Consider the following 50951-nt stretch of genomic DNA (forward strand, 5'->3'; position numbering starts at 1 on the left):
TATCTATCTATCTATCTATCTATCTATCTATTCTTTAACTTTAGAGTCAAACATTAGAGTAACAGAAGATAATTGTAAACGGTGCTTGATAACTTTCCTGTCTTTCTAAAATGATTTACTTAATATTTTTTACTAGACTTAAAATGTCTTTCATCCTTTACACCGAGTTGACAAAAACTCAAATAAAATTGTTTACTGATTACTGATTTCAATTTAAAGGATAAATCATTTTTTTAATGAATTACTTAAATTTAAATTTAAAATAAGAATCCAAATGTGATATTTATAGTAAAATTAATAATGAAATAAACGGTATATCAGTAAATAATAAATTAAATAAACTAAACGGTATATCAGTAACAATACAAGTAAATATATCAATTTAATATTAATAATAAAAAATAACATTACATTGTATGGCAGTAAAAACAAACAATGTGCGCATACATTTAATATTAGACAGAATAAAAATAATAACATTTAAAAAAGAAATTAACATGAAACTTTATGGAAGTAAAAACAAAAAATATGCACATACATTTAATAATAATACAATTTAAAAAGAAAATGCATGAAATTGTATGGCAGCAAAAAACTAGGAAGTCTTAGAAAAACAATTTCTTTTAACATGCTTGCCTCTCTCTGCCCTCCTCTCGTTCACATTTGCAGGATGAACAGCGGGGTGTGCATGTGTGTGATCCTGGCTGCGCTTTCTGCCTCCTGTTTGGGTCGGCCCCGCTCCTCTTCCCCTGACACTGATGACAGCCCTCTCCCCTCGCAGCTGGACGCCAGTTTAAGTGGGCACCACCGGATCGTCCGCTCCACCAGCCTCAACCTCAAACAGCAGCCAGCAGGCAACACAGACCAAGACACCCGTGCCAACCTCAACGAACTGCTGGCCAAATTCATCTCCAAAAAAGGTGAGAGACACTTGAACGACCGACAACGATCCACAATGACAGAAAGAATGACAATGGTTTTCAATCGTCTTGAAAACCAAAAAACGGAGCTTCAGCAAATGCTTGGTGTTCTGCACAGTAACCAGGATAGAAACACAGAATGAGAAACTGCAGTACATACACAAATGGACAACAGAAAGAGCTGGAAGGAGAAGAGGCAGACAAACTGATCAAGATTCATTTCATTCTGCTCTTTCTCCTTGTTTCCATCTCTTCTGCTCTCCCTTTCCTGCTTATTTCTTCTCAGTGTATGTCCTTGTGTACGAACGTAGTGTTTCTTTTGCCTTCATTTGAAATGAGCTCAGCATTTCCTTTCAAAAAATTCTTATTTCTTTTAATAAGTGCTAACAAATCTAAAATGCAAATTGGCTTATTGTTCGCAACACAGACAGAAATACTCAATTAAAAATTGTGCTACACACATTTAGAGCAAGTTAAATTTTAGGAGAACAACAACAGGAAGGTAAAATAACAAACAAGCAGGTAAAATCATTACATGAATCTACAGGTTTCCACATAATGAAAGGAAAACCTTTGTCACGCACTGTACAGTAGCTCCAGGTTAGCGTTGCTGGGCATCGACAAACACAAACACAGCTGAGTCAAGCATGTTTATGCCCGAGGTGTACGAGGGGCGGATATTTTTGGGTCAAGTGTGCACCATTAAATTGCAAAACCACTCATTGGGGCGTCTCCCATTCAATGGGGATATATTATCATTCCTAATCGCAGGAACAGGGAATTGCACCTCTGAACAAGCAAGCTCAGTGTGACATGACATTTTATTAAACACTAAATTGTAAACAAGGAGCACATGTAATGTCTGTTTGTGTATGTGGATCAGGTTTTTCATACATTACAGTGACCAAATATTCCCACAAGGACCTCAATTAAAAATTGGGGAGCATTTATGGTCTCCAAAAGGAAAAGTTTAATAAACAGACAAATAACGTTTAAAATTCGAAAAGGTTTTCTTCAAGAGTTAGATTTAGGTTTGTGGGGCAGATAATATCATTAGCCCAGTATTTATGTCCAAACCATGATAGAACAACAAATGTGTGTGTACATGATGAAAACATTCAGTGTGTGTGTGTAGTGGGAACTGACTGATCCCATTATTGAGAGTCCTAGTTTCTCAACGTACTCAGTTTCTCACTAAGGTCAGCTCTCTCTCTCTCTCTCTTTTAATAATTGTGAGTAGGAGGTGCAAGCTTCACACATGTCAGCATGTCACAACAAGTCTACAACTTGTACAAATTTCAAAGAAATGATAGTATGTATAGTGTGTTAAAAGAAAAGTCTCCCATCTGTTGCAAACAGTATCACACCCTTGACAACAGATTAAATGACACCTAACATGCTATATGTAGCTGAAACTTTGCCCAAACATTGCCACACACAGTGGCATGCCACTCAACTCAATATTTTTTTTCCAATCACATCTATTAAAAATAATTACTACAATTCACAGCAAGCCAAGAGAATCCTGACTGTTTAAATGCCATTTTGACACATCTGATAAAAAGCAAGAGTTCACATATTTTTGAAACAGGCTTGACCCGTTTGTTTTGCCATTAACATCATCAATCGCTCAATTAAGTAATATTTATGTGACAGAAAACTGGCTACAGTGGCTTCATTGATATCTTGCCAATTAGAATGAGGTTTTATCTAAGAGATGTTAGAAAGCTGCATCTAAAAGTGATGATTTATAAGTGTTCGAATGGAACTAAATCCAGAGATGTGTATATATAGAAATCCACTTTTTTTCTACTTATACATATTTAGACCATGTCACTACTGGTTATATATTTAGGATGTTAAGGGATTTTGCAGTAACTTCTTTCTTTCTTTCTCTCCTAGGTTCTGTTCGTCGAAACTCCTCCATGAACAACAGAGCAAACAGCATTAACCACCGGATAAAAGATCGGGATTACGTGGGCTGGATGGATTTTGGCCGCCGGAGTGCTGAGGAATATGAATATTCATCATAAAACCCATATATATCACCTGGTTCCTCATCTACAAATAAAGAGTATATTTATTACTACTATTGTTATTATTATTCTAATGTACATTTGTTAAGAAACCAGTATAATGCAATATACACATATGCCTAATTTTGCAAAAAAAGGACAAAAAAGTCTCAAAGTATTGTTGCTGTTTTTCAGTCTTGTCATTGATTTTATTTGTCACATGCAGTGGTTTTTGCATAAAGAGAACCATTAAACTGATGTGCTTGTCAGATTCATGAAAATAGTTTTCAATAAATCAGGTCAGCATTCAACTTTGGCCTTAAATCCTACAGACTCTGGCAGTTTGTCCATCAAAATAGCTTGCAACCACAAGAACTCGTTTTTAATGGAAGAAAGTGCTTGACAAATGGCTTAACAAGGCTTTGCGGCTCAAACTGCTTTGTCAGGAAGCCTCTTTGCTTGAAAAGAAAGTGAAAAATCAATAAATGAGTAAATAAATTAATGGAGGAAATGCTTTAAAGGAACATTAAGTGGAAGCATTTCTGGTTAAAAAAGACCATTTGAATTATTCAGATGCTCTACTAAGACAAAGACAAAGAAAGTGGAAAGAGTTAAAAAAGAGAGGGTAGAAGGTTTCTTATACTTCAAGGCAGACTCAAGGGATTTACTGAGCTTCATACGCTGTCCTAGAGTAAAGATTTCTGTTTGACAGACACACAGAGACGGAAATAGACTGGAAGACAGACAGATGCAATAGACCTCTCTATATAATAACAGGCCAACCATCAAGCTGCAGTGGATATCGCATATGTCTTCAGACTGGTCAGCCGCCACATACACGCACGTCACTGTCTACTATAATTAGGCAATATTTATATGCCCAAGAGCTGGACAGAACGGTCATATTCAAAACATCAACCTTTTCCTCCATTGACCCTTACTAAAGGCGAAATGCTACTGAGCTGTAATCAAATACTGGCCAATAAGAACCAGTAATTGAGGGTTAGTTGCATCAAACCCTCAATTATAGATCTAATCCAACATCGAAGACGTATTACATCACATTAGACCACCAGTGGATTGGATTCAGCATGTCATTATTTAGTCAAATGGGAATAAAGTTATTGGAGTCGGTATTGTTGCTGGGCAGGAACAATGAACACTGGGGACACTAAAGTAAAACTTTCTCATTGGGCCCATTGGTTAGACTGTTGGTACCTTAGCTTGACTTCTTGCCCTCATTTAAAACGATGAGCAATTGTTTGTGTTATTTTGTGTCTGGTTGGATGACGCAAATGGACGAACCAAAACATGGCTACTTATTTGTGACCAGAGATTAACATTCTCTGATGAACATCTCATAAGGAGGATTTTCCCCCTAAAACATCTCTTAATGGATTTGCCTCCAAGGCAGTGGAAAAGTCATTGCAGTGCATAAAATAGTCATATATTTATGAGTCTAATTTAAGAAACATCTTCAAATGATGCCTGCTTCAGGATATTCATCTTTGTGGTTTATGAGAAATACTCCAGTGGAAATAATTCCAGTCCTGTTCCCATGGCAATTACCATGAAATCCCAGGTATTTCTTTTTTTCCTTTAGACACTTAATTTGGAGAGAGTGTCTGAAGTAGGCAAGAACTGAAATGAGATTAGTCGCCATCCTGTATATGAAGGAACCAATACCAAACAGTTTGTTAGGAGAAATGCAACCCATTGCATTTCAAATAGGGGAGGAAACATTCGGACTGACCAAAACTATCAAGTCCAAATCATGCCTGATACATATATAAAAAAACAAATGCCACTTAAAAAAAAACTGGGGGCCGGATGGTGTTCATTCCTTCCGAACAAACAACCCGAGAAAATTAACAATGAGACCTGCTTACCTCATTCAATTCTTCGCGCCATTTTGGAAAACGCTTGCCTCAGTTTACCTTTGCTTCTATTTAACGGTTCTTTCAACATGTTAAGTCCTGAAATGGAAGTAGAGGAATAACGCAGTTACCAAAATGTTAAATAAACCAAAACTATCTTAAAAGTAAGCTCCTTAAAAGTAAAATTGTAGATTCATACAAGTTGAACTCATAACTTGAAGCATTTAGTTATGGACCATTAGATTGAAAGCTTTTTATTTTTATTTAATTTTTTTATGAGAAACATACAGAGTCAAGAAAGTCCAAATCTTTACTTGGCCATCGGCGGGTTGTGCAAATAAGGAAGGAAAACAAATGAGTGAAGACACACTGCCCTCTAGTGACAGTTTTGGCCATCCACAGACAAGCATACATTTTATTTCTCTGCATTTATTTTTATTTAAAAATAAAAGAATTCAAACGAACCTTATTGCGTTGTCACTAATCTAAAAGCTTTTCCCTTGTAGCACCGTTACCTGAGAGCAACTAAATCTAAAAAACGTTATGAAACAGATGTTAAACAGTGTCAAAGTACACATTTCAAACAACATGAAACAACAAAACAAGGTAAATGAATAAATAAAGAAAATAAAATCGCTATAAACAAGTGCTCATTAGTGCTCTCCAACTGCTCAGTAAAAAACTCTGGCATGACAGATGACAAATACAGGCACTCGCGTTTTTACATAGAAAACCAGCAAGACAGCAGCACTTTCTTAAATCAGTCTATCCATGCAGCCAATAACGCTCCATTCATTCACCCACTCATCAAATGAAAAGCTACAATTGTCACTTCATTATTAAAGATTTGTCTTATAAAACAGATATAGACAGACAGATAAGATACACAGAGTAATGGAGATGGAGGAAAAGAGAGTTGGTTGAGGTGGGTGAGTAAACCTCGTGCTGCACATCCTATCTGCTAGCATCAATACATCAAATTAAATGCCATCCTTCAAAACCAGCAGGCCACTGGGGAAAATACATTTTATAGTTGCTGAAAGCAGGAACAGAACACCATTGATCCCGGTTCGATACATTTTCATATACCCTGGAAATGCCCATACATGTGACTGCAGATTTTCTAGTTCATTTGGTTTTTGTTGATTTATTCCTTCCTGCATGTGCTCTGGGAAGTCAAAGTGAGGTCAAAGGTTACACACAGTCACCACCATCTGTACAGGATACATGTCACATTAGATTGTAAAGGGCAAATCAGGAGATCAACATGAATTAAAATAACATTTTAAACTACCATCTGCATATGTGTGTTTTCATTAAGATAAAAAAGAAAATTCTCTCATTTACCCACTCTCATGTTGTTCCAAACCTGTATGCATTTGTTTCTTCTCCTGAACACAAAAGAAGATATTTTCAGGAGTGTTTATAACCAAACGGTTTTGGTTACTATTGATTTCCACTGTATTTTTTAATTTAATTTTTTTAGTATTTTATCCATTTGCTTGCTCTGCTGAACACAAAAGAAGATATTGAATGTAAGAATGTGTATAACCAAACAGTTTTGGTTCCCAGTGATTTCCACTGTATTTTTTTGTCCATATTGTTTAGCTTCCAACATTTTTCAAAATATCTTCTTTGTGCTCAGCAGAAAAAAGAAATACAGATTTGAAATAACATGTAAATGATGTCAATATGATTTTTTCAGAAAGATATTTTGAAAAACAATTTTTTGGCCATATAATGAATCAATAACTTCTGTGAAGTCAGATTTGGAATGATATAAGGGTGAGTCAATTTCAGAATTTTCTTTCTTTTTTTGGGGTGAATTATATCTTTAAGTGTCAGTGTTTTTTAGTGTATATTACAAGTTATAACTTGAATTCTGTGTTAGCAAGTTAGTGAGGTACAATCCACTGATTGTGTGATTCATTGTTATGCATAACTCATTATTTAAGACTTGTTTGCTTGGGTAGTTTAGGAGCCAGTAGCATTTCGTCCCCTTGAGGGCCGGGCCCCTTCATTGCCATACTGGCCCCAACCATAGCAGGATAGCTTCGATTCCTCCTCATACCTTCGTTTAGTGGACTAAAGGGGGACCCTGCCCTCCGAAGCCCACCCAGAGGACCTATAAGTGGGCTGGGCCTTGGAATCCCTCCCCCTGTTGCCCCTGAAGCCCCAGGGCTTGCCAACCCCAACCTTTTCAGCTTATCAACCAAGTTGAGACTATACATACTGACATCGGTTTGGCTTTCACAGTCTTTAGCCTGAGCCCCAGACACCCCTGCCACCTCTTTCAAAATAGACCTTGCTGGCTTGGAAGCCAAGAAGTTTTCATAGGACGGGCTCTTAAAAGAGAAAGGCGTGGAGGTGTCTGCATCAGAAAGCACTGAACTTGGGCTGGGAGTGCAACGGGTTGGGGAATTGGGTGGGGTGGTGGGTCGGTTCGGGTCGGGAGGTGGAGGAGGAAGAACTGAGGTGGAGAAGAGGACTCCTCTGCTTCCTCTGTCCCAGCTCTGAGGCTGGTACACGTCAGCAGAGATGCCCCTCTCCTGCAGGAGGCGAACCAGGCCCAAAGATGTGCTGAAGGTTTTGGTGGAGTCCCGCAGGTTGGTGAAGGACTGAGACTGGGACAGACTCATTCGCCGAGGAGTACATGGCGTGGCGGCAGGTGTCGAGCGCAGACTGCTTGACATCACACAGGACGAGGTGGGGACGGGGTTTAAACTGGACAGAAAAGCAGAAAATTAAGTACCAATTGGCTAGTCAGTTATTGTCTCAGTTACAGGACAGTACATTACCTGGGTGTCACCCTTGTGAGCTCATCAGACGGATGGAGGATTTTGCAGGTGGTGAAGGTGTAGGTTGAACTCGTGTGAGCCATGCATTTGCCCGGGAAATACACTGGAAAAGATACAAACGCTGAGAGAGTTTCCATTTATTTTGATCTAAATGAATAATTTAGGAAATTTATGAAAAGAGTATGAAATGTTTTATTTGATTTTAATTTAAATTAATAATTTATGAAAGTTATCAAAAGTGTATGAAATATATATATTTTAAATGTGTATATTTCTGGCTGCTTGCCAAATACATGGATTTGAAATATTGATTTGAGAAATTTGTAAATTTGAATTTCAAAATGTGTTAGTCCAGGACAATGTGCAAATGAATAGTTTTGATTTATTAAATAAATAAATACATTTATGCATTTTAATATTTAATTTAGTTACTAAAGTAAACACAAAATCATGTAAAAACACAAGTAAACACAAAACTTACTTGAGAATTCTATGGAAGCGTGACCTGTACTGAGACATGGTGATGGGGAGGCTGAGGGGGCGAGGCTATGGGCAGGAGGAACACTGGAATTAGATGTGGTTGTGGTGGGAAGATTCTGGAAGTACTGCTCTCCAGGCTCATCTTCCTCATAGTCAGCATAGTGATATACTTCCTCCAGGTCCAGCTCCAAGGGACGGAAGCCTTTCGGGACCACACCAGGTCGAGCATCCAGGATACCGCCCAGATTAGGCTGAGCCAACTGCTGCCAGTGCTGAAGTGTAGCCGAGCCTAGGAAAAGAAAAATACAGGAGGGATGCGGAGAAGAAGTATGTGATTATATAACCTTATTTACACAGCAGCTATGTCAGGTCAGTTGGAAAACAAACACATTAACAATGGTGCAATGATGTGATAATGAAGGAAAGAAAGAATGAGAATATCAAAAGGAATAAGATGAAGTGACTTTATTGAAAGTGAAGAGAAAGTGCAGAACACAGACTTTAAACAAAATGAGAGGTGAAAAAATATAAGTAAAAGAATTACAGAAACAGAAAATATGGATGAAGAGTTAGACAAAGTGAAAATGTCCATTTTCACTTTTTGTCCATTAGGTGGCAGTAATAAAATACAACACAGAACTTCATCCTCCAAGAACTTTCACAACAAACTTTAAAATCAGTATTTCAATCACTACTTCATGCAGCTTAAGTACTACCCTATATTACATCACAACACTAGAATGACTGATCGGACTCTTCCCTCTTTCCTCACATGCATGGTTTAGCATAGATGAAACACAAACGAAGTCCTGCCTTTTTCATCATAGTAAAGAGCCTTTATAGAATATATGAATATGCATAACAGTACCAGCATATGCTAAATAATTTGCATCAGCCAAGTGATACAGTGGAGGGAGTTTCTCTTTCAGAATTATCATTTGTTTGAAATGAAAGGGTTAGATGACAGAATCTTTACTTCTGGTAAACTATTCCTTATATTTATCCATTTTCAAAACGATGTCATAACCTGATCGCTAGTGTAAATGTATCCGGGAGCGGGATTCTCTGAAGTACAAGTGCTTGCGAGGATGCATTAGCCCCCACAGCGAATTGAAAAGCATCATAGTGGGTGGACGTGGCCTGGAACGGTAACGAAGAAATGTCTTAGGATAGACATTTTGGGTATTTTGGTCACCTTCCAGAGGTTTGACAATCTGGAGCTTGTCGGGAAGATAGGGCCGGTTGGCCCAAGCGCCCAGGGACATGATGCTCTCGCTGTGCACCAGCCTGTTAGAGTAATCTCCACTGTCTGCTGGCTCTCGATTACGCCTCTCCCGCTCCCCCTCGAAGAAGAGACGCTCACTCAGACAGTTCTGTCGTCGCAGAGACAGTCGCCTCAGGGCCAGTTTGAGCTCCTCAGAGCCAGATCGCTTCTCAGGGGCGTCCGTACTGCGGTCAGAAAACAAGGAGAGTTGTGTGACTGAAAACAAGGGTCATTCTTAGGCCTTTTGTTTAATTTAATTTAAAAGGATGTAAGGAAGATTAAAATTTATTATGTAATACAAAATTAAAATGATTTTTTTTTTAAATGTATGATTTTCCATTAGAAATGTCCACTAATTTTCAAGTCCCCATTCATCACAGTTACACTGTAAATGTGCTATTCTGATGTTAAAATTGTGAATTTTAGATTTTATTTAAATTAAATAACATGCTTTCAATATTTATTTGACCTAAAATTATGAAAAAATGCTGATTTTGTCTTTGTATTTACATTAATGTTTAACCCTGCTATGCTAAAAGATTTCTTCAATTTAAAAACTTTGACATTTTTAAGGTAACATGATGAGATGACAGAGGTGAGTTTGTCTTATAGTATAAATCATTATTATATATTTAATTTAACATATTAATAAATCTTCACATGATAACATAAATCAAATATAGCTGATCAAATGATAAATCAAATGCTCAAATTTTATTTCTTCATTTGGGGTAGCAACAAAAAATATCAATCCAGTACAACCCTATCATAATTAAAACTATAATTCAATAATCCAATCATAAAAAATATAGGCCTACTCAAAGAAACACCTCAAATAATGAATAAAAATGTTCAAATGATGATATCAAAAGTTTACACTGACACTGTAAATGGGAAATCAAATGCTTAAACTGATCAATTATCAATTATCAAATCAACTATCAAATTTTTATCAACATTAACATGAATTATTAAATCAATCAGTACATAAATTGTAGTTGAAGTAAGTATAGGTGAAAAATATGACTTTTGGACATTCAGAACTGACCTTTTAAAATAAAATAATTAAATAAAAAAAAATTCCCTGAAATATTCTAGTATAAATGCCATTGATTAGGGCCATTTGATTACCCTCTAACTCAAATTCAAGTGTGACAGAACCAGTGGCCTTTCAGTCCCATGAATATTTAATATACATATATTGTTTCCCCAGCAAAGTAGCGATGGTTCACTTAAAGGTCAATTTAAAGTTATTAGCTTACAGCCTCTGTAAACATGGCCTCATAATAAACTCACACAGTATCTGAGGAGCCGGTCTCCTGGAGCATGCTCTGTGTACGGTTATCAGGCGCTGCATTATTGCTATTGCTGTCAGAGAGGGCGGAGCTAAGGAAGGAGAGCGTCTGATTGGACCCAGGGATGTTGGTAGCAGAATTAGCAGGTCGCTGTCTGACAGACTGGTTGATGTTCTTCACGGTCTCAAACACACGCTTATGACGAACCCTTGAGACAAAAGCACATTTTGTTACGAGATATTGAACTAATTCAGATTATGCAATGAAGAAAAATGTGCTGAGTGATGGAGGTAAAACAGGGAGGAACATTTCAAACCTCTGTTCTTCATTGTCAGGATTCTCCAGACTCAATTCCTTCCTCATGCTTCCCTCAATTTCAGCAGCCAGGGAGTCCTAAAACACACATACACACAACACAAACGTTTACTAAACTATCTATATGGGGAACTTTTATTGACTTGTATTTATACAGTTTGTTATAAAACCTAACCAACACATTAAACCTAACAGAAAACTTTACTTACTATATTTTCAACTGTTTTTACAGATGTGGACATCACCAAAAGGAGGTTTTGTCTGATTTAGCTCAGTTTTAGAAGTTTTTCTATTTTGGGTTTGATCTTCACTCAGACTTTTTAAATTCCCCTTTCAATAAGAATCAAGGAAATTATATTTGTGCTGTTATATTTTCAGTTAATTTGGAATTTGTGTACAATGAAACTTGACAGGGGGCACATCTCTAGCAGAACAACATAGTGACAGAAATTAAATTAAGGAATTATTATTATTATTATGATATGATAAGTAGCTTTCTTTTACCAAAGTAAATGTCAATACCAAACCAGTAAAGATTTGAAAATTGTATTATATTTATATAGCATCATGTACACTGCCAAAGTTGCATTTATTAGATTAAAATTCAGTAATACTGTAAAAAATTATTAAAATTGAAAATAACTATTATTTTAATACATTTTAATATATATTTTATTTGTGTGATGGCAAAGCTGAATTTTAGTGCACTGGCCTAGCATGAGTTATGTAACTCTGTATGTTTGTGTGTGTGCGCGTGAGTTTACCATGGGAAAAAGTCCCAGAGGGTGATACCGTCGAGGAGTTCCTGAGGACACACTGCGGTTCCGTAGGTTCTTGAGCTCCTCTTGAGCCTCATGGAGCATTTCAATGCACTCTGAGTATTTCTCCTCCAGATCCTGCAGCTGTATGTGTGAGGAACCAACAATTGTCAATAACATTCACACAGAAATAATGAATTAATATATTATGAAGGTACAGGTATGTTTTTGTAAGTTGGAATGTTGATTTATTATGTCTAATATAAAGTACCTCAGCTGTAAGCTGTCTTTGAGCATCTTTAGCTGCCGAAAGGTGCTGAGAAAGTTCTTCGTTCTCGACAGCAAACTGTCAAAAACACACACAAACACATAAATCTCAGAACATCTTTATCTCACGTATTGCACAATTCATTCACCAATAAAGTGAAAGAAGAAAGACGAAATGATTCTCACTGTTTTGGCTTTTTTCTGCAGGTCCACTATCTGAGAGAGAAGGTGTGTGATTTCCTCCTGTTGGCGAGAGGCATCTTCAGTTTTTTTGGCCAGTTCTTCTGCTATACTGGAGATCTGGATGCTGGACTGCCCTTTATGAGGAGAAAGGGTGGACATATTTTTGTTTTGTCAAAATTTAGAGCAATACATCTCCACGTAAGCCCTGAAACAACATATCACTCACTTAGCTCTCTGACGCAGTCATTCACCAGCTGCTGTTCCTTCTCCTCATATGACTCTGTCTCAGACTTCAGCTGACTCGCCTAAGGACAGAAAGAGAGACAGGTACTCCTTAAAGATCAAGTGTGTCATTTTTAAAAGTTAAAATATAGATAAGTAAAACGGTTTCATTCTGGTCTGTGTAATTTCAAAGAACATTCAATAACATTTTTCTAAATACATCTAACAAAAGTAAAAAGATTGCAATCTTTGTATGGTGGAATCAATAAACAACTAGAAACATGAAATACCATCCATGGTAGTTCACTGTGTGTTCAGAACGACTCTGAATAACGTCTCGGTTACGTACGTAACCCTCGTTCCCTGATGGAGGGAACGGAGACGTTATGTCGTGACGACATAGGGGATTTACTTGGAAGCCCCAATCATCTCTGACTTAAGAGAAAACACCAATGAATATTGGCTAGTGGATTTTGCATACCTGAGCCACTTCCCGTGCATACAGGTATAAAAGGGCGACAGGTGCATCCACTCATCAGGTTTTACCCTCTGAGGAGTCGAGAACGTGTCCCTGGCAACCAGCGATGGTTCAAGATTGTGGCATGGGGACATAACGTCTCCGTTCCCTCCATCAGGGAAAGAGGGTTACGTACGTAACTGAGACGTTCCCTATCTGTCGGTCACTACGAGTTATGTCGTGACGACATAGGGGTCAAATGGAAAGCGCCACGGTTGCCAAGCCGGTTGATGTATGACACAGCCCCAGTGTTGTCCATACGGACCAACAAATGCTTGCCTAGCAGCAGTGGCCGAAACTGCCGCAAGGCCAGATGCACTGCCAACAGCTCCAGGCACTCCTGCAAGAGGCTCGACGCACCAGCACAAGGCGGAGCAGCTCAGGGGAACACAGGAGGGCGCCCACGGCGATCAGCAGACTGGGGCTTGCCCTGCGGCGGAGCGGTGCATCACGCCGGGGCAAGATGTGCTGGACGGCCGCGGCCTGCTGCAGTACTGCCGAGAACTGCTGGGCACAGTCCTCGACAGTGTCGCCGAACAGTCCAGCCTGGGAGGCGAGAGCGTCAAGAAAGTGTACTTTGTCGACTTCGCCCCTCTCAGCAGGCTGAGCCATAGACGGCACTCTTGGACCACAAGTGTGTGGACATCGCCTTCCCGAGGGACTGTGCTGTGACTTCCGTTGCCCGTACGCCCATAGGCTTTGGAAATCCACTAGCCAATATTCATTGGCGTTTTCTCTTAAGTCAGAGATGATTGGGGCTTCCAAGTAAATCCCCTATGTCATCACAACATAACTCGTAGTGACCGACAGATAGGGAACAGAGGTTATACATATTCGGTAAGATTCACAATCTACTGTAAACACAGCATGCACACACATAGAAATCAATTATTTTTTTTTCTATTCACACATGGAAATTGGGCAGAGGAACACACATTGCCCGGAGACAAAATGTCTTCTTTCTCTTTTGCTTAGTTGTGCCAGTTAGTGTTCCTCAAATTTATACATACACTACCATTCAAAATTTTGGTTTAATTAATTTCTAGTGAAATCAATGCTTTTATTCAGCAAGAACCCATTAAATGATCAAAAGAGACATTCATAATGTTACAAAAGTTTCCTATTTCCAGGAAAAACCCATACTTCTGAAATTTCTGTTCTATCAAATAATTTATCCTTGCTATCACAGGAACAAATTAAAATAATTCAATTCAAAATATATTAAAATAGAAAACAAAATTATAATAATAAATTTACTGACAAAACTGCTATAAGCTTTCACTATATTACTTTTTATACCCACTCCAAACTTTTGAATGGTAATGTGTTTCTAAATATACATGTATTTATTTTTAGTTTTTCACATGTGCATGTACCTCTGATCTGAGAGAGAGATTTTCCTCCTCCAGGTCTCGTAGTTTTTGTTGCAGAATGTCTAGAGAGGAACCACTACGGGCAGAAACTCCCGCCCTTCCCTGATGACTCCTGATCCAGAAACAAAAGACTGTATGCCTAAGAAATCAATCCTAATACGGGCATATTACAATTATGCTTTTTTCATTTTCATGAAAGAACAACTGTCTGGTTCAACAGAAATAACAAGTGTTGAGGTTGTTGAAAACTGTTTTACATGATACATTTAAAACTACAGCTGAGAAGCCCTTAAAAACACCTGAGCTAATAATATCCTAACTGAAGCCAACAGAACCGGCTTCACTGGCCTTGAGCAATAGATAAAAGAGGACAGTGTTATAAAACAGTGGACTGACGTGGGCGATCCAGACCCCTCTTCGCTCTCCTCCACTGCATTAGTGTAGAACTGCAGGAGCTCGTCTTTTAGATTCAACTCATGGTGCAGCTGAGCCACCTGTGTACAATAATAGAAACACAATTAAAACAACAAGAATCCATTCACTGCTCACAATTCATTGCTAATTATCATTTCTCATATTATTACTGATAGTATTACAGACATGAACTGAGATGAACCATAAAAAAGCTTCTGACAACTGAGAGACATATTCACTAAGAAGTGAACAGTATATCAGCAGGAGCAACTCATTTTAATTGAATTCCCACCAGAGAGTAAACTTTGCAATGAATCTGTTCAAGTACCTCCTCCCTGATGGTGCCCACTTGTTCCTCCAGGTATTCGTTCTGCTCTGACAGAACACGGTTCTTCTTCAGGAGGGACTGACCGATGCGGGCAGCGAGCTCCAGATCCCGCTCTTTCTGTAGAATTGAGAAAAAGATTTGAAAATTCATTACCGTTTAAAGGTTTGTGGTTGGTAAGATGCTTATAAGTATCTTATATTCACCAAGGATGCATTTATTTGATCAAAAATACAGTAAAAATTGTTACTAAAAATATTATTAGTTAGAAAAAGAGTTTTCTTTTTGAATATAGTTTAAACTGAAATTTACTCCAGTGATGGCAAAGCTGAATTTTCAGCATTACTCCAGCCTTCAGTGTCACATGAGCTTTTAGAAATCATTCTAATATAATGATTTGCTCAAGAAACATTTATGCATAAATGTATAAATATCTCTCCTTACTCTGTTTATGTGGTAAGTGAAATCTTATGTACTGTAATGTAACAGGCTACCGCTAGCAAGGAGCTAACCATGTCCCTTTAGTGGCTCGCATTATTTTATTAGAACGTGTTATTTGCTTTTCGTGCCGTTCTGAATACAGACACCAACCCATCCCTGCACTTCACATCCCCTGCACAGCCTGGAACATAACATTTATTTCCATGATCTGCCATGTCCGCTGTTGTCTTGGCTTGTTTCTTCACAATACCTGCAGAACTTGATTCGGCTGGCGGCTGGCCTAGAACATGGGCGGGTATATGCAAATGTTGGGGGCATAACTATTAGTGATCGTGACTAACATCAGAGTCGGTGTTATGTTCTGATTCGCCTATTTTTCAGTGGTCTTTTGCATTCATGAGATTTACATAAGGAGGAGGAAACAATGGTGTTTGAGGCTCACGGTATGTCATTTCCATGTACAGAACTCTTATTATTCAACTATGCCTAGGTAAATACTGTTTTCCATTCTATGGCACCTTTAACCAATTTAATGCATCCTTGTTGAATAAAATAATTGTTTCTTTAAAAAAAAATCTTAATGACCCCAGACTTTAGCATCATAATAAATACACAATTTCTTTTTAAAGCTCACCTCCTCCAGAAGTCTTGTGACAGCGTCGATGTCATTGTAGGTCTTAGTCATCTGGCCCACTCGCTCAGCACATAGTACTGAAACACAGACCAAAAAACACTTTAGTTTATCAGACCAGCTTAAACAATTTTACTTGAACCTAAAAACATCCCAATCTCCTACATCCTGACCTTAAAAATAGCCCTGATAAGAGAACTCTCAAGCTTACAGACATGTAATGTCAGTTGAAGTAGATAAAGAGGAGGATAAAAAGCTACTGGCTTGCTGACCTCGCACCATCACGCTCTTACAATAACATCAATGACAAACCATGCATGATTGCCCCGCGACTGTTTCCATGGATACTGTTACTCCGCAACCCCATCCACAGTCAGCCAGAATCAGATCAGCCACAATTACTGTTATATCACACATTCATACAGTCACACAGAAACACGCAAACACAAAAGTAATAAGACATAAAACATTAACTTTCCAACATCTTTTTAATGACACCTTTGATACTAAATTCAATGTACAGGATGTGGGCAGGAGGAGAATTTTTTATTGAAGCTGAGCTTCAATATGCAAAACTGAACATACAATGTAGTCTTTAAAAGACAAAGAATGAATTTAAACAAATTAAATCTTATTAATGCAGCCAAGTCCCTAAACTGCTTTAATGAGGACTGTATATCTAAAATCAGAGCTCAGCCTCAGGACATTGACTGTAAAGATATTAAAAGCTTCCAGATTGGTGATGAGAACGAGAAAGAAAAGTTTTATGAGGACATACTGGTAGACTCTGGACAGAGCAAACAATAAGACAACCATGCTGTCCTCTCTACAAACACACACACACACACACACACACACATACATAAAGATATCCAGAGGCCTCAGGCTACACTCAACAAGGAGAAAGAGAGTAAAAAAGGAGAATGTGATTAGTTTTAAAGCACTTCTGAATCTCATCCAAAGCATTTACAGATAAAACTAGCCCACAACATGTAAACTAAATTTCAAAAACACCCCTGATAAGGAGAAATACAAGCAGAAACTACTCAAGTAGACATTGAAAGTCCAAATGCATAACTTTACCATCAGCATACTGCTCATAGCACCACTCCAGCTCAAAGTCTTCTGCTCCCATGATCTTGTGCATCCTTTCACTCCCTCTCCACTCAGCAGAGGAGAGGACCAGACCAAACGTGAGCGCTACACTTCCTTCCTCACGTAACGGTACTGAGTGATGCTGAGAGTGTGGTCAGTTACAGCAACAAGAGTAGAGTGACTATATTTAACACTACGATGAGAGAGAGAGAGAGAGAGACTGTGGGAGGGAAGGAATGAGACAGAGGGAGAGAGAGAGAGGGGGGAGGGAGGGAGGGGGGGTTGTGGTGGTGGGGGGATGCAGGACATGACGGTAATGTTGATATCACAAGGTCAAATATGCAATATTATCCATGATTATCATAAGATTATCTAATAAAATATCATTTGTAAAGGTGATAATCATAATTGTCATATTGTTATAAGGAAAAACAAATAAGTCAGTTAAGTCAGGTTATTTTGGAATCATTTATTTAGTAATAATAATTTATTGCATCTGTATATTTTTAAAGACAATTTAATCTAAAATGACAATAAAGAAGTTTATAGTGTTACAAAAGATTTGTATTTCAAATAATTGCTGTTCTTTTAAACTTTCTATTCATCAAAGTATCCTGAAAAAACTGTATCCTGGTTCACATAAAAATATTAGGCAGCACAAACATTTTTTAACATTGATAATATTAAGAAATGTTCTTGAGAACCAAACCAGATCAGCACATTAGAAGGATTTCTGAAGGATCATGTGACACTGAAGACTGGAGTAATGATGCTGAAAATTATGCTTTGCCATCACTGGAGTAAACTACATTTTAAAATATATTACAATAGAAAATAATTTTACATTTTATAAATTTAATAATATTTCACATATTATAGTTTTTAGTGTATTTCTGATCAAATAAATGCATCCCTTGTTCTGTGACCTTTTTCAAAAACATAAGCATGTCTGATACTGTATACCTAAATGTCAAAGGACAGTTACAAACTGAATTGAAAAAATCTTCAAAATATTACACTTAAAAATTACAAATCAAATCACATAATTGTCAATTTTAGTTGTTTATTTGGTCTTAGGCCTCTTGATAATTGTCTTCCCTTTTCTATTATTATTTGTAAATTGATTTACATGCCTGAGCTTGACCAGCACATATTTCTGAAAGTCTTTAATATTCTACAGAAATCAAAATACTTGCTTAAAAAAGGGTAATGAATAACAGAAACCACCCTAGTATTCTCTCTCGACTTATCAAGTGCAGTTTTCCATTGGACTGGAATAATTCCTTAACTCTCCAGCAACTGAAATATAATATTGTCGCAGAGTCTATCAGAAAAAGACTACTTATTACATTATCAGTCATTATGGCAAAGGCAGAGCTGATTTCTGTCTTTGTCAGTATATATTAATATTCCATCTGCACAGAAAGCTGATATAAGGCACGATTCAGACAGTAAACATGACTCAGTAACTACTCAGATGGGCTTGAGCCAAGAGCTGTACACACATATTCAACTGAACATGTTTGACACATTTAACATTTAAACTAAAAAGTATGTCAACTTATTATTGCTTTTCCACACTAGCACATGCAGCAGCCAATCAGTGAAACTTTCGAATCATGCATTAAAGTCCTTTTTACATTGATGCATGTGCGTCAGACACTCCGATATATCTGATACCCCGGAGGGGAAATCTATAACAGTTATGTAACCAGAACCACTTAAAAAAAAGGCTGCAGAAAGGATAATTACACAAATTCTCAGAATGCTAATGAAAAGGTGGTATTGTTTACAAGTTCAGTGCAAATATATAAGAGAAATATGTGTTGTTATACAAAAAAAAAAAAAAACTATTTAAGGTAGAAAAACATACACTACTGTTCAACAGGGTCAGTATGATTTTTTTTAATTAATACTTTATTCTTTTAAATGAATTAAAGTGCCCCTATTATGGGTTAAGAAAGGTTTATATTTTGGTTTTGAGAGTCCCCAACAATAGGTTGACAAACATGCAAGGTCAAAAAACACTTTCATTGTCTTATAATATGCATTTATTTTTACTTTATTTGCTCAACGACTCCCAAACGATTCCTTCAACAATGAATTTTTACAAACCCCTACATGGGATAAATGTAGGGGTTTGTGAGCGCAGTGCTGCTTTGTGTACAGCGTTACCGGGGAGATATTTTATTGCTCCAAAAGCGGCATCTAGTGGCAAAGAATGAATTTGCATTTTCATTCAGACCAATGAGAAAAGACCAAGAAGTGGGTGGGAAATATGCTAACATTTCATGATGACATCAACACGAAAGGGCTTGGGATTCGTTTTAAAAACGACTCATTTCAATGATTCAGAGACGATTCTTTCTTTTGAGAGACAATAACTTTATACACGGTGCACTGTCAGATTTAAAACTTGGCTGGGTGTTTTCATTCACTTAGAGTTGTGTTACACACTGCATGAAAGGTCATTTTCAAAAATCCATGATCAGGGCACTTTAACTTTAAAGATGCATTAAATTTGTCAAAAGTGACAGAAAAGTGACAGAAAAACATTCTTTTGATCTTTCTATTCTTAGAAGAAAGAAAACAATGTATCAAGGTTTCCACAAAAATATAAAGCAGCTCAAATGTTTTCAGCATTGATAATAAAAAGAAATGTCTCTCAAGTACCAACTCAATGAAGGATCATGCGACACTGAAGACTGCAGTAATGACTGCTGAAAATTCAGCTTTGCTATCACAAGAATAAATTCCATTTGAAAAGTATTCAAATAGAAAACCACTATAACGGTAAAGAGTAACAATATTACTGTTTTTTCCTGTGTTTTGATGAAAAAATGCAGCCTTTGTGAGCACAAGAGACTTCTTTAAAAACTTTACTGACATCAAACCTTTGAAAAGTAGTTGATCTTTTACCATGAACACTTCTACATTAATATGTGATATTTATAGGGCTGCAACAACTAATCGATAAAATCGATTATTATCGATTATGAAAATCATCGACAACGATTCTCATTATCGATTAATCGGGTCTGCCCACAGTGCACGTCCAACTTCAGCTGGTTAGTCAAATTACGGCACTGAATAATGCATTTCTATGGACAAAATGCATCTAAAAATAGTGGAGGAAACAGAATGAGATTCTGCCGGAGAAGCACGTGATCCAAGCTGCACAAAACATGATAATTCTTTATTTTAAGCTTTAAGTTAATGCATAAGAGTAATGGCTTGCCCTGTCAGGCGCTTTGACAGATGCGTGTGCGTCCTCAGCGCAAAAACGTTCAGTTTACGGTCATATCCTTATCTATAAATGCCACAAATTCACGCGAGCATTTCCATTTTTGCATAAAGGTCCGTCCTGACAGTCTGTGTTAAGTTTAAAATACCGAATGAGCGCCGGCGCGGCGGGCGCGCGCACGCGCGTCAGACGGACAGAACACAGTAGAGAGGGAGACAATTAATAGGCTTTTCAGCGCAAACATATCCACTGTGCTGAATTATCTGTTGTTGAAAGTTAATTTAAGGTTTAAAAGTCAACATGCAGTGCGAATATTTTATGAGAGTAGGAACTTTAAAGGGATAACAGCGTCTGAATATAAACATGAGACGCTCCATAACGGCCTTTTACAGGATAAAGAAATGACGAGGTGACTGTGATCAAAGTAGTTCCTGCAGAACATTACTCTTACCTGTTGGTTAACACTGAGTTTGTGTTTTTATTCGTCTTTATTATTATCTTTATTATTTTTATTTTTAATAGAGGTTTAAACTATATTAAATTTTTACAATGCTTAACAAATTTATGTAAGTTTAACAACGTGTTTATGTAAGGTTTGTGCCACTGCTGCTCTAAAGTAACAGTATTGGTGATAACCAAAATCATTTTTCGGCTTTCTGTACTGGTTAGTACTCCAATATGTGTAAGCTCTTTAGTAACAGTAGTAGGCTATTTTTAATGCTATAATATCATTATTGCTGTTATGTATGAAAGAAAACCAGAGCACTTATTTTTTTTTGTATTTTTATTTGAGTATTTTTTTTTCGCGATACCCAATTGCAGTCAAAAAGTACATAAACAATACCAGCAAGAATGCAAGCTGTTATGAGGCCATTTTTTATTATTATGTCTAATAAATGACAATAACATTTTTAAATTTAAACAAATTTTTGACAAATTTCTAAAATATGTTTTCTCTTTATTATGATAAGTGGTCTAATAAATTAAGCACTGTATGTTTTCATAGCATTCAGTTGTCACGTTTGTTTGTAGGACATTGGGCAGAATGTGGAATAGTGTTTTTTTTGGTCAATATTTTTTAATCCGATTAATCGAAAGAATAATCGGCCAACTAATCGATTATCAAAATAATCGTTAGTTGCAGCCCTATATATTCTAACATTTATATGTTTTAACTTACAATACAGTTCACAGGTCACATTACAACAACAACTTCACAGAGGCGTGTAAAACAGTAATGGTGACGTATATTGCTTACATAATATGTGGTCTGAGCATATATATGGGCTTACATCAGTTCACTTTATTTTAAACTCAGTATCTCACTCACCAAACAAGTGTGGATACAGAAGAAACCAGCAGCATCTACTGGCAGAGCCATGTCAGTGACAACACTGTTCACTTTTCACAACGACCTTATATCTTCGCTGTTACATCTAGGTCCTTTAAAAACTGAAAAATCAGCAATACCATACTATATGGCAAGAAAAAAAGGTTTTATCATAACTCAAATATCAGAGCATATCTCACTCCACTAAGATAAAAGGTAGAGGAATCTGCAGAACTCCAGTCTAGCAATTATTTAGGTAGCTCCAAAAGTTTCAAAAGTAATGTTTTTTCTGCCAACTGTACCACGAAATATAACTTTGATTTTTAGCAATGCATTGTATATGTGCTAGGTTTCTTAACAAAAATGTTTTTTATTTTCAATTTGCATGCTTCTAAAACCAGCCCAATGCAGAAATGCACAAGATCAACGAATGTAGGATCAAAAATTATAATGAATTGAGCTAAGATCAAATGTATGTGCAAATGTCTAAAGATTTAAAAAATCTAAATACGAAAATGACATAAGTCTTGTTTTCTGAGAAACCGTTCAAAATAAAGTGAGTTTATAATTTAAAAAATAAAACTGCCAGTGGTCTTTGAAAAACCAATTCAATTCAAAGGGAAAACAAGTTCTTCACAGATATTTGTTCTTGTTTTAAACATAAATTCACTTAATTTTGTTTAATTTATCAGTAAACAAAATTTCATGTTCAATTTAGATCTCAAGTAAATGTATTTGGATTTAAGGATATTTAGATATTTGCACTGGAAAACAAAACTAAAATACTGAGGAAGATATTACTGCAGCACATGCAACTTTTAATACCATGAGTTTATGAATTTATGATTTTTTGCTCCGATTTAAGGCTTTAATTTGAGGGAGGGCTGAAGTAAGACTTTTTAAGACCTGCAGAAACCCTGTTAGTGGTCAAAATTCTTTCTAATGACAACAAGCTTGTTTAACTCACAAAAGTAGTTGAGTGTCTCCTCAATCTGCTCTGAGGTGAGGTCTATGCGTGTGTCGGGCGAGATGAGAGGTGTGTGGATCCAGTCGTCGTGCTCATAGCCGTACACACAGTCTGCCCTCAGCCTGTAGACCGGCAACTGCTCCTCCAACAGACTGATAATCTCCACCTCAGGGAGCTCTGTGCTGTTACAAACATCTACGACAGAGAGAGGCAGAGATGTGGAAATCAACACTAGTACATCACTAGTACGAAATAACACACATTCACACACGTTCTGACCTGTGATTGTTTCTGCGTCCCTATAGCGGGCGTGTGGCACTAGAGGCACTGGTTCCTCGGTTCCTTCGCCTACATACTGCTCTTCTGGGATGGGTCCAAGGTGTACAGGTTCTGCAGGGTCTGTTCTCGAGCACTCAGAACTGGACTCGTCCAGCTTGGCAGCTTCTCAGTGAGATACTACAACATGTCCAGCTTTGCCCCTCTGTGAACCACACAGACCAATGAGATCAAAGATTATAAAACACATAAAAAAACATAAGTATATGCTGTTTCAGGCCTGATTCAGTATTAGTTATCTAAGGTAAATTATAAATTGCAGATAAATTATTTCATTAACAACCACAAACATGTAGGCAGGTTTGTAATTGTTGCAGTTATCAAGGTTTTTTGTTGAGAAATCGATTTTCATAATTATTGATAGTTAGACCACCATGAGGTTCCTTTAAGGTAATCTAACAGTGGACAGAAAAAAAGATACAGTCTATAATGCAAGTAAACTAAATAAAATAATAAATTATTTCCTTTGCCTTTTAGTACAATGGGAATAAAAAGTCAATTATTTAAATTTGCAAACAACACATTGCCTTTATAATATCATGCTTTTACATGTACACACACATTTTAAATGACAAACATGCTCAGATCACAAAATCCCTGTAGAATGAAACTCATGAATCATCTTAACTATAGAGAATTATAGAAACTATTGTAGTTATTAGCACTGTGCACATACTGATTATAAATCACAAAGAACATCTCTCACCCACATGCATCGTGTCATCGTAAATATCATGCAGGAATTGTAAAACGAGATCACGTGGTTTGTTTTTGTAATGGGCGTGTCTACGCATGTGTCGTCATGACGTTCCTCCGCATCTTCTGCGGTACCTACACCTTACGTAAACAAACTGATTTTAAGTCATTAAAAATGAACATCTGTATTTCACTATAGTCCACCTTTTAGCTACTGGTAGATATTATCAAACACGATAATGTCACGACTGTGATAGTGTCTATACAAATGAATCTGCTTACTTACAAGGTAACTCCGGTTCGTGTGGAAATCATTTAACGTTAATACATTATTCGTCGACCGGATGACGCGCGCACCACAGATGAACTGATTTCTCCAAAAATGACAGGCGTTAGTCACCTCAACCATAAAGCACAGACTTCAATGTTGCTTTTGTCTCTAAAGAACCGAGAGCCTAGTTTGTCGGATTGTTTCACTACACCGGGATTGTTACAAATGTCTTCAACAGTAGGCGTCGAATCTCCCAAACCACTGAAGCTTAATTCTCAGTTGCTCTTATTCATCATCCTGTCCCTCCTGTATCTCATCCTTTCATTCTCAGTCTGGGAGCGCCGCAATGTTTGTGACGTCGCACGTCAACCGATGCCCGCGCATGCCTCGCGCTCCTGCAGCAGCTCACAACACCAGAATGTCACACAAAGGACGTGACAGTTTCTCTGTAGGCCTATACGATTACTGGGCTACATTTTAGAGCTTTCGTTATTTAATTTAATTTATGTGTTTATTCATTGATACTAGAAACAGGAGAAGGTATATTTGGAAATGACACCATCATTTTTATGCCAGACAATCTGCAGACAAATCTGTTTATATTTTTAGATGTAACTAGTCAATATTTCTTTTAATAATATTCTTAATGTTAACATATTTTTTCACATTTTTACTTAAGTAGGTCAGGAGTCTCATTTAAAATGATTTCACAAAAAGCGCATAAGTCTTTTAGATATAGCATGTCACACTACAGCACAATGTTGTCACATGCTAACTTCTGGTGTACAGATAATGCTTCTTTTTATATTGCTTTGATATGGTTGAGTAGTGCTTTGACGTTCTAGATTTGAAACTTGAAAAGGAAAGTTGGCGCACCACAGCTCCAAAAGTAGAAAAATGGCCTATTTGTGACCTTGGACCACAAAACCAGTCATTAGTAGCACGGGTATATTTGTAGCAATAGCCAACAATGCATTGTATGGGTCAAAAATGATCGATTTTCTCAATATTTTGATTTTATTGCACCATCAGATTCCAGATTTTCAAATAGTTGGATCTCGGCCAAATCCTAACAAACCATACATCAATGGAAAGCTTATTTTTCAGTATAAATCTCAGTTTTATTGACCCTTATGACTGGATTTGTGGTCCAAGGACACATTTATTTATGTTCTCACCACAGGTTGATAGACTATCTGATGAAGAGCTCGAAACATCACCTATGCTGAGAACATAAATATTTTTCTGCTTTTGGAGCTGTGGTGTGCTAACATTGCTTTTCCTGTTTGAAATTGTTTTTGTGGTTGAGCAGTGAGCACCCACATTAAGCTTTTGGCCTGTTGGATGTGCGCACTCTGATTGCCAATCTTTCAAGATTTGAAACTTGCCTGATTATGATGATAAAATAATGGAAAAAATCTCTAAGGCTACAGAGTATTTTCTGAAAAGGAAAATCCAGCCGGAAGGAGACACATTACATATTAAAATCACCAAGGAAAGAGTTTATTAGCATATTTAGCCTGTCGTACATGTCTACAAGAACAGATTGATAGCTTGAGGTCTGTGTGCTAACGTGCTGATTTTGCACGTAGGGTAAAAGTGTGTGTGTGGATCTATTTCACAGCTTTGCTGCTGAGGTTGAGTGTCCTGTGCACACCAGAACTGCTTGTTGTGTATTTGTGGGGCAGGGTGGGAATGTGGGGCAGGACAGGTTCAAGTGGAGGAAGAACATGGCCGTCTTTGCGTGAAAGCGCACGGATCTCATCATTGAGAACCTCGATGTCCTGTGATTGAGCCGCTACCAGCTGCTGCAGTCTCTGCAGTTCCTGTTTCTCAACCAGACGGCCTCGGAACTGACCCACGTTAAACAAACACACACACGTTTTGAATGTCTGAGGAGTGTCCTGCATATACTGTACATTCACAGCTGCAGGTGCTGCTACTGCTTCATTTGTGAAGAAACTGCTGTAAATATTGCAGCAATTCAAGATGGTTTTAAACTGGAATTGAGTAAACTAAATCATGTCAGAAGTTTGGCTTAAAATGTGAATAATAAATGAAAATACCGTCTTCTGCTGTCTGTTCATCCAGTGCTTTTTTCTGGCTGAGCAGGCTGTTCATTTTACGTAGTCTCTCTGTGTTTTGCTTTGTGATTTCTGTCAGTGCCTCTCTTGCTTCTATAACTTTTGCCTGGTTCACACACATAATCATTAAAAACTGTTTAAGAATTTGGCATAATTAACATAAACATTGGTTCATTACATATACCTTAATTCACACTAAATATGTGAATAATGACAATAGACCATAATTCACATATTAACTCTGCTAAGAATTTCATACTTTTATTCAGCAAGTATTAAATTGATCAAAAGTGACAGGAAAGATATTTATAATATTACACAAGATTCATGTGACACTGACGACTGGAGTAATGAGTTTGCCATTATAGAAATACATTGCATTTTAATATATATTAAAATAGAAAACAGTTAATGATGATAAGATTATCATTTGCTGATAATATTATAATAATATTTCACTGCATTACTGTTTTTATTGTATTTTTGATCAGAGACCTTTTTCAAAAAGCATTAAAAAACCTTTAAATGGTAGTGTAAGGCAAAGGTAGGATGAGTGTCATTGTACCTCCCAGTGGTTGAGCTCTTTTGTGTATTTGGCGTCTTGTTCTCTGATTTCCTGTCTCATCTCCTCTACTCTCCTGTTGCCTGACAGTGTCTGCAGAACCTCAAGGTCAACCAGCTGTCCGAACTTCTTGAGCATCAGCTGCTCGCAACGTACTTCCGACCCTGCAAAGAAATATATTTAATGTAACACAAACTGAAACTCAAGTTTAAGAAAATATATTTGTCTCATCCTTCAGTTTGTGAAAAAACACACTTTATAGTATATTTTACAACTAGCAGCAAGTGTGTGGTTTGAAATTGTCTCTGACCCTTTATTCTGGTCTCCATGTCTTTAAGGTCATGTCTGAGCTGTACGTGTTCCTGCTTGGCGTGTTTATAGAGCTCTCGCTGTTCAATCTTCTCCTGCTGCAGCTCTTTAATGCGCTTCTCCAGATGTTGAAGATCAGCTGTGTTCAGGACCAATGCTGAGTCAAGCTTACCCGGTAGCAGACCATTATTCACATATTCAATCTGCTCAGACAGAGAGAAGGAGACAGAGAGACTTGATACTGGAAGTAAATTACACTTTAGCAGAGACTGAGATGGTAAACAAATGAATGATATAACACAGAAGATAATCAGCGCGTAATTATGTTCACACCTGATGGAGTCTGAGTGGCACCACCACATCCACTTCATTCAGCTTCTGCTGCTTTTCTCGGTTAATGAGCTCCAGATCACCCTCTGCTGCTTTACGATTGTTCTGCACAATATTCTCCTACAAAAACAAATGTCCTGCTCTTTAGGCTGTTCTGTTGAAAAAGAAATAAAAAGAATGTTTCTCACTTTCTTGGTCAGTGTGTCATACTCCTTCTTTAAACCGTCAACAATTTTCATCTCCTCTTGCAGCTGCTCCTCCACATCCAGACGATGTTCACACAACCTCAGAGTGTTATCAAATAGCTCGGGATCACAGTCTGAAACACACACACAGGACATATATATTTCATCATTTATATAAATATATATGTTTAATGTTTTTGAAAGTCTGAATTTATTTGTTTAAAAATACAGTAAAAATTATATTGTAATTTAAATAATATTACAATTTAAAAATCCTTCTTGTGCTGGTGCTCAAGAAACATTTCTTCTTATTATCAATGTTTAAAACGATTTATTTATTTGAATTTTTTTTTACATTGTAATTGTTTTTACTATCACTTTTGAACAGTTTAATGTATCCTTGCTTAAAAAAATATTAATTTGAAGAAAAATCGGATGCCAGTTTTACTGACCACAAACTTTTGAATGGTAGTGTGCATAACGTAATGTCTGTTATATATTACGCACAATGCACAGGTGAACAACAGGGTGCAAACAAGACATTTGCTCTCTGAGGAGCTGGTTGTTGATCTTACTTGGTGGACACACACTGTCATCCAGGGGAACTCCAGTCTTCATAATCCTCATCTTTATCCCATCTGATTCTTCTTCAGAGTCTCCATCGCTGTCATCTTCCTCCTCTGTCACATCACCACCTGATGGAAGGAGGAACAAAATTGATATTACATTTGAATTAACAAAAACGTGACTAAAACTAAAAGTATTACAAACATTTTGTTAACTGAAATAAAGCTGAATTAAAACACAAATATTAGATGAAAAACTTAATTCATTAAAATTAAGAAGCACTAAATTTGCTAACTCAAAATAAATACAAACTAAAACTAAAATAAACAAATTAATCTTAAAATATAAAAAAACAAAAAAACACATAAAATAACAAAAAATTAAATAAAAAACTACAAATATAAAATAAAAGCTAATTCAAAATAATCAAAACTATATTAGCATATAAATAATACTAAAAAACAATGAACAAAATTATTAATGAACAAATAAAATAACAAAATCCAAGGGTCCTACTCCTAACACATTTCCTTTATGCAAGATATGTCTTCTTTGTATTAGTTTCAGGGTGAAATTTGACTTTTAGACAGGTTTTGTGAGATTCACCCAGTGAAATACACAAAACACTTGCTGCTCACCGTCACGTCCCTGCGTTTCTTTCTTCTTTGTACGCTTGATCTTTTTCTTAAACACTCTGGTGAGGAATTCCTCAAACTTGTTGTTCTCCCCCAGTGAGGCCTGAAAAGTGGCAGCGATTGTTTTCTCCTTCCCTTGAAGTCTCAGGATGTCTCTCTTCTTCAGCTCCATCTGCTTCTTATTTTCATGCATCTTGGTCTGACAAACAAAATGCTGAACATGAAACTATTCTGCACTGGATACACTAAATACACGTGCAAATGAAAACACACCCACCCTGATTTCTTCCTCTTCCTGTATATAGGTGGTCAGTCGCTCCTGTAGTATGTCCTCCCTCTTCTCAAACTCCTTCAGAAGCAGCAGCTCCTCAAAAAGCGTCACATGTCTCAGATCAGCCAGTTTCATGTACACATCCAACTCCTGCTTCTCGTGACGCAACACACACAACTCAGCGTCGAAACGCCACACTGCATCCTCCATCTGCAGAAAGATTGAAAGAAGGATGGTTTGAAGGATTGTGCTAAATAAAATCCCCCTTGATGTTCATAACACTCCAAACTCACTTGTTTAAGAAGTTGGTCTTGCTGACACAGGTTTCTGATCTCCTCAATATCTCTCATCTCTTTTTCTAGCTCTGTGAGCACCTCTTCCTGCTTATGAGAGTGTGTTTCCTCACCTTTTTTCTCTATGTATGTGTCCTGAGCCTCAGTGTGTGTGTCTTGCGGCTCTTGTTCAAGCAGCTCCAGGATGTTCTGCCCAACCTGTTGTTCTTCCAGGCCAGTGGAAGCCATCTTGTCCCTAAGAGTGGCGTAACGCTCCAAGGTGGCCCGGGTGTATCTGTGTTTCCTCTCTGGCATCTCGCCTGACATTAAGACGGGCACAGCTGGCAGTGGACGACGCTTCTCAGGTGGCAGGTGCTGCTGGACCTCCTGTAACTGCACCACCTGGGCTTGGAACTGAGACACAATCTCCACTTTACTGTCCCTAAGAGACATCACACGGGAGTTCATCTCAGACTTCTTCTCAAAGATCTGTAACATATAGAAAAGTACATAGCCCACCACATGCAAACATCTGTTAAAACATTTGGTTGAAAATCCACAATATTATATAAAGAGGTTGTCATAACAATGGTCAGTTGTTGTTATGAGATCCACTTAATGTTTGTATAGCTTTTTTTGTCGAAAAACAAATTAGAATTAATTTTTTTATTTCATTTTGATGAATTTAAAAAAAATTGACTCTCACTAAAATGTTTTTTTTTTGCTGATGAAAACAATTTTGTTGACAAAAGTATGCAAAAAAGGAGAAAATATACTTTACCATTCAAAAGTTTGAAGTTAGTAAGATTTTTTTAAAGAAATTGATACTTTTTATTCAACAAGGATGCATTAAATTGATCAATCAAATAAAATATTTATTTTTCAAATTAATGCTTTTCATTTGAATTTTTATTTATCAAAGAATCCTAAAAAAATGTGTCATGGTTTCCACAAAAATATTAAGCAGCACAGCTGTTTTCAACATTAATAATAATCAGAAATGTTTCTTGAGCAGCAAATCCATATATTTAGAATGATTTCTGAAGGATTATTTGACAATAAAAGCTGCTGAAAATAAAAGCTGCTGAAAATTCTGCTTTGCCATCACAGGAATAAATTACATTCATATATTAAAATAGAAAACAACTGTTGAGTGTAAATTTGAATAATATTTACTATAAAAAATCTTACCAACTCCAAAACTTTTGAATGGTAGTGTAGACCAGCTCAAACTTTTATTTTGAATAATTTATAAATATTTATTAAAATAAACATTTATTAAAATAAATATAAAAAATGTAAAAAATATTAAAATGTATCAACACATAATGGCAACATCATATTTTATTTATGTATTCTGACTTACATAGTTCAATTTGACTCTCTATAATATACTGCATTTACAATATTACTTCTATGTTATGGAAAGTTTATGTTTCAGTTCAAGAAAGTTTCATTTTTGCTGATACATTTGTGTCGTTCACCTTTTTTTCCAGTTCCGCTAACTGCACTCTCTTCTTCTCCACGTTCATCCGCAGGTGTTCAGGAACAGTAAAGTCTTTCGCTGACTTCAGCTTAAAGTCACCCATTTTCTCCTTAGCCAATCGGATCGCTTCTACATCCTTAGGGTCCTCATAGTCCTCACTAGGCTTAGAGGCATAGCTGAGGAAGCATTAACAATGTTACACACGCACACACATAAACACAGACAGAAAGAGACACATACACTGGTACTTACAGTTCTGCCCACTCTTTTTTCCTCTTCTCTATCATGACTCGGGCTTTCTCTGCCTTCTCTGCAGCTTTACGGAGTTTCTCCGCCTCTCTGCTGGCCAGTTTATGAGACCCTGACTGCATGCTTCCTGACTGCATCACTGGGTCTGTTACCAGCTCATCCTGCACTGCTTAGAAAGAAAGAAAGAAAGAAAGAAAGAAAGAAAGAAAGAAAGAAGGAGAATGATGACTGCACACACACACACACACACAAGTCTAAATGCTAATTTAATACACTAATCCTGTCTCACGTGAAATGTTGCTGGCTTCTTTGTCAGGCTGTGCTTTGCTCTGCCAGTGATCATGTTCCATGGGTCCGCTCTGAGATGCCGCTGTGCCATGCTGGTGCAGGTGCATTTGTATGGCAGACAGAGCCAGCAGCCTGTAGTTGGAGACTTTATGTCCACTCTTAATGGCATGGACTGTGACCGTGTCCTCCACCACTGACTCCCAGAACCTACAGAAACAACAGCAATATGAAAGAACAAACAAAAGCAGTGATGCTCAATTGTTTCTTCCTACAATTCAATTATAATAAATTAAATTCACAAATTGGGATTTACAAAAACAGGCTTTGATTAGTATTTTTTGGTATTTATTTTTATAGCCCTATATTACAATTGCTTCATTTGTGTCTACTTTTATTTTTCCTTAGAGGGTTTATGAGAAAAATCTTTAAATATATAGTTCATTCAGGAACTCATCCTCATGATGTTGTTTTGGACTTTCATTATATGGACAAAAAAATTGAATCATTCCTAAAAATATCTTCTTCTTCTTTTTTGTTCCACAGAAAAAACTAAGTCAAAAAACTTTGGAACAACATTAAGGTGAGTAAATGAAGACAGAATTTATATTTTTAATATATCTACACTACCAGTCAAAAGTTTTTGAACAGTAAGATTTTTCATGTTTTTTAAAGTCTCTTCTGCTCACCAAGCCTGCAGTTATTTGATCCAAAGTACAGCAAAAAATTAAAGGGGTTTAAAGGGGTCATCGGATGCAAAATTCATACACACACAAATGTGTGTTGGAAGTGTGTGTACACATCCATCCTATAATGATAAAAAAAAAATTAAATCCCTATTTTAAAATCCCCTTTCTCAAATCAGGCTGTTCTGAGATTCCTGTCAGAATGACGTAGTTCTGTACAGGCCGCTCCCATGATAGTTGATTGACAAGACCGTCTTACCTTAGACCCGCCCTGAGTGAGCTGAGAGCTGTCCACCTCTGGTGCAGCGGAAGACAAGAAAGTCTCAGATTAAGCGACTGAGGTGTTTTGTTGTTGGATGTAATAATGAATAAAGCAGTCATCATTACTCCCGACTTCTGAGCCGCTGAAGAAGCAGAGGATTAATGTTACTTTCTTTTTGAAGGGAATGCACCGATCCCTGATCTGCCTATATTCACGCGAATCATTCGTGATCCAGCTTCATCTATAGAAGAAGTGAGTATAAGGGTTTTCTATGAATCTTGGCAAATCACCTTTCCTAATAACGTGCTAGTTACCCAGTTTCGCGGCTGAAGTAAACAGTACTGCTAGTCACCCCAGGGAAGAGAGTGTCGGGGTCATCAGAGCTCATTTGCATTTAAAGCAACATGGACTATAATGGCTTGCTAATAACATAGCTGATTTTGACAGGTTTAAAAAGGTGTTTTTTACACTACCATTGAGAAATTTTAACCAAAGTATGTTATAGACTTTTAATTAAGACCCTGAAGAATCATATCAACTTGTGCAAAATGGGCATCCGATGACCCCTTTTAACTGTTTTCTATTTGAATATATTTTAAAATGTAATTTATTCCTGTGATTTCAAAGCTGAATTTTTAGCATCATTACTTCAGTCACATAAGAAAATATTCTAATATTCTGATTTGCTGTTTAAAAAAACATTTATATTATTATTATTATTATTATGTTGAAAAAAGCTGAGTAGAATTTGTTCAAGTTTATCTGAAATAGAAATCTTTTGTAACATTATAAATGACTTTATCCTCAATCTTGATCAATTCAAAGCATCTTTGCCAAATAAAAGTATTAATTTATATAATTTACCCCATTTAGCTTTGATCACAGGAATAAAATAAATTTTAAAATATATTATTTTGCTGTATTTTGGATCAAATAAATGCAGGTTTAGTGAGCAGAAGATAATTTTTTAGAACACATTAAAAATCATACTGTTCAAAAACTTGATACCGCTAGAAAAAAATGTGTAACAGAAAAAGAATGGTGAGAAAGTAGCTCTGGATGGAGGCGTAGTACATGGTCTGTAGTTTGTTAAGGCCGATGCGGTATCTCTCCTCCTCCCAGACCAGTTCTTTCCGGACCTCCATAATTCTGTCTTCTGTCTGTCTTTCAGTCTCCTCACGGAAGCTCGGGTCCAGTTCAAACTCCTACAAGCACCCATAACATATTATGTTAGATCACTGTGTCTATGTAATCATTACCTTGAAATAGGTGAGCGAGGAGGTGTGTGAGATCTATGCACCGAACGATGGAGGCAGATGTGTTCAGGAAGGCTCTGGTTCTGCTCCAGTAATGCTTGAAATCGACTGCAGTTCCGTCAGCCTCTTACGCCGCTCCTGTTTCCTCTGCTCTGCTTCCTTATGCATGCGGTCCAGCTCCAGCTTCTGTTTAGCTGTTTCTATGCTGCACACACACTCTTATGCTAAATAAACAAGCTCCGGCTATGCATGATATTAAAAATGCAAATTCAGTTATTATGTACTCATTATTTACTGGTGTTTTTGAAGCTCTATGATGTGATGGATAAAAATATATAGTTTTTCTTGTTTTTGTGATTAACTGAAATTAAATACTATTTTTCTCTTGCTTTCTCATGATCAAAGCTTAAGATTACATTTACTGGGATCACAATTTATTCATATTAAGAAAATAGAAGTTTCCTGTTTGTAAATTCTTAATTAGTTATACATAGGTCGAAATACATACAATGCTATAAATATTTAATAATAAATAATGAATAACAAGGAAGCATTACTTTTTATCTGGATTTATTTGAACTAAAATCAAGAACAGTGAGAGCTTGATTTTTGAAATCTGATTTTCATATTTATTATTTTTATCTACTTTTCTGTATTCATAATATTATATTATGTGATATTTGTTTAATCCCATCTTTAATTGTTCTAATTGCATTTAACGTTAAAAATCTTGTAAATGGGACACTTTTCTTAAGATAAATATGTTCTCGAGAAAGTTTAATTGTTGTGATCATGAGATAACAAGACATAATTTATTTTAGTATTATATGCATATACACTCACCTAAAGGATTATTAGGAACACCATACTAATACTGTGTTTGACCCCCTTTCGCCTTCAGAACTGCCTTAATTCTACGTGGCATTGATTCAACAAGGTGCTGAAAGCATTCGTTAGAAATGTTGGCCCATATTGATAGGATAGCATCTTGCAGTTGATGGAGATTTGTGGGATGCACATCCAGGGCACGAAGCTCCCGTTCCACCACATCCCAAAGATGCTCTATTGGGTTGAGATCTGGTGACTGTGGGGGCCATTTTAGTACAGTGAACTCATTGTCATGTTCAAGAAACCAGTTTGAAATGATTCGAGCTTTGTGACATGGTGCATTATCCTGCTGGAAGTAGCCATCAGAGGATGGGTACATGGTGGTCATAAAGGGATGGACATGGTCAGAAACAATGCTCAGGTAGGCCGTGGCAGACCCCCAGCAGTGTTCACCTGCAGAGACACAAACACACTCCATCAACAAGCAATATGACCACATAGGGACGCATAAAAAATTGGTACCATACTGGTTATCTTTCGATATTAGAGATTTCTGCATTTATTGGTATTGTTTGATAAGCAACATTTTGCATGTTTTTGTTCTATTTATATTTTGTTTCAGCTTTAACTTTTTAATAGTTTTAGTTTGAATTACAAATAACAACACTAAAGAATTTAAACAGTTGATTTTAATTATTAGTGTTTTATTATTAATTTATTTAGCAAAAACAGTATGTTTTACATCAGCCATTTTATTTATTTTCATTTTATTTGATATTCATTTTCATTACCATGTCTGAAGCCCATTTGAGTGTTGTCCCTCCTTGTTTGAAGTGGCATACAGTGAGCTCTCTCTTTGAAAGAAAGTCAAACACCCTGACTGTGTATGTGGGTGTATGTTTGGTCAGGGTTCAATTTTTCCTTACAGTCCAAGGCTGTAGTGGCCATGAGATGGCTACTTTCAGAAACATCCATGCCCTGAATAGCACCAGCATGAAATGAGAAGAGACACTCTGGATCTTGGGTCTGCAAAACAGAAAATATTCTTATCTGACCTACCATGGAAAACTAAAAAAGATTAAGCAAGCATTTAAAATGACTCACAATGTTGGAGAATGAGAGATCCAATTTCCAAATACAGCCATTAGAGTCCTGTTAAAATCAAACACAAAAAATATTCAGACTGGGCCTTAGTTGCTTTAAAACATTGTCAAAAATAAATAAAAAGCAAGTTCGTTATCTAAAAGAAAAAGATTGTACACCTGAGCAAACCAGATGGAGGTTTCAGGGATGGAGCTCTTGACCATAGAGTACAAGCTGACATTACGGCCTATTATTATCTCATTCATCGGTTCAATCTCAAACAGGCCGCTGTCATCAACTGCATCTGCGGTGTCTATGGTCTCCAGGTTCCAGCCCTGAGAAAACGATGAAGAAATCGCTTTAAAACTTTCAAAAACCAAAACATCTTCACTATGTAATAATTTGTTTCAAATAAGGTTGTACTTTTTAGAAATAGCAACAGTTGAACAGTGAAGTAGCACGATCTCACTTACTCTGACTGCTCCATCAGATCCTATGGTCATAAGTTCTCCCTCATCCAGGTTAAATTGGTAAATGGCTCCACTATGACATGTGCATCCACCTTTACGGCATAATTCCACCTTTATCAGACCCCCCCCTCCCAAAGGAGCATGTTCCCCCACTCTGATCCTGACACAACCTGAGAAAAAAAAGAGAATTAATTTCTTCAAAAACTTGTTCATTTAAAAAGTATGTAGGTTTGTTTGTGTAAATATGCTAAATAAGAAGGTGCTAAACCTTTCCATCAGGAAGCTCCACATATCCTTCTATATCTGTCACTGTTGTTTTTCCAAAACTTCCCAGCAGCCCTTGCAACTTTAAACCAGTGAATGTATTAGCCATTTTCCAGAATCTGAAAAAAAAACTCTCTCAGCACATGTATACACGACCATTAAAAAGGGTCAGTAAGATTTAATAATGTTTTTGACAGAAGTCTCTTATGTTTACCAAGGGTATTATTACATAACTGTTTTCTACTTGAATATATTTTCAAATGTATTTTTTTCCTGTGAATATGGCAAAGCTGAATTTTCAGCAGGCATTACTCCTGTCACACGATCCTTCAGAAATCATTCCAATAATATGTTGATTTAGTGCTCAAGAAACATTTCTTATTATTATGAATGTTGAAAACTGTTGTGCTGCTTAATATTTTTGTGTAAACCTGACACTTTTTTTTTTATGACGATGAACAGAAATTTCTTTGAAATAAATATTTTTAGCAAACAGCGTAAAAGTCTTTAATTTAATGTACTTTAAAATTCTTTAATTTCATGCAACTTGCTGAAAAAAGTACTAATTTAAAAAAAAAATCTTACTGACCCCAAACCTTCCAATATATATATAAAAATATTTTTTCATTAAAAAAATGTAAAGTTATTAAGTGCAAATACATAAGTGAAAAAATGACAGTAATACAAACCTAATGTGCCCAGTGCCAGATGTAGTGAGCTGTCCAACGCAGTCGGGTGAAAAGGTGACCCTGTAGACATCCTGAGAGAAAGCTTTATTGCACAGTGTCACCTGTCCCTGCCTCCAGTCCCACAGCGTAAGCATGTAGTCTGGAGCTCCACCCACACTGGCCAGTAAAGAGCCATCACGATTAAAATCCACAAAGCTGTATGCACTGCCTGTGCCACCTTTGAATTAAACACAAATATGCTAAAACTATGCATGTATGATTCTATCTCAAACCACGTCTCGTTCAAATTAAAGTAATGTTGTCGTAGGCCATCTGAGCTGCTTCTGATGTCCTACCTCTGAGGATCCTGTAAGGCCACAGGGATGGGTACTCATATATGATGATGTTAGGCTGATGGCCTTTCTCTGCCACTGCAAGATACTGCTTACTTGGATGAGTCTTTGAAGAGAGAAATTATATATTAGATCTTATATTAGGTCATCAAGTCCACAAAGCTTGATAAGTGCTATGACCTTTCTCGTGTTGCTCATACACTCATATATCAGGCAATTATTATTTTTTTCCTGTTGCTGTTGATATTTTAATTTGTCCTTGCAGTTTTCATTCACATATAGTCATCTAAATAACAGTATTAATATAACCATAATGGCTCCGATGCCTCCCCCGCTGCTAGAACGGAGGTAAAGCTGCTTTTTGGTGTGCACATCCAATAGGATAAGAAGATTCCCGGCTATGAAGGCCAACGTATGCTCATCCAATAGCTGTAGGTTCCCTCTCCGACCACAGTCATAGCCAAACGAATGTCTGGGCTCAGTTTAAGGAGCAAATGAAATAAACAGATAGTCATGAATCCTCCACCCTTCATCACAGAGCAACAAACTACTACAGGGCATAGGTTTGTAATAATTGCAGTTTATATGTTTTTGAAAAAGTCTCTTACGCTCACCAGGACTGCATTTTTTTTTTATCAAAAACAGTAATATTGTAAAATATTTTCTGTTTTCATACAAATGTAATTTATTCCTGTGACGGCAGAGCTGAATTTTTAGCAGCCATTAATCTAGTCTTCAGTGTCACATGATTCTTTTGATTTTTTTTTTTGCTGATTTGGTTATTATCAGTTATTATTGGGGCACAATTATTAATAATGGTTCTTATTATTATCAATGTTGAAAACATTTTTTGCTGCTTAATATTTTTGTGGAAACTGTTACATATTTACAGGATTCTTTACTGAATAGAAAGTGAATTAACAGCATTTATTTGAAATAAAAATCTTTTGTAACATTATAAATGTCTTTACTTTGTCGTTAATGTCCTTAATGTCACTTTTGATTAATGTATCGTGTCCTTACTGATTATTATTTTTTACATTTGTTTTTACACTTTTGAATGTGTCTCACGGTTTACACTAAAACATTATGCAGCAAAAACGGTTTTCAACACTGAAAATAATAAGAAATGTTTAATGAATCAGCATATTAGAATGATTTTTGAAGAATCATGTGACACTGAAGACAGGAGCAGGGCCGCTGCTGGCCAAATGGGTGCCCTAAGCAGGATTGTATAGTTGTGCCCCCTCCCTCAAATATTATAAGTAAAAAACAACAACAACAACAAAAAAACACCTACTATAGGGGTCAAAATAGAACTTTAATAAAATATCAATGTAAATAATTAAATAAATTGTAATTAAATTGCCTTATTTAAAAATGACAATTGTAGCTCTAGACAGTTACCTATGGCTATTATTTTATTAATACAGTTGTCTGATTGATTTTATGGTCTCAAGCATTCAGAAATCATGCAAAGGAAAATTAAGCAGTTTTACTACAATTAAAGCATGGTTAATTTTTGTAAGGGTTGTGATGTCCACTTGTTTTTTTTTTTAAGAGATTATAGAGGCTGTGTCTCCTATAGTAAAAAGGTGGCCAAAAATGAAAGATTAAGTGGATATTTGAATTAAATATTTGGTCAATAGCCTATTAAACAAGGATATGATCGTCCTGTAAGTGTAACAGCAGCAATTACCAGGCCTTTGTCTCCCATTTGTAATAACATGTAATGTTGAAAAAAACAATAGACGCCATGACAAAATTTGTAATGGTTTTACTGGTTATAATGGGACTTGGTATTGGTTTTAATGGACCCTCTTGGTCTCTATGGTAATTGGTCACCTTCTATTGGTGGCTTGTTAAAACCATGGCGCGTCACAGTTTTTTTTTTGCTTTTTTTGGAGCAACTAGGATGGTAACCCCCCCCTCCCCCCCTCCCGGGAGTTGGTGCCCTACACAGACTGCGTACTCTGCGTATAGGGAGCGGCGGTACTAGACAGGAGTAATGTCTGCTGGAAATTCAGCTTCAACATCACATTAATAAATTACATTTTAAAATAGATTTAAAATATATTAAAAACAGTTGTAAAATTGTAATAATGCTTCTCAATATTACTGTATTTGCTTTATTTTTGATCATATCAAATCAAGTCATGCAGCTTTAAGCATTAGAGAGATTGTTCAAAAATATTATTAAAAATATCAGTTATTCCAAACTTTTGAATACATTTATATACTGAAGTAATATACAGTATGTATTTTTGCTGTGGATACGAGAGGTGCAGCAGGTTCTGTGGGATGTTGGAGTCTGCAGTGATGAAGGGTTTGGAGCACAGTTCCTCATAGCTGTAGTACATGTCTTCTGGGACTGACTTCTTCTGCTCTTCCTCAGGGTTTCCATCACACTCTTCAACAGCTGTCTCCTCTGAAATGAAAACGCCATTAAATCAGGAGTTTCTTATGAATTCATTACGCATTTGACACACAACTGAGAAAATATATAAGATGAATGTGATAATCACTATTAATCAATCAACAAAATTTGCTAAACAATTGCTAATTGTTTGTTTGGGAAACAGATGTCAAGTTTGTTTACTGCTGATGATGACCTAGAGTTAAAACATTCAGATTTTGGTAAAATTGCAAAGGAATTGCGTGAACTTGAAGTATTTGTCAAACACCTTGTATCTGGGTCAAAATAACGCATAGGAAGTGTTATTTAACCTTGTAAAGTAACTTCATCTTAGCTTCTCGGAAGCGTCCATGTTCGTCTGACTGCGTTGCTTAGCAACCGTACACTTCGCGCATTGCGCACTGGGTATTGTAGTCTATCCTTATTTCAACGAGCCCACGTGCGTTTCTATTGTCACAACTTTTACTCACAAAATGTCAACCTCAGCGAATGATTCGCTTATAATCTTTATGGAATTGTTCAATAATTGTTTTTAGCCTTTAAAGCAATTGATACTCTATTAATTAGATTACTAGTCTATAATATTAAAACTGTAGACTAAATGAATTTGCAGAGATGCACTAGATGGCAGTACAGCACAGTGCTCAGAAATAATAGCTGCCATAATAGCACAGCAGTCAAATATAATAGAAGGATTCTGTCCTTTGACATAAGATTAAAACATCATAAACAATGTCCGTTAAACAATGAAATGTCATTCACAGAAAGTCAAAAAAGCTGGCATACAAGCACACAATACACACCCAACCACTACTGAGGAATTTACAACTAGTCCTATATTAGCTCTCCTTTCAAATGTGAGCAAACTCACCTGCTCACACAAAAACTGTGCATCACTCAGCAGTGACTTACAAGCCTAAACACACATTTCTGCTCACACGCACATAAACACACTGTACCCATTTCACACAGCTATTAACAATCCACTCACACACGTCTCTCACAAACTACTACTCGGCCTTCACAAGCACACACATAAGGTTTTTTTTTCAATACTTTGCATTGATTGTAAAGTAGAATGGCAGGAAGTCAGCATCACATGGCGGGGCCCCTTTCCTGCATGTGAGAGCATGTGAGTGTTTTTTACACAGGCCAGTGCAATCATTTCTACTGATCCGGTTATCTAAGAACAAAAAAGCCTTAAAAATTGTATCTGTCTCTGTCTGTAACTCTTTTCCTTTCATTAATAACATGTAAATCTCAATTTTATTTTTCAGTTTGTAATGTATTAAACACCCCCCTTTCGTCTTTCTTTCTTTTTTTCCCTGTTCTTTATCTGTTTCTACTTTGTTTTGTTATTATTGTTTATCATTTTTATGTTGATGGTTGTATTATTCTATGTGTTTTATTCTTGATTTCTGAGCATTAATAAATAATAATAATTTCTACTACAAAGACATGTTTCATCTTAAAGAGATAGTTCACACAAAATGAAAATTCTCTCATAATTTCCTCGCTCTCATGTCATTCCAAATTTTTTATACTTTTTTTTTTGTTCAGTGGGACATAAAAAGAGATATTATGAAGAATGTTCATGCTGCTCTATTATAATTTCATATTTCATATCCAGGATTTGACAAAAACAGAAAAAAGCCAATATAGCATCCTAAAAGTGATCTATACAACTGTTTCATATATTTTGAAACCATATGATAGTTCTATATAAGTAACAGACTGAAATACACATTATTATTCACTGGAAATGTTGCTTAATATATTTTTGTACTGTGTACAGTCATGGTACATAGTTCAAAAATATACTACATAAAAAGCTAAATTTTAAATAAAAAAACATATCCACCTTATTTTTCAATGCGGAAGTAAGCCTTTTTGTGAACGTGCGAGTGAAAAAAAAATGCATTTCAACAAAACCTTCCGTGTTTTCTCACTGGCTCGCCTCCAACTTAGAATCTCAGAGCTAGAAGAAAATGTAGTTCCTACTAATAACTACATATGTGCTCAGCTCGTAAATACGATCTTTACTTAAACATAAGTTGAACTCAGTCGCTTCAAAGGCTATTTGATCGCATAAAGCAGTTGCAAGCATACGTTGCATTATAAAAGTTGGCGTTAGTGGCGTTATAACGTGACTGTCTTCTATTTTACAATCAGTTTTCTCTCGAGTCAATGGCGGAGTCATGCCCGGAAAGTAAAGTATGTAATAAGTAATGTATATATATTACAGAAAATTTCCTGAACAATAACACGTAATGCTTAGACTAGTTACGTCCAGATAAACGCAGGTAGCTTTGTTCAGACAGAACGCGCGCATTGGCCTCGCGTATTTGCCAAAAATATGTTTCTTGGTCCAAATTATGGCATGGTTTTCATTTTTGCTGCAACTAGGTCTTTAACCCGATACGCGAGACTGCGTGCGTGGGTGTGAGTGACAGCACGTGTAGGGTTACTCATAATGACTCATTCTTTTATCCAAAGAGGTCATTCTCTCCCCCTCACCTCGTGCATGAACTCACTGTTATCTGAGGTGAGTCACCTGGCAGGCTTGTTTGTGTTTGTAACACACATAGATACACATCTTGAGAAGATATTTTTCGAAAGCAAAAGTAAACTTTAATTGCAAATGCTGAGATCCCAAACAGTATTCATGAGGTCTTCAAAACAGGAATTTAAATGGGAAAAGTAGTTTGAAATCAAGTGAAAATCCAAGTTACCCACTGAGCGATTTAAATTATGGGTTTGATAGCAAAGTTTGAAATAGGCTTTTTTTCTGGAAATGACTAGTTGTTTTGCAGACAGAACTAAGCTCTCGCTTAACAGTCCAGTCCAAACCATCTATAGCATATCTCTGTGAATAAATATGCAAATGATGTTATTGTGCAGCCAGTTTAATTTCCTCTTTGTCAAAAGTAATGGTTCTTACAGCTCCGCCCCCTGCTGTGAAACTTCATTAGTATTTGTACTGCCTGTGCCCACACTGTCATTCAAATTGCACACACTATTATTTATGAAAAAGACTTAAAGCAGAATGTGACTGTATATGTGTGTGTGTGTGTGTTGGGGAAGAGAGGCTAGCCTGTGAAAAAATCATTCCCTTGTCTGCTTGCTCTAACTAGCCCGCCCAGCAGGAATCATGCTTTGATATGTCTCTTATTTGGAAAAAACTAACAATTGCACGTGCAAACACGTCTACGCTCAATGCGACAATCCATTGACAGTGTGCACTTGGACTATTTTAAGCCCTCCTATACAGTGCTGTCTGTCAGTATGCAAACGTCACGAAGCATCTGTGTATGTGCTCATATGAAGGTTTAGACATAGATGAGGGCAAAGCAAGAGTCTAAGTATATATGTGCGTGTTTTGTGAGTTAGTCTGGTTAGCGCAGAGCATTGATGATGTGCTTTGCGGGGGGTAAGCCGCCTCATAAATCTCTGGATTTTTGCTCTTTCATGGAAGGTCTGCAACAGGAATGATAATGAAACATAAGAGACAGTATCCCTGTCCATCATACGCACTCATGCGCACACACATACTCAAATATCTACTTTAGACATCTCTTCGAGCAGCCGGTAGAAATGGTGTTGTGGAAGTGCAGGCCAAGGTTGCAAATGCAGAAGATTTTCCAGTGAGGTTGCAGTACGCAATAAGCATTTCAATTCAGATATTATGTTGTCTTGCATGGTGTAATCCTCGTGTTCTGTTTGGGGTCTCAAAGACTTAATTTTAATAGCTCAAAAAAACTGTGAAATATCTGGTTTCTGATGCTTAAAGTGGTAGCTCACCCAAAAATGAAAATTGGTGACATTGACTTTGTGTGAAAAAGAAGATATGTTGAAGAATGTGTTGAAGAATGAATCTGACCTTCATTGTATGGATAAAATATCAATTGTGTTCTACAAAATTTAAATTTTGGGTGAAGTATCCATATAATTAGATGGAAAGAAAGATCAATCTTAACATTTCATCGCTTTCTATCAGATGTTACATATGTTTGGTGTCTGAGACCCCCAACAGAAACAGCAAAACTGGATACCATTCTCACTTGTTTTGAGTAATATCTGTCTAATGGCTTTTGATTAGGTTCGAGGAACTACTTATTATCATTCAGTGGGAAAATAAGGTTATTTATTTAATTTTTTTTAATTGGTGTTGGATTATTACCATAGATTAGAAACTATCATTGGGTTCTGGGACCGAAAATATAAACAGTCTCAGCAGATCGTGGCATGAAGGTTAGGACAATTTGAATTTAAATTTACAGGTAAACATCGGTCTGTTAAGCATTTATATTCTGCCTGATTTGCATGATGATGATTATACAGTGTGATTTGGTTTATTTTAAATGAATATTCCTCTGGCAGCATGTGTTCGATTCTATTCTGCTGCCTGTCAGGTTGCTGTCACGGTAACAGTAAAAATGATTTGTATCCATACTTACAGTATGCAGAGCGATTACTTGTATACTTGTAGATCACTACACAGTTACTGATCTCACAGATATTTCATCCGTATGTATAGCAACAGTAGGTCCTGAACCATTGGAATAAGCTTTGAAGCTAAAAATCCTTTGTGTTTGAAAGCATATGGGAGGGGTCACTAATGAGAGGCCATTATTGTTGCATGCTTGTGTTTGTTTCTGTCACAAATAACCTGTTGCAGTATGTGCATTTAAAGGCCTCAGTGAGCAAAATGTATTTTACGTTGTAGCTCATTTCTAGCTATATTGCTCATTTAAGCCTTCTGTATAGTTTTGAAAATGGCCAACAAACATGTTTCTGGCCGTGCTATTTTTGGAAAACAGCCTGTTATGTCAAAACATATGGCATAACAGCAAGCCACGAAACCACTCCGCAATCTCGTTGCCTTCTATTGAATCCCATTAGTAAATGTGTATCTGCATTCTAGGCTAATAAATGCATGATCCTTTCCATTTTATTAAAAAATGTAATGACTGATCATCCAATCAGCTTTATAAGTTGCAGAAAGCATTGAAATAACATAAGAGAATGAGTTATGACTATAAATTGGTACAGCTGTGAATGCCGATCACAAATATATTTGCTCTGCATTCAAATTTGAAACTTTCAAATATTAAACTAAATAATTGTTTTGTGGTGTGAGTGTATATTTTTTATTATTTTAATATTTTGTTTATTTAATGAATATGACCATTGAGGCTGATATGGCATTTAAAAAATAAATAAATCAACTTTAAACAATCTTGCTTTACCGATTAGTTTTCATTTAACATTGCAATGAATAGCATAACAGGCTACAATAAAGGACAAAACATAGATAAATACAAAGCAAGCAAGAAAATAATAAAGACTCAATGACAAAAAAGAAAACAAAAAGGAAGCTGGAGGTGGACAAAGGCAGGAGCGTCTGGCTGTAGAGAAAAAGAAAACAAGAGAGACTCTTTTGTGAGGAGAGGGTGCGGAGCTTCTCAGAGGTGAGTCAAAGTGACAGCCGAAAGAGAGAGTGTCGGTCTGGGTTTGTGTGCAGGGTAAACCCTTTAGTCCTGTGACCCTGCTCTGCTTTAGCCGAGCACTGGGACCACAGCATTTCCCTAATCCACCCGCTCTAAAGCGACCGACGGGCTACTCACAAACCCCATAATGCACGGCAGCCTTTAGGCACAGGGTCATTAACATGATATTAGGCTCCAGACACAGACTAGTGTGTGTGTGTGTGTGTTTGTGTTGGTTTAGCTAGTGTGTAAGCTGCACTGGTCCTTTCATTGCTCTCTCAGTCTAAAGAGATTGCCTAAATATTTCTAAGGTATTCTGATATATTTTTCTTTTTACGTAATATAAAACGAATGCACCTTATATCATTTTCTGTGCTTCTAAGTGAGTCTGTTTCTTCTTTCCCAGCTCTAGGCCCATGCTGTGCACAGTTGGGGGGCCTGAAGCTCCAGCAGCCACTTATTTAGGGAAAGAAAAGCGAAATCTTCAGTCTTCCAGCCTCACTTTCTTATTACAAAGCCACTGAGGACTGAACACGGTCTTGGTCTGCTTATTAATTTTCTTAAGTTTCTTTTAACGTCATTGTATGTCCTTCTGGAACAGGCGTCAACCCTGGATAAGAAGATTCCAGTTTGAGTTAATCGACATGCAAATATTTCAGCCATTTCACGACTAGCTTGGAATAATATATATATTTCTGAGAAGGAGATGAAGATCTAAGGTATGTAAAGTTATGGGATCAGTCATAACTAATTCTGTGTAACGGAACACTATTCTGACAATACACTGCGTTGCTAATATTTGAGGATTCCCACTCATTATAGAAGTATAATGATAGCTTGATAAACAGTTTATCACATAATGAGGGGTTTGAGGAGATTCGTCATAATTCGATCAATGCGGTACCTGAGGTAGAATCGTACAGCTTTTAGAAGCTGATCAATATTTGGCTCACCTCTCTGGGTGTGCAGTATAACAGCAGCTTTGTGGTGAAATATCATTTAAAGTCAGCATATGCTCACATTTTCATATTCTCGCTGGCTCGAGTTCAAATCCTTGCCATAGCGGAGAGTCTGGGATGTTTGGTTTGGTGGGAAGCCAATGCTGAAAATGCCATAATAGTCACTGCGGGCCTAGCAGCAACTAAATTTACAGCCTATTCAGAACATGTGAATATAGGTTTGAATACAGGCTAAATTGTTTGAAATGTCTCTAGTCTAAATCTGTGATTTAAAATCAACCCTGAAAAATATTCCACTTTCCTCATCTGGGGGAAAATGAAACAACTCATAGACTGCATCAAACAACTGCATCTGTGAGTGCAATATACTCAAAGTGTAAATCTTAGTCTTTTCAGTATCTTTGTGCTGTTAGATTCAACACAAGCAAGGGCATGAAATGGGCTGTGTCATTGCACGTTGCAGTATATCAGTTTAGGATGATTACAAGGCTTTAGTAGATGAGGTGAGAAATGCAAACTGTTATTAGATGAAAGACCATTTATAATCCCTTGTATCCATCTAGAAGGAACGCAAGAACACTGGTATTAGACAGATTCACATGAAACACAGGCCTAAACAGGAGCTTTACGGGTATTGAACTGTAAATTCTTGCATATCCCTTTCAGTACAATATGACTTCATTCTGTGTGTTAATCTGAACAGTTATTACATTTCCATCTTGATGTAATTTGCTCCTGATTTACAGATTTCAAAAATAGAAAATGTATTGGTCTGTGGCAAACAATGTAACCGCCTTAATACATGTTAAAAAATTGCCTTTATCCATTAGGTTTTCTATTAATATCTATTTACATGCTAAATATAAGATGTACAGCAATCAATATAAATATCTTTATAGTTTTCTAATTTCTATCGCATCCACCAACTGTAATGAGATTACCGTGGTCTTTACAAATGTGAATGGATTTTCATTTCAGGAAAAACTCTATTTTATATTTAGTGTTTGAAATATGCAACTATATAAACAAGAAAATGTTATATATGTATGTATGTATATATATATATATATATATCTTTGTTATATATATTGTTATATATACACACACGCATATATATATATATATATATATACACACACATATCACACACACACACACACACATATATACATACATATATAATTTTCTTGGTTAAAATTGTGCAATGTTCTATTACTAATTATTCTAAGACCTATGAAAGACAAAACATGAACATTGCCAAGGCATGTATAAAGTGTGTAATATTATTTAAAACATTTGATATTTCAAAAGAATAAATGGCTTTAGGATGTTTCTCTTTAAAAATATTTTCATCTCCCTTGAAGTCTTCCATTTCTGCGCAACAAAGAACACCTCAATAATTTGAATGTTCATGAGTAGATATGACTTTTTCTTTAGAATTTTCCTCAGTCCCCCCCTCCCCAGTTCAAGCATCAAACATAGCAAGAGAATTAATTAAAAAAGACTAATAAAAATAATTTGACGTTATATCATTTTGTCAATTACATTGCTGAATATAAAAATATACAGTATAATATTGGGAGTCTACGCGATTTTACATTTATAGAATAACACAGCTTTGATCTCTGCATTTTTCTGATTCGTGAGTGTTTCAAATTAAGGCAGACAATGTACTACGCCAACAGCTCTGAATCATACAAACAAAAGTTGTAGCGAATCAGAAACTGTTATTTTGTGTTTAGGTGATTTACTAACCAATCAGAAATGCTGTGGGGAGACTGAAACTGTGCTGGCTTGAAAGGTGCAATTTGAAATATAATTACCAGCAGAATGATTAAAATAATTTAGTTCATTTCGTACCACAGGTTATGCAACCCTTTTGAAGCATACAATTTAAGATTAATCAAGGAAAACCACATCTTTAATTTGAATAATATCAGACCAAATAAAAACATTTTCCCTACCTGCTGTGGGGAAAACCATCCATCTAAATTGATCCTCACTACATTGCTGTAGCCCTACATTTTCACTCAGAACTGAACATCAACTGTTTGTCCATCTATAAAGTCAGGCAGCAAAATGGAATTTATGTCTCCTTTGATATAAAATGAGGCCTTCATCTCAAAGGCTGTTTTGTCCAAGGGCATCTTGAAGTGATGAGCTATATAGGGTATTCTTGTATGGTATAATACAATCTGAAAAGGCACAGACATAAATTTCACTTATTTTCCACCCCTTTTTTCCTGTCAAGGTTAACGCTAGATGAAGGTCATCATTCCAGCAGCAGCTTGTGTGTACATTGAAGATACGTGTATATTGGGTATTTCACGGACACGTCTTGATGCCAAGGTTGTGCTGACAGCATGTATAAGTGTGTGAGTGAGGAGTGTATGTGTGATGAGTTTTTAGCTTCACCCCTGCTGCCTTTAATCAATACTCACAATAAACAAAGATAGATAATTCCTCATGTAATCTGTTTAGCACTCCATGCAAGCTCACGATGAGTGTATGATCTCTAAAACAAACCTTCAGATACTCACATTGATGGTAAATGTGTGTGCATATGTGTAACTTATTCACTGTATATATATTTAACAGTTCATTTCAAAACACTGTTGACACTTTCATTTATTGTTCAAAAGTTGGAGCTGTCAGGTTTTTTTTTTAAAGATTACTTTGAAAGTCTCATTCTCAACTGCATTTATTTGATCAAAAATACAGTAAAATATTGTGAAATACTATTACATTTTTATTGTTGGAACAATCAAATAGAAACATTTCCTCTTATTAGTGTTGAAAACAGTTGTGCTGTTTCATATTTTGTGGAAATCGTAATATGCTACCATTCAAAAGGTTGGGGTATATTCTTTTAAAAATGTCAAAAGAAAAAATAAATTGATGCACTTAAACAGCAAGGATACATTAAATTGTGACAGTAAAAAAGTGACAGTAAATATATTTATAATGTGTATAATTAGATATTTATGATATTTGTAAATGTATAATTTATCATTTCAAATAAATGCAGTACTTTAATCCTAAAAAAGGTTTTATCATTTCCATAAAATTAGTGCAATCCACAAATAGAAAAGGTCATAGCTCCAAAAACACGTCCAAAAATCCAGTTGGCAAATAACATAATGTACAATAATACAAAGATGAAAGAAATCCGCACTCGTCCGGATTCAGTAAAAAGGGTATTAACCCTTTTTCAGTGCCAGGAAGGGTTAATGCCCGAAAACGTTCTGCACCTTTTTTGCACATATTTTTGTGACCTCTGAGCAATAAATGAAATAAGCCTTTTTGGCTGAATCTGGACGAGTGCGGATGTCTTACATCTTTATTTCCAAAAAATAAGTACCACTTAATTCATTATTGAAAATAAATTGTTTTTGTTTGTTTGTTTGTCTTTTTTTAGCAACAAATCAGCATATTAGAATGATTTCTCATGTGACACTGAAGACCTAGAGTAATGATACTAAAAATGCAGCTTCGCCATCACAGGAATAAATTACATTTTAAACTATATTAAAATAGAAAATGGTTGTTTTAGTTTATAATAATATTTCACAATATTGTTGTTTTACTGTATTTTCGATTAAACAAATGCAGCCTTGGTGAGCATAAGAGACTTTCAAAAAAATATACAGAATATTTGAATTTGGTATGTCTTTGTTTGCTACAAAAAAAAGTTTATTACAGTTTATAAACAATGCAAAGTGCAGCATCTGTCACAGGATGATGCCCTATTTTTTGACGTGCTGTGAAACCGACAGCGGCAGTGTGAATGATGCTGATCAGAGGAAGAACATTGAGTTATGCTGTATTGAAGCAAAATCCAGCAGCAGGCTTCACTTCATTCTCTGAGACAGAAATACATATGCACAGTTTAGATCTGATTCTGGCTGTGATTATATGTGGGGGGTGAGGAGGAGGAGGAGGGTGTGAAATGGAGAGAAATTAGCCTCCAAAATGTATTGCAACAGTTTCAGTGATATAGCTTTCACAATGCTTGTGCTCATTCACACACATACGATCTATTCCAGGAAATGTATTTATTTTTAGTGGAACTGTTGTGTGCTTTTAATTACCAGCATAACTGCTTGTGACTTATTGTAGGGAAAATAAAACAGGCAAATGTGTCATTTCATAACAAGTTTGACACTGGTTAAAATATATTTCATAAAACCACAGGGCGTGACGATACAGTTTACTGTAAATTGCATGAAGCCAACACACCGAATAATGCGTCATTTCTAAATATTTGCAAAACAAAGCATGTCAGATATATTGACCAATATCTGGTTACTTTGTGGTTTCTGTTGTCCAAACCTTCCCTCACATTTTCAATTCTATTCTTTTTAAGTTTTAACAATGCTAAAAATTCTCCCAAAAATGGGTTTTAGTGATATATAAAAAACCCAATGGGGTTGTTGGTTTTGACTGGTAACAGTTAGTGTTCCGCTATGCTGCTTTTTAATTGATTTTCTATGTAAACGTGAGCTAGACATGTATTTCTGACTGTAATTTTTTTCTGGCTATTCTTCTGCATCCTGCACATAAGAGCTGCATTTTTAAGATGCCATGCCAAGTTAAAAGAAGTTCAGCTTTTAAGAAATGCACCTGGAGACCTTGTATTTTTTCCATTCTTTAACATTGTGGCACCAAAACATGCCCCTAACAGTCAGTTTGCACCAAACACATTTTTTGCATTTCATTGAGCTGTTTTTAAAATTATGTTTTGATGTTTACATCCACCATTGCTCAGCTTATTCACCGTCTTGTGCATATAAGCCTTTCAAAATTCTGATTTGATCCGTGAAATGCAAAAACACATTTGGTGAGAACAGGCCTCAAAAAGGCCTAATATCATGAATCCAGTGCAGAGAAGAGTGCATATTTGTTTGTAGGCATGTGTGCAAAATATGGATGGAGAACAAGTGATAAA

The 50951-nt window shown here is 36.4% G+C and overlaps 2 protein-coding genes and 1 pseudogene across 4 annotated transcripts; 1 reads left to right on the forward strand and 2 right to left on the reverse strand.

Annotated features, from left to right (window-relative positions):
- Nucleotides 1-670: 670 nt before the first annotated feature.
- LOC306885417 (cholecystokinin-like) lies at nucleotides 671-2953 on the forward strand (the record flags this gene model as incomplete). The annotated part of the gene is made up of 2 exons (XM_079441909.1): nucleotides 671-920; nucleotides 2823-2953. The coding sequence occupies 2 exons, from the start codon at nucleotides 671-673 to the stop codon at nucleotides 2951-2953; spliced, it is 381 nt and encodes a 126-aa protein (XP_079298035.1).
- A 2140-nt stretch (nucleotides 2954-5093) lies between these two features.
- On the reverse strand, nucleotides 5094-24368 carry LOC306885418 (trafficking kinesin-binding protein 1-like). 2 transcript variants are annotated; one of them, XM_079441910.1, is made up of 18 exons: nucleotides 24050-24368; nucleotides 23774-23904; nucleotides 23011-23212; nucleotides 22732-22926; nucleotides 16099-16175; nucleotides 15027-15143; nucleotides 14681-14778; nucleotides 14288-14396; nucleotides 12399-12477; nucleotides 12176-12306; nucleotides 11994-12068; nucleotides 11729-11866; nucleotides 10966-11042; nucleotides 10651-10857; nucleotides 9286-9539; nucleotides 8092-8379; nucleotides 7611-7713; nucleotides 5094-7536 (listed from the first exon to the last, which is right to left on the reverse strand). In XM_079441910.1, the coding sequence occupies exons 5-18, from the start codon at nucleotides 16147-16149 to the stop codon at nucleotides 6759-6761; spliced, it is 2505 nt and encodes an 834-aa protein (XP_079298036.1). In that variant the 5' UTR covers nucleotides 16150-16175; nucleotides 22732-22926; nucleotides 23011-23212; nucleotides 23774-23904; nucleotides 24050-24368; the 3' UTR covers nucleotides 5094-6758. The 2 variants fall into 2 exon arrangements, with proteins under 2 accessions (XP_079298036.1, XP_079298037.1); XM_079441911.1 differs by lacking the exon at nucleotides 23774-23904.
- Nucleotides 16977-39499, reverse strand: LOC306885795 (cilia- and flagella-associated protein 44-like; annotated as a pseudogene). Its single transcript has 28 exons — nucleotides 39417-39499; nucleotides 37449-37611; nucleotides 37143-37245; nucleotides 36808-37024; nucleotides 36123-36237; nucleotides 35858-36024; nucleotides 35564-35719; nucleotides 35406-35453; nucleotides 35093-35327; nucleotides 34739-34754; nucleotides 33518-33673; nucleotides 33247-33422; nucleotides 31274-31479; nucleotides 30988-31153; nucleotides 30734-30911; nucleotides 29271-29738; nucleotides 28984-29187; nucleotides 28710-28905; nucleotides 28080-28199; nucleotides 27508-27638; nucleotides 27323-27439; nucleotides 26991-27192; nucleotides 26684-26844; nucleotides 25692-25887; nucleotides 23011-23172; nucleotides 22732-22926; nucleotides 17179-17322; nucleotides 16977-16981 (listed from the first exon to the last, which is right to left on the reverse strand). The product of its transcript is annotated as a cilia- and flagella-associated protein 44-like (transcript).
- Nucleotides 39500-50951: the final 11452 nt, after the last annotated feature.

The sequence above is a fragment of the Barbus barbus genome (genome assembly GCF_936440315.1).
Source record: "Barbus barbus genome assembly, chromosome: 19".
Taxonomy (NCBI): domain Eukaryota; kingdom Metazoa; phylum Chordata; class Actinopteri; order Cypriniformes; family Cyprinidae; genus Barbus; species Barbus barbus.

Coding starts and splice junctions, on each gene's coding strand:
- LOC306885418 (XM_079441911.1), bottom strand. CDS start 16,149: ATGACTAAGACCTACAATGACATCGACGCTGTCACAAGACTTCTGGAG. Junction 14,779..15,026: donor TGGGCACCATCAGGGAGGAG/GTACTTGAACAG, acceptor TATTGTACACAG/GTGGCTCAGCTGCACCATGA. Junction 14,397..14,680: donor GAGGGGTCTGGATCGCCCAC/GTCAGTCCACTG, acceptor TTTCTGGATCAG/GAGTCATCAGGGAAGGGCGG.